The sequence below is a fragment of the Puma concolor genome, chromosome B2, assembly GCF_028749965.1.
Source record: "Puma concolor isolate L17-30 chromosome B2, mPumCon1.1.hap2, whole genome shotgun sequence".
NCBI classification, from domain to species: Eukaryota; Metazoa; Chordata; class Mammalia; order Carnivora; family Felidae; genus Puma; species Puma concolor.
Window position 1 is genome coordinate 126,157,655 of NC_141671.1, and position 63,528 is coordinate 126,221,182.

The 63,528-nt window shown below is 44.4% G+C and overlaps 1 protein-coding gene and 2 long non-coding RNA genes across 3 annotated transcripts; 2 read left to right on the forward strand and 1 right to left on the reverse strand.

The window, feature by feature from the left end:
- The first annotated feature begins 11,795 nt into the window (after positions 1-11,795).
- LOC147581238 (uncharacterized) lies at positions 11,796-37,227 on the forward strand. The gene is made up of 3 exons (XR_015251569.1): positions 11,796-11,907; positions 29,904-29,979; positions 36,907-37,227. It is a non-coding gene; the product is annotated as an uncharacterized LOC147581238 (long non-coding RNA).
- Positions 17,502-18,145, forward strand: LOC112862623 (protein BEX5-like). The gene is given in 2 exon segments (XM_086707966.1): positions 17,502-17,851; positions 17,854-18,145. Coding segments are annotated over 2 exon segments (393 nt in total). The 5' UTR covers positions 17,502-17,604; the 3' UTR covers positions 18,000-18,145.
- Positions 18,181-22,698, reverse strand: LOC147581239 (uncharacterized). The gene is made up of 3 exons (XR_015251568.1): positions 22,584-22,698; positions 22,395-22,464; positions 18,181-19,399 (listed from the first exon to the last, which is right to left on the reverse strand). It is a non-coding gene; the product is annotated as an uncharacterized LOC147581239 (long non-coding RNA).
- Positions 37,228-63,528: the final 26,301 nt, after the last annotated feature.

Here is a 63,528-nt window from a genome sequence, read left to right on the forward strand (position 1 = left end):
TTTCTCCACCTCTCTTCTCTATTGGCCACCGTGTGTCAAGAGGCTGGCCCCTGGTTCAATGCTTTGCATCCACAGATGACAACCTTTGGGGAAGAAAAATCGTTCCCAGAACGCACAGCAAATTTCCCTTCACATCCGCTTGACCAGACCATCCGTGAATCAACCCTGGCATGAGGGACGATATTTCCTATTTGGCCTCTCATAGTTACAATTAACATGACACGGATATTCAGGTTCCCTTCACTATATAAATACAGAATAACTAAACAAAACTGCAGCATAGACCTTCTCCATCCCTCCTTTACTAACAGACACTGTGAGTTTAGATGATGCTCTTTCCCTACACATAGTACAGAGTTTGATTAATATGTGGTGAATAAACAAATAAAGCTTGGATCCAACGATATAATTTTTAACAAATGTATTACATTCCTCAGGGCCTCAGTTTCCTCTTCTGTAGAAGGAAGGATTTAGTGCCGCTGAAGGTAAACTACGGTTGGTTCTAATTCCAGGACCACTTAGGGAACAAAAGGTAGCTGCACCTTAGAAGTATTTAGTCTGTCCAGGAAAAGGCTGCGACTCTGGAAACGTGTAGGAATTATCAGCACTTATGGCCATTGGGGACCAGGGGTGTAGCAATGATCTTCTGAACCCAGCTGTGGCTCATCGGGCAGGAGTCTGCCTACCAGAGGCAAACCTGCCATCCACCACCCAGAGGGACCCTCTTGGCCCTTCCCTCCTGCCCAGAGGCTGCAGCTGGGAGGTTGATCTCCATAAGCCATTGTTTTCAAAACACCGAGAGGTCTGGACTTTCCCAGGAATTCCACTGGAATGTAAACAATCTTCAGATCCGAAGCAGAAGCCAGCGGATTTCCTGAGCTGTCACAAAATGGCCCATGTTGGCTCCCGAAGATTTGATGTCTTTCTAAAAATGTCGACATTACTTTTTTCTACCTTTAAACGTGTATATCTCTGACACTAGTTGATATTAATGATCTGAAATGGAATTATGAGGCAACTGGGGAGTAGTTCTGTAACAAAGACATCATGCAAACAATTTTACATGTTTCTTGACTCCAGGAACTGTTAGAAATACACTCTCGGGGCGCCTGGGTGGCGCAGTCGGTTAAGCGTCCGACTTCAGCCAGGTCACGATCTTGCGGTCCGTGAGTTCGAGCCCCGCGTCGGGCTCTGGGCTGATGGCTCAGAGCCTGGAGCCTGCTTCCCATTCTGTGTCTCCCTCTCTCTCTGCCCCTTCCCCGTTCATGCTCTGTCTCTCTCTGTCCCAAAAATAAATTAAAAAAAAAAAAAAAAAAAAAAAAAAAAAAGAAATACACTCTCATCAAACGTCCACCTTTGCATGGGCTCCAATGGAGCATTTCCATCCTGAATCTCTCTGTGTCCCAACATGGCTCAGAAACCACAGTCCCCTTCCCCATTTCTCCAATGCATTGGATGACCAGATGCCCCGCATCTTGTGCGAAGATTGGAGATAGGAAGGTCTGGGTCTGCACGTGGGTTCTGTCCTCCTTGAGCCCTGTGACGGGGCAAGTTACCTAACTTCTCTATGCAGCCATCCCCTCATGTGTGAAGTGAGGGTAATCATACTCCCGCCGTGAGATTGCCAGGAAGATAAAATGAGAAAAGCACATGCACAGCTCCTCAGTGTGGCCTCCCTCACGAAGCTGCTCAATAATTGCTAGCTCCCTTCTCCCCTCTCGCAGCTGCTGCTTCCTGGGGTTGCATTCGTTTTCCTGGGGTGGTGGGGGGGGGCATGTGAGACCACCTGCAACAGTCTAAGTAATAGCCGATCTATAAAGGCAGCTTCATCCTTGCCCAGATGTCACTTTACTAGAACAGTCTACCCAGGGAAGAGCTATCTGGCCCCTTACACAGTGGGATGGGTGGATAGAAATTCAACTCGACGATGAGGCTATAGAGATAAATGGTGACCACGTATTTCTTTCCTTTTTCGGTTTCCTTTTCCTTTGAAAACTTGCAGATCTCAGAGACATGCCGCCTTCACCTTCCTCTTTTAAAACCCTTCATATCCTTCCTTCTGTGCTGGTTGGCGGCTGAGGCCGCATGATTTGAAGGACACTCACAGGCTTATGGTGCGCTGATCCCCAGCTAACTGCGGCCTGGTGGGGGGTGGGCGGCCAGCCTGCCATTTCATTCACCTCTTGAGAGTAATTGTTTGGCATTTTCAGAAACCTCTGTTAAGATGTAAATGTGGAATCTGAATAGTCGGGTCAACCTGGTACTCCAGGACATTTTGGTGGGGAGTCAAGCCTGATGAAGCTTTTCTGGTAACTTTCCCCGCCCCCCCCCACCCCATTTCCCGGGGGCAGGAACGAGCTAGAGGCGAAGGATACAAAGGAGCAGTTATTGTATGACATCTAGAAGGATCACAAAGTTTTTCCCTGGATTTTGGTAGTCTTTTCTCAAGCAGAGGGCTTAAGAAAATTGGAGAACTAATATCCTAAACCTTTTGCATTCTAGAGGAAGTCACAGCCAGAAAGAACAAGGGGTGGCCCAGAGTCCAAAGCACACGCACTCCAGCCAGATACACGGAAGAGTCTGGTCAGACCTGATACAGCCATCTTGGTGGCCCAGAGGGGCGCCATGTCAGGAGTCTTGCTGAAGGACTCCAGAAAGTTCTGATCCACTGAGAGGGGGTGAAGGGAAGGAAGCAGGGTGATTCCAGAGAAGGCCAGGTCTGGGTTGTTGGACAGCATTGTTTATAGGGATTGCCCACCTGGGGGGCTTCATTTTCTTTCACCCAATAGGCCTGTATACCCTGCCCTGCACTCTAGGAAAACCTAAGAAACTCAGCTGTTCTCTGGATACAAGGACTCTATGTCAGTGCTTCCCAGATTTTTGTTGTTGTTGTTTTAAAGGGGTGGTATGGTAAATTGCTTTGGAATTGCCAAAATAAGGGAATTAAGAAAACCCCCAAAACTCCAAATACATCTAGAGCCACTATTTATTAGTAGAGACAACATTCTCTCTCTCTCTCTCTCTCTCTCTCTCTCTCTCTCTCACACACACACATACACACACACACACACAAGTAGAAGGGCCTAAAGGGCATACATCTCAAGATAAAGGACAGTTTTTAGAATCTAAGTAATTCACATTTACAAAAACCTTTCTAAATTGTCCTGATTTTTCTCATCTTGCTGTGGATTGAGGAAACATCACAACAATTCACAACAGAGAACTGAGAGATCTGAGTTCAAATCTAGACTCCAGTGCTATTTACATCCCTTGGGCAAAGCAATTATTCTCTTGGCCCGATGTTCTGTTATTTCCTGAATGAGGGACTTTTGTTGATTTCTGGAGGGCCCTTGGGCTCTAAGTTTCTCCGAGCTCCTCTTTCTCCGATTATAGTCTGGAAAGCTGAGATCTGTTTCTATCTCTACTGAACCACACATTTCATGTAACTGTTCATAACAAATTGTGTTTCATCAGTTTCCCCATTTGCAGACCAGCTAACAACCCCCTTCCCAGGATTCGTGATGGCTTGTCATATCGTACAAAACCCAGTAATTTTCCCACTGACTCGGGAGTTTCCCAGGCTTTTCTGCCAAAGATTATTTTGGCATCTAACAACTTTTGTGAGCTTTCCATCATCAGTATTATAATCAACAAAAAAGCATTTCTTAAGTTAACAAGGGAAATACTGAATACAGACAATAAAAACATGATTATTACAGGGGTGAAGGTTCAGACAACGTCTAAAAGAGCAGCACTACCCTCGCCTCCAAAACCCATCAGAAAGCTGGGATGCGGAAGATTATAAGGGCAGCTCTGAGGGCTGCAGGATGAAGTGGTTGGTGGAGAGAGAGGCCAGAACCACTCTTCTGATCGAGCATCATCAACAGAACAGGATTACTTGAGGAGATGGGTCAAGGGAGGGCAAGAGCAGTGAGGCCTTCCAGAGCAGGGGGTCACAAGGCATTCTACAAAATATAGCCACACATTAGACCAGTGCTGTCTACTGGGGTTAATGTTACCCCCCAGGTGACAGTTAGCAATGTCTGGAGACATTTTTGGCTGTCACAACTGAGAAAGAAAGTGTTGTTGACACCTGTAGCATAAAGCCCAGAGATGCTGCTAAACATTGTACACCACACAACTGTCCCCCAAGCCACAATAAAGACTTATCCAGCCCCAGATGTCGATAGTGTTGAAGTTCAAAAACCCTGCCTTAGAGTAAATCTGGGAGTGAGAAGGAAATTAAGAGTCAGAGGACCTGTAACATACAGTGTGGAAAATAAGGAAGGTGTGAACTTTGAGACAGAGGAGAGCGAGGAGGTATGTTCCTTATTGGGAGTCTATGGACCTCCCATCTTCTCTCTGGCTCCAAAATCCATGGGAAGAAAGAAGCATAAGTGACCCGGAGCCCAGGCCAGGTCCATGTTGCCCTGGGAGCAGGACCATGGCGGGTCGGGGGGTGGGGGGGCAGAGTCAGCTCGTGCCCTTCCCCCTTGACACCTCCAACAGTGGAATCGTTGGTGAGCAAACTATCCAGACCATGCCGCAGGAGAAGGAACGAGAGCAAATGGCTGGGGCACAGAGGCAAGGTAGGCAAAGCAAATTTGTTCCTTCAGGATGCATGTACCCAGGCCCTGTGCCTTCCCCCTCCCAGAACAGCCGCCTCTTAGAACAGGGCCCACTCCACTACTGCCTGTGTTTAGCACCTAAAAGTCCATGACCTAAAGCAGTCTGGGTAGTTAAATAAACTGAGGGTAGTTGGACAGTTCGAGGGCTTAAAAATTCTGGACTCCTGAGGGTCTTGTAAGGCCCCTAAAATCTCACTGTGATCTATCCTTTCTTCAACTAATATTTCTTGGAAGATTATCATGTGCCAGGCCTGTTGAGCAGGCGGGAATGGGATTGGAAGGAGAAACAGACACACTCCCCATACGCATGGCACTTAGAGCCTTGTAAGGGAAATAGAAATTAAGCAAATAATCACACAAATATAAAATCATAACTACAGTGTACAGTGTGAAGAAGTACAAAGTGTGAAGGAGTCTACGAAGGACACCTGCTAGTCATGATGGAACCGGGGAGACTTTCTGTGAAGATGGGGTTAGGAAGGCCTTCTCACAGAGGAAGACTTTGCAGCCAAAAAGCTGTCGATTTATTTATTAAAAAAAAAAAAAAAAAAAACTTAAAAAAATGTTTATTTATTTATTTTGAGAGAGAGAGAGCTCATGCAGGAACAGGAGGAGGGGCAGAGAGAGAGAGATAATCCCAAGGAGGCTCCATGTTGTCAGCACAGAGTCTGACACGGGGCACAATCTCACGGACAGGGGGCTGGCTCTTACGAACGGTGAAATCATGACCTAAGCTGCAATCAGGAGTCAGCCACTTAACCTACTAAGCCATCTAGGTGTCCCAAAAAGCTGTAAATTTAGACTCTTGATTGTATGACCCAGTGAGGCTGTTCATATATCCCCAAGACCCCCTGAAAGGACCAAGAGAAGCTGTGATATGTTCCCGGAAACTTACTTTATGCTCAGTCCTCCCCATTTTCGTTGACGCCAGCTCAAACTTCCAGTGCATTAGGCCCACAGCCTCGGGTCATCCTTGCGCCTCCCTTTCTCACTTCTCACAACAGATCTACATCCACAAACCTTGTTGGTTCCATCTTCAGATTATATCCAGAATCAGGTGTCTTCTTATCACCTCCCCTGTGAGCCCAGTGCGAGCCCCAGAATCCCCCTCCTGGGCTACTCCACTCATCTCTTAACCATGCCTGGTGTCTGCCCTCACTCCCAATGGCCTGTTTCCAAACTAGCAGCTAGCATAATTCTTCTAAAAGCTATATCAGATTATATTCCTCATTTGCTCAAAGCCTTCAATGATTTCCCCATTGCATTCACGAATAAAAGCCAAAGTGAAAAAGTAAAAGCCCACGAGCCACCCCAAGCCACCCTCCCAGCATTTCTCTCCAACTTCATTTCCTCTTAGTCCCCATTCCCCCACCCCACACACACACCTCAGAATACTGCCTCAGGGCCTTTGCACAAGCTGCTCGTTTCCCCTGTCTGGAATGCTCCTTCTTATACCCACATGGCTAACTCATCAGGAACTGTAAGTCCCTGCTCAAATGCCAGCTCCACAAGGTGAACCATGACCGCACGACTCAAAACTACAACCTTCAACCCCACACACATTCCCGATCTCCATTCCTTGCACCCTATTTTTTCTATAGCACTTACTTCCCATGCTATATACACAATTAACTTAATCTATCCACTGTGTATCCCCTCCCTCTCCACTAGAACGTATGCTCTAGAGTCAGGGATTTTAGTGTGCTTTGTTCACTGATGTATCCTTGTATTGAGTTAAGGGCTTAGCCCTCTGCTTTAAATTTGCATTCCAAGGCAATAGCAATTCATTCTATTGCTATGGTGCTTTATGAATCAATATTGGAAATAAATCTTACATTTACGTAATGGTTAACACAAATTGCATTGCGTTTTTCCGTAAGAATGAAATGATATTCCAGTGTAAACATTCCGGATGTACAATTTTGTTAACTCTACTTGGGTATGTCTTCATTTTTTTTTTTTTTTTTTTTTTAATGAACAGGGACCCTTTAAATATGGAAGCAGCAGGGCCCTGATGTCTGGTTTCCCTCACTAATAAATAAACCTATTCACAATGGTGCAGTGTTTAGAATCAACACGCTTCCAAAGAGGGCGGGAATATTTTGTTTTGCTTCAAAGCTGCCTTTTGCACATAACATTTGGTCATCTCAGGAGACCCATGAAGCAATCAGAAAGATCTAAAGCACGGGAACAGTATGGTCTTTGAAATCTCTCTGACAGAAGCAGACAGTCTCGCCTCCCCTCAAACCGTCCTCAAGGGGAAGTGTGGCGACTTGGACAGTAATGAGACAGACTGGGAACTCCCCCTTCCCTTTGGTCTACTTTACAGGCGAGCTTCATGAGGGTGAAAGATGGGTCATTCCCATCTACAGATGCTTTAGCTTGCAGCCAAGCTGCCTGGGAAATAAAATATTGGAAAACAAGTGAAACTAATTATAGTCCCCTCCAAAACAGGACTTTGTAAAAACAAGTGGCATTAAAAATTGCCAACACTTACACTCTGCTGTTTCACAGTATCGCCCATAGATGGCAGCACGTGATCCACCTTTCTTCACCAACTAGCGGATTCAACCTTAATTTTCTCTAGGTGAGTCCACTGAAAATTCTACAAGTTCTTGAGCTCCTCTGCAGCTCTCCTTGTCATCAGATGGAGATTTGAGTGTGCAATAAAATCTTGGGGTTTTTGTCCTCCCTCACTAGATTAAGCTTCTTGGTGACCTCAAACCACAATCACCAAGTCAACAGTGGGACTGTGACCTGGAAAAAACGGGGAGGAAATGAGAGACAAAATAAAACAAAAACCACACTGTGAGCTTTTTAAGGGAGAATGAGATCTGGGCAAGTAGGCTGTTAGCAAACTAAGTTGAAGACTAGTTATGTTCAGAAAAGTCAAAAGTCAGAAAAACCCACTTTTGTGATTTACCTCTCTAGGGTCCCTATTACCAGACACTGGGAGCTTTCACATGAGCACAAGAATTCGAGTGATGCATACTGACCTGACCACTTCCAGTTCTGAAAATTTCTGATCTGTTGGCCAAAAAAGTTTCAGGAGATAAGTGTCCAAGAGGATGAAATCATTTTCTCCAGATTCTAGCCAAGACTAGTATCTATATGTATTTTAACAACAACAACAACAACAGCAAAAAAAAAACAAAAAACAAAAAACAAATAAAAACAAAAAAAAAAAAAAAACAGAAAAAACCTTCAGGTTAACCAAAATATTTCTTAGCAAAAAGGAAACCAAAGCCTAGTGGACTGGTCCACTAGGACAGTGTTTTTTAAAATATCAGTTGCAATTGACTCCTTAACTAGGTAAGCCATAACAGGCATTGTAGAAGAATAGAATAGAAAAGAGAAGAGAATTCTAATTAGAATAGATCAGGGTGCATCTCTGTGTACAGAGTTCTAAGGTTTAATTTCTTGCTTTGGATCATGGCCAAAGAAAACTTGCCAAATTCTGCCGCGGAAAGCTGTGTCAGCTGTCAACCTGTGTATTTTCTATAGTCCAACACCGATAAGCTCCTCGCTATCCAAAAATTTAATTTAACAAGTAGATTTTGGTTGAATGTGAGAGGCATTAAACAGCAAGCTAAATTAAGCTCTCCCCAAACCACTGGGGTATAGAAACAGAGAATTGTCATTTATCATTTATCATCACTGTTATACATATATCCATGCTTTTCCAGAACAATCCTAACCTCAGGCATTTTGTCGTATTCATCCATAAGCACATTCATACTTGTGATGTCGTATGTCCTAAATTTCATTCTGGGAAAATCTAGCTGCTGGCTAAACCTATAGGCCAAGGATCAAAACTTAAATCTCTAAAGGAGGTAGGCAATGAAATGGGTGAAGCAGGACAGGAGTTGCAAAGGATTAACTGTGGATTTCACAGGAAATGCATAATTTTTAAGTTGATAAGTAACATCAAAAAAGATATTTTGCTCAGCAGAAATCAGGCCTTCTATGGCCTGAACTCAGTGCCCCCACAAATTCCTATGTTGAAGTCTTGACTCCCAATGTGACTGTATTTGGAGACAGAGTCTTTAGGAGGTGATTAAGATGAAATGAGGCCATATGGGTGGGGCCCTAATCCAACAGGGCTGATGGCCTTATAGGCAAAGGGAGAGAGCTCCCCCCTGCACTCACACAGGAAAGACCATGTGAGCACACAGCGAGGAGCACACACCGGGAAGAGAGTCCTCACCAGAACCGTATCAGTCAGCACCCTGATCTTGAACCTCCCAGCCTCCAGAACCGTGAAGAACAAATGTCTCTTGCTTAAGCCACCCAGTCTGTAGTATTTTGTTATAACGGCAGAACATTCTAACACGAGGCCTATGGCCCTGGGCGCTCGAGGCTGCAATACCTGAAGTCGCTTTAAGTACCAGTCCTCACAATGGCTTTGAAGTCTCAGGACAACTGGGACAGTTGCTTCATTGAATTACTTCAAGATGCATGATTACAGCTAGTGTGACTGAGAGTGAGGTGGGCAAAGGAAAAGCCACTTGGAGAGCAAAGAAATAAATGTGACCGTTTCCAGGGGAGGCGATGTCCCCAGTTTCAGAATAAGCACGATGACGCCCACACCCCGGCCGGGAGAGGGATTGGCATCCGGCAGGACAGGGGCTGCGGGACCTGGCTTTCACTTTCTTCATCTCTTCCTCTTCCAACTCACTGTCCCTCCCGTTCTAGTGCAGTTCACACCTTGTTTCACTTTATCGTCATGGTTTTCAGAATTGTATCCGTATTTCCACCTTCAGTTTTTAAGTCTTTACTTTGTACCAGGTGCACGTGCAGGTGCTGAGACACATTGGTTGAGAAACACAGATGACAAATTCTCTGTTCATGGCACGTCTGTCCCAGTTGGGTGAGACAGATGATAAACAAAATAAAGAGCCAAACCATGAGACCCATTGGAAGGCTGTAAGGTGCATCTGCCATGTTGTTTAGGATATTCAATTCAGCAGTAGAAGAAAACAACTGATACGGAGGGAACTCATATGTGAGCATATATAAATAAGAAAATTAGTGGTAAGCGAGGTGTGTTAGAAAGATGAAGTAGAACACAGATAGGAAGAAACAGCAGGGCCAAGATACCTGATAGTCACGAAACTAAAACACGCGAACGATACTCAGTATTCATGAGTTCTTAATTTGTGTTCTGGCCCTAAGTGACCTTTGCCCAAAGAACACAAAATCCTTGCTGCTCAGAAGGCTGGTTGACAAGCAACAGCCAGGGCCATGTAATACTTCCAAACACCCTGTCTGTCTGCTGAGACCCCATGATCAAAGTCAACTCTGGTCCTGGTAACTATCAGGGTACGGTAGTGAGGGAGAGAGAGAGAAACAGACATCTTGAGTATCGGTGTCGTTGTGGACCCAGGTACTATGGTTTTTCTAACCATGTGCTGTGTGAAGCATGTAAAGGAACCCCATCATTCTTTGTGTGAGTTTCAATTGATTTAATAAACCATGTGATTCAATCATCCTAATTGGATCTGCGAGCCTTTCCAGGAGAGCTTGCCTAGTTGTGGATTTAGAGGCTGTCGTGGCCATGAAATAATTTCCCATGTGACAAGGATGAAAAGTGCTACAGCATCAGAAATAGAGCAAAGAGGGGAGGGGGAGGACTTCAAATAGAGTGATCAGGAAAGGTCTGAGTGAGAATGCGACAGCGGAGCAAAGACTTGAAGGACTCAGGAGAGCAAGACAGGCAGAGATCCTGAGGAAGCGGATTGCAGACACGGGAACCAGACGTGCAAGGAGTCCAGCCGCAAGCTTTACTGGCAAGCTCTGGAAACAGGAGCAGCCACACAGCAAGGAGGCCGGTGTGGCCAGCCAGGAGTGAGCTGGCCTGTGGGGGACAAGGTGACAGGTGGCAGGGGCATCCCTACAAGGCCCGCCATGTCCTTGTAACACCGTTGGCTTTCCCTCTAAAATGCTTTCCATTGGGGATTTTTGGATACGGGAGTGGTTCAATGAACATTTTCACAGGATCAGTCTGGCTGCACCGAGTGGACAGGAACAGGGACAGAGCGTGGCGGCCGGTTGGGAGAGAACTGCAGTGACCCAGGCAAAAATGACGGTGGCTCCCACAAGGAGGTAGCAGCAGAGGTAATGAGAAGTGACGAGATTCTAGACGTTTTGGAAGTAGAACCGACAGGGTTTGGGATTGAGATTGGGGGTGGGAGTGAGAAAGAGAGGAGTCCTTCTTGCATCCCAGGCTTTAGGCCTCGGTCCCTGGGATGGAGATGCCATTAGCTGTGGGAGCAGAAAACTGGAGAGTAGTATCATTTTCCTAAGGAAGGGGCTGAAACTTCAATAACCTGCCCGAAGTCACACGGGAAGTGAGCTGTTCCAGCCAGGAATCACTTGAAGCTAGGTCATGTTTCTAGGCTGACGCTGTTTCTTTCACCCCCTGAGAAGAATTTACAGAGAGGAGTATATAGGGAGGGGGGCGCACGGAGGGAGGGGGTGCAGGGAGAAGGGGGCATGGGAAAGGGGGGTACACCGGGTGGGGGCGCACGGGGAAGAGCGTGTGAAGAGGGGGTGTGGGGAGTGGGCTGCACGAGGAGGGGGCGGAAGGGAAGGACACGTGGGGAGGGGGATGCCAGCGGGTACCCACCTCATGACATGCTTAGGAGGATAACTAAGCCGAGAGTTGTAAAGTGCTCAGAGCAGTGCTGACAGGGTAAGCGCTGCACAAGCACTTAATAAATACAATTGGGGTTCACAAACCCTTAGAAGTCCTATGGCCCTATTTCCCAGAATCCACAATTGTCTTTGAAATCTCCCCCTGAACTCCGTGCTCTTGTCAGTTCATCTGGAATCAGCGGCATAACCGCCTTAAAAACTGACTACGGCTATGCTAGTCCGGTACCCTCACGCACACTCGTGTGCTGCACTTGCAAAATCTCCCAGTAGTTTTTGCGGAGAAGCGCGGCGGGAGATTTGTGGCACCTGCAGCTCACCGTGGGACAGGCGCGCTGGGCTCCGAAGCCGCGTCTGGCCGCAGGCAGCTCCCCAGGCAGCTCCGTGGTTACGTTGCGGGCAGACTGGCATCGCGGGTCCATCTCTGCGCATGCGCATTGCGTAGCGGGAAACGCTGCAGCCGCTCCGTGGTCACGTTGCGGGCAGACGGGCGTCGCGGGGCCCTCTCTGCGCACGCGCATTGCGCAGTTGGAAACCATGTTTCGTTCCTGCTTCTAGCAGTCACTGGATTAGATAACCGCTCGCTACACCTCGCAAAATTGCTGCAGTATGACCCTATCTTCAAGTGAGTAAGACAGCTTTGTGGGGTTATAAAGTGGCATTTAAAACCCTCGAAGAGGGAGCACTGCCCGTACCTTGCTGACCTTCCTGGGTGGGAGCAACGAGGCTGCGTGGGGCAGTGGAAGATGCTGGAGGTTGGAACCAAGGGCCACTGCCTGAGTGAAGAGCCGCTGGTGCTGCCAGGGGCAAGAAGCAAACTGGGGGGACCAAGTCCCTTTGCCCCGCTCCTGCCTTCCCGCCTCTCTCCAGGATCCCTTTGGGCAGAACCCTACAGGGAGGTGGCACAGGGAAAATAGGGTTTCCAGAGTCTCGGGCCAGAATCAGATTACATTAGATATAAAAGTACTTAGAAAATGGGCTGTGCATTGAAAAATAACATTATTGAGGAATGCTATGGGAAATGTTACTTGGTAGTAAAGGGTTAATTTTAAGTCAAGGATTTTCATATTCTTCTCTTTAACCACTAACATGTCTATATGTGAACAAGTAGGTAAAATTAACGTTAGCTTCGTGCCTTAAACTGTTTTGTTCCAGACACTGGTACCCAGAGGAAGAGATGTCCAATGTTCTGGCTATAATGGCTGCGTATATAAGAGTACCCCTGACACGTGGGCAATTTTCCTAGGCTAGAAAAATCTCATGTCGTAGGTCTGGGAGGGTCGATATCTCACACTTGCTTCTGCTCCACTAGTAGCATGGAGGAAGTTGGATTATGTCACTGGAATGCACACATGTGACATTGCTGGAGCAAATCATCATAAAAATGTTTGTGTTTGTGCTAGATATTGGTATATACATCAACATCTTCTTTTCTTTTTTCAAAAATGTTTTATTATTTATTTTTGAGAGAGAGAGAGAGGGACAGAGAGACAAGCAGAGACAGAATCCGAAGCAGGCTCTAGGCTATGAGCTGTCAGCACAGAGCCCAGCACAGGGCTCGAACCCACGAACTGTGAGATCATGACCTGAGTTGAAGTCAGACACTTAACCAACTGAGCCACCCAGGTGCCCCTCGACATCTTTTTTAAAGTGATTTTCCCACATGCTTCCTCAAACATACTAATATTTCCATTACTGTTATTCATTTCACAGAATCAAGTCTTGTATTATTGTGTGGGTGGCCCACCAGAGCTCACCACTAAATTATCATTTATCTTTGAGAACCCAAGAACCTCTTCTTTTGTTTTCCAGAGACACACCCATTTTGTAGTTCATGAGATGTGCATGTATTGCAGATTATGTTGATTTGCTTACTCGACAAATAATAACCAAGGCCTTACCTACCATAGACCTGACCCAATGCTGAGTCATCAACCAAAAGGTTATGGTCCATGACCTCATGGTGGTTACAGTCTGTCGCGAAAGGCCAGAGATAAATACATAAATGTACAAACAAAGGAATTCTATGAAGAATTCTAGGGAAACAAGGGTGAAGAGCATAGGAAGCTAGCGTGTAAGTTTAGAAAGGCCTCTTGAGGAAGTCATATTTGAGCCAAGACCTAAAGGATGTGATGGGTGTGTAGGTAAGTGGGAGGATTTCTTGCAGAGCCGAAAACAGAAGAGAAGTCTGTGAAATGGAGAAGAACTTGGCCCACTGCAAGAACAGTTGGAAGCTCGGTCTGGCTAGTGTGCAGTGAGAGGTCTCATTGAGGCTGGAGAAAAGCCAGATCCCACATGGATTTGGATGGTATTCTGAGGCCAACCGGACAATGGAGTGGTGCATGCCACTTTGACTTTGTATGAAGAAAGGATGGCTGAGGAGGAGTGAGCGGCAGGAGTTGAATGAAAGGCCCTGCAGCAGTCCAGGTGGTATCACCAGGTGTCTCCAGGGGTTGACATTCACATGGAGAAAGGACGATGGCTGGACTGGAGAAAGTCGTAAAGAAGAAAGGAAGTAGCTGTGAAATCCACTTTGGAGGTCTCATCTGCAGGACTGGTTATTCATTGCATTCAGAAAAAAAATAGTTCCGGGTTCCCAGTCTGAGCAACTGGGTGATGGCAGACGAGGAACAAAAGACAGGAAAAGGAAGAGAGACAAGAGAAAGAGTGGGGAAGAGGCCAAAACGGATGTCAGGAGTGAAGAAAGCAATCTTTAGGTACAATTATGAAATCTTAAGGCACACATAAGGCACACATCCTCTGGTGTTAAGTTGCTCGGCACAAAGTCATTGCTCTAATCTCTTGGAGAGGAAAAGCCTTTGTTGGAGATGATCCGTGCCTTTTCTGAGGTCATATTGATTTAGAAAATGGCAGAGCCAGGGGAAGCCACGAGCTGAATTCTTACAGGAATTGGGACCGACGATCAGAATAATCCGGAGATAAACCACCACCTCTAGGCTTCATGTTCTGTGCTTTACTTTAACTGTTTGGATGTGGTCACAGGCTTTGCCAGAAAGCCTCTGGAATTTACACAGATTAATAAGATTGTATTTGCAGGCACTCCTTCCACAATCTTTCCTGTAGACTCTTAAACGATGGCGAAAAACTTTCTACTCTAATTTAACTGCTAAGAGAAAGAAAAAGTAATCCCTCCTAACTTGATGTTAAAGGTATTTCCCCAGTTATGGGGATTGGGGCACCTGGCTGGCTTACTTGGTTAAGCGGCCAACTCTTGATTTCGGCTCAGGTCCTGATCTCAGGGTCGTGAGTTTGAGCCCCGCATCGGGCTCTGAGCTCACAGCACGGGGCCTACTTTGGATCCTCTGTCTCCCTCTGTCTACCCTTCCCCTGCTCACACTCACACACTCTCCCCTGCTCTCTCTCAAAAATATAAATAAATAAAGTACTTCCTCAGATTTAATACTGATAGATGAACTCATTAGCTCCTACTGAGGAAGGGTAAATATGGACATTGTCATTCACCGAACTTGACCGTGGAGTCAGTGGCTCTAACACTTTATTTTCATTGTCTCTGGGCTTAGGATAAATTATTTATCACATGTAAATCCTAGCTGAAGATGCCTGCAGGTGGAAAGAAAATAAGGCAATGAGACGTTGGCCTTTGACTTACCAGAGCTCTGTTCATGGGAACAATGCTTAGCAGTTCAGAGCACAGACTCTGGGTTTGGATTCTCACCCCTCTCCTACTGCCACCAGATTTCTAGCTGTGTGATCTTACGCTAGGTACATCCATACTTTGTACCTCAGTTTCGTTATCGGTAATATGGGGATATTAATTTACCCATTCCTAGGGTCTTTTGTGGATGAAGCGAGGTGCTGTTTATACAAATCTGACTATGATGTGCTATTCACGTGTTAGCACAAGCACACATACTGCGCAAGTGGGCTGTAGGTGGTGTGTGTTTGGATTGTAGCACTTCATAAACAAACCACAGGAGGATGTAGTGGCTTGATAAATGGGGCAGCCCTAAAAGCAAATGTTTGTACTTAATTCTTTATCAAAGAATTCCTGGGTTGTGCTGGAGCTTCAACATAAAGAATATAAATAAGACTTAGCTTGCAGAAGAGTTGATATTATTTAGATCTTTGACTCTCATTTTTCACTTGTGGAAGGAATGCAAAAATCCAAAAATATGATAGCCTCCAGTGAAGTAGCTTATAGTCTTAGGGAAGAGGTGAGTACACATTCAGAAAGTAAATGAACCAAGCTGAGTGGTGGCAGTGTTGAATGTAAATAACTGCAGGTCACAGACTCAGGTTCCAAATTGTAATCCCAGAGTTACAGCCCACAGCCACTTTTGAGCCCTAAGAATATACCAGAAGCAGAGCATCCTTCCAGGTCCCAGAGCAGTGGGTTATAGACAGGAGAACAGGTCTTACAGAAGAAACTGCTTTTGAATTCCATCAGACGGTGCGCCAGTGGTGGAGGGCCTACTTGGTGGGCTTTGTAGTGTAGAATCAGTTACAGGAATTGTTTCTTTGGTACACACTGTATCTTTTAGGAGTTCATTGTTCCGTAAGAAAGAAGACATATGCCCAAAAAATGTATCCTCTCACTCCCTGCTTAAAACATCAAAGTCCTTAGCAAAGTATATAAGATTGTTCATGATGTGGTTCCTGCTTGTTGGTGTAAGTTAGGAATGCTTTCAGCTGCAAGGAATAGAACGTTCCATCAACAGTGGCTTCAACCAGCGCTTCTCAAGCTGTGATGTATCTTCCAATCACCAGAGCTTCTTATTAAAATGCACATTCTGATTTAGGAGGTCTGAAGTGAGTCCTGAGATTCTGCATTTTTTTTAAGTTTATTTGTTTTTGAGAGAGAGAGAGCGAGTGTGTGAGACAGGGCACAAGTGGGGGAAGAGCAGAGAGAGAGAGGGAGACACAGAATCCAAAGCAGCTTCCAGGCTCTGCGCTGTCAGCACACAGCCCAATGTGGATATCAAACCCATGAGCCATGAGATCATGACCTGAGCTGAAGCTGGACACTTAACCGACTGAGCCACCCAGGCTCAGATTCTGCATTTCTAACAAGCTCCCAGGTGGTGCTGATTCTATTGGTTTAAAACCTACAATTTCAACAGCAAGACTTTTAAAAAATGCAATTTTCCCGCTTTCATATCACAGGAAAATCTGAAAGCAGTCCCAGATTTGACTCAGATCAACAATGTCAGTGCTCAGGGATTGGCACATCGGGAACTGGCTGAAAAACCATGGCCCACAGGCCAAATCTAACCCACTGGCTATTAGAAATAAAGTTTTATTGGAACACAGCCATGCTCATTTGTTTATGTAGGACGTATGACCTCTTTCATGCTAGAAAGGCTGAACTGTAACAAAGACCAGATGGCCCATAAAGCCTAAAATGTTTACCTTCACCTGGCCCTTTATGAAACAAGCTTGCTAACTCCTAGCTTATGCATTAGTATTCACTCAGCACCTGGGCCTATCATGTCCCCCAAACTCAGTGAGGACTGCTGACAAGGAAGAAAGGCAGGCAGTAACCGTGTCTGCAACATGGCTCCTCTCCGTCACATCCTGCTGTCCCTTAACATGCAACTCATGTGCCCCCCGCCCCCCAAGGCACCGCCCTTCTTCACTGCATCTTCAGAAAATGCCAGATGTGTCTTGAGGACAGCAAGATCGCTGAATGTTTGCTAAAAACAAGGTGGTAAAGGACTGCAGCCTGGGCAGGCTGCTACAAGAGTGACACGGAGGATGGCCTCAGGTTCCAAGCTAAAGAGTTTGGACTTACAAGTCAATGGGGGACCTTGAAGATTTTTAAAGCATGAGATGAGTTTATTGTTGTATGCATATAATTCTGATAACACAATGTAGGGTGGTCTGTTATATTAGTCTGCTTAGACTGTCATAATAAGTACCACTGACTGGGAGGTTTCAGCAACATAAATGTATTCTGTCACCATTCTGGAGGCTGAAAGTCCAAGATCAAGGTGCTAGAAAATTCAGTTCCTGGTGAGACCTCGCTTTTTCTTGTAGATGACCAATCTTCTTACTGTCTCCTCACATGTCCTTCTCTGTGTTTAAGCAGAGAGAAAAAGAGAGGTGTTGATAAAAATGGTGGGCAGAGAAAGGAGGGTGAGCTGTTGGGTCCCAGCCATGTTGAAATTCCTTATAAATAAACCACGTCACCATCCAGCAAGTGGTTTTGACTCCCCCGCCCAGCAAGTCGTCCATTTGCATTCAAGAAATTCAGGTCCATTGGCACAGCAGATTTCAAGGCTAAGAGAGAAAGACTCTGTTGGATCCCTGCAGGAAAAGTAAGCAGGAAAAAAGTTTCAACATGGAAAATGTCCTCCGGGAAAGAGAAGGAGAAAGGCAGGCTCCCGTGCAGAATGAAGAAGAAGCCCACCCTTTGGGAGGTGGTGAAGGCCAGGAGCCTGGAGGAAATATTAGAGTGGATTTGGCCCCACCTGCCCATGATGGTAGAGAGGATATGCCCAACAAGCTTGTCAATAACGTTGACATGACAGATGGAGACACAGATGATACGGAACTTTGCACGGATGACATGAGGCGGCTAAGGAGGAAATCAGGGAGCTTCAGTTGAGGTACAGTTTGCCCATTCTTATAGGAGATCCCCCTCACCGTGACCATCATGATGAGTTTTGCCTTATGCCTCCAATGCTGAGATTAGTAATAATAACCCCCCTGCTTCCCAAAGTTGCATTTTCTTGATGTGAACCTATGGTGTTATGTCATTTTTCTGATTAGAGATTCCATTTTGCCTTACTCTGGAAGTTTTTCTGTCAGCAGGGAAGTTTCATCAACTTGCAGGAAAAGATGTTTATTACATGCTGTAAAGGTAATAAAGCAGTTTAAAAAGCAATCTAAAAAAAGAGAGAGAGAGGTGTATTTCCTCTTCTTATTGCATTAGGGTCCTACCCTTCTATCTTACTGAACCTGAATTATCTCCCTGAATTCTCCGTTTGCAAATAGAGTCACGTTGAGGGTGAGACTTCAACATATAAATTTCAGGGGGACACAATTCAGTCCATACAACCAATGGAAAGAAAAACTTAAGCAGGGAGACACATTGGAGCCACTTTAAAATACTCTTTTGACTTAATGCTAAGAATTCCAAACACCTTTAATGATACATTGTGTCTTTTGTGAGCTGCAAGACCACTTACCACTGCTTTCCTTTGGTTGGCTTTGGAATTTCCTTTCATGTGTGCTTATTTTCAAGTGTGATAACCCTATCCTTGTGCCTTTTGACTATCTCTACTTCCAAATCAACAAATATTTACTATCTTCACATGATATGCATGACCCTGAGCCAGGTGTTCTGAGTGAAACAACTCATGAGACTTGCACATTGTTCTTAAATACTGAAACCAGCAAAGGACAAAGACACAACACTTATGTGGCTGTGGCTAAACTCAGACAAACCTGGGGTGGATTCCAGCTTCCCTAACTACCAGCTTCAGCAAATTATTCAAATTCTTCAAGCTCCTATTTTTCATCCACAAATAGGCATGATAATAATATCTGTCTCATAAGCTTGTTGCGAAGATTAATAAAATAATGTACAGTACAGTTCCTGACACATGGAAAGTGCTTGAATACAATTTAGCCTTATTGTTTTTACTGTTTTTAATATTACTATAGGGAAGAGGGTGTTTGGACTTTTCCTTCTGAACTCCCCTCTCTCCACTGCTTTTTTTTTTTTTTTTTCCCCACTCGACTTTGGAACTTCAGGAGACTGTCCAGTTTTCTTTTAAAAGCAGAGAGAGGGGCACCTGGGTGGCTCAGTTGGTCAAGTGGCCGACTTTGGCTCAGGTCATGATCTCGCGGTTCATGAGTTTAAGCCCTGCATCAGGCTCTGTGTTGACAGCTCAGAGCCTGGAGCCTGCTTTGGATTCTGGGTCTCCCCCTTTGTCTCTCTGCCCCCCCTCCCCGCAAATAAATAAAGATTTTAAAAAGGTGGCGCAGAGAGAAAGAAGCTCTGTGAGGGTTCTCTGAGCAGAACCCTGGGTGCAGATGTACATGTACTATGGGTGACAATGTTGTGCCTTGATTTAATCTGCTTCAATTCCGTTTTCATCTTCTCATTCCTGACCTTTGAGATCCATTTGCTGTAGAAAAGGACAAAGAACTCCATTACACAGCCGCTGATTGCTCTCGAGGCATTCACTCAATAAATATTTATTCTGCAGTTTCTGAGTGCCAGGCACTGAGTCAGTGCTGGGGACAGAGCTGTGGATGTGGCAGCTCCAGGCTCTGACCTTATGCAACACAGCCCAGCCGACAGCAAACACCCAAGGGCAAGCAGAGCTCTGGAAGCCAGTGGAGTGGGACTCAGCCTAGGCTGCTAGACATCACCGTGACCTTCCACCAGGGACATCGGGAGTCTCCTGTGCAAGGTGGCAACTCTTAATTGCCCAAACTGGAAACCCAAGGTGTTACGAATAATTGAAAGCATGAAATCTAAACAAAGGATTAAGCAGTAGGATACAGAAATCTAATTATATCATTGATTTTAAATTGCAAAAAAAATGTGAGCTAAGAGACAGTTTTAGCCTCTTGCAACTTTTTCTGGCCAGGAATGTTAGTTCACAAATCACAATCTGATGATGAAGGGGTGATCGTCGATATTTCCTGTGCCGTCTCCCAATGCTCAGGACGACAATTCTCAGGAAACCACCAATGGAGATTAAACTTTGAATTTGGACTCAAAATGATGTGGCATGCTTGGAGAGCACCAATTTCATCAACTGGATGGATGTTTGGAGCTGCTCCAAATTTGCTCAATTAACAAGGTTGAGCTGGCTTCCATGAAAATGGTAGTTCTAATGGTTACAGACTCTGTAGTGATTTTATGCAAAAGTAGCATCCAGCTGCCTCGCCATCTGGCAAAGATCTGATTGCCATCCCCTTGAGACCCAGGAAGTCATGATTCTCAAATCACAGCTGAACTTGGCTGGGGTGGGGGTAGGGGCCGAGGCCTGGCCTTAGAACTACCCTCCCACTGGAATAAGTCAGGTGTTGGGTCAGAGCCCAGCCGACCTCAGATTTAGCCCCCCATCCGAGACTCATTCTAGGATGGCGAGGGCTGCCTGAAACCCCAGTTTGAAGATGTCCCAAATGGTGCATGAAGTAAACCTCCAGGATGAGCAAGGCTCAGAGTCAAGCAGGAGTCAAAAGACGTGACACATGTTGAGCACTTGTGTTTTGCAGAGCTCTAAATTCCACTTGAATCACCTGGTAACCACTCTGCCACTGTGCTAAGTGGTTAATGGGAGGGCAGTCCTGCAAGACAGGGAGTGGGGGGAGGTGCTAGAAAAATAAGTGTCCTGGAGGGCTTAGATAAGAATTCAGAAACTGAGGTAATGATAAGAAGGCAGCACAAGTCACACGGAGGGAACAGCAGGAGCGAAGACTCAGAGGCACTGGACCTCTCTGCTGTGGGACGTCAGTGTTGGTGTGCCCACCTGGAAGATAGTGGAATAACCGGCATATACCAGGTATTAGGATCAATCCTGGCCCTTGCAAGTGAGGGAAAGGAGCATCCTGATGCTTGCATGTTTCTCCTTGCCTGCTTGCAAGGCATCTCCATGCCTCTTTCCCACTGGCCTCGTACCTGTGTTTCTGCCATTAGTGTGTCCTATGAGGATGCTCTTTGGGAACAGGTGCTGGAGGCTGCCATGACTGCCCCGAACTTGGGGCAGGGAGGGGGACACAAACCATTGTCCCCCACCATTCCTTAGTCACCATGACAGCAGGAAGGCCTGGGGTGGGAGGCCAAAGTTGCCATGCCCCTTCCCTAACCTGGCTAGAATTAGCCCTGAGATGAATTAAACATGAGCCCACCTGGTCTGGGGGCAGCAGCATTGTCAAAAAAGAAAAAAAAATCAGAAACTGAGACCCAGGCAAAGGTCAAGCTACGTGAACAGGTGCCCTCGAAGACAGGTTAGCAGTCTGTGGGTCACCTCAACTTAGGGGCCATGTTAAGACAGTCAAGACAATGAGAGCTGAGAGGCAGACAAAGAGGGACTTGGAAAATGATGTGGGAGACCAGAGGTGGGTTTGGGTTCCTGGTTCCTGGTTCCCGCTTCCAGGTGCATCTCAGAGCAAGAAAGAGAAAGCAGTTCTCTCCTTACCAGTTGCTGGACAACTGCCAGGTTACGGAGAGGGCTCAGGTTGCTAGAATTCCTTGATTCATGCTGCCGGGGTTAATAACTGTGGTCAGCAGAGAGAGCAGGAAGGGGATGGGTGGGCAGGCTTTAAAGGACAACAAGTCAAATGTTGTCATTTACTTGAAAGGGAACACTGATTCCATGTAGGGCACTTCTGAATTAAAAATAGGAAGAGGATGACCTCACGCTTTGGGGGAAAATGTACTTTCGTTTTTACCAATTAACATTCTCCCTCTCTGACTGCAAATAAATGTCCCTCCTTTTCCCATCTAGGACAACCAACTGAAAGCACAGCAAATCTGCTTCACTCTCTGTAGCTTCTTGGAAAGGAAGTGAATGACTCCCGGGTGGTTTATGAAGTTCAGTTGTACATCCAGATAGGGTGACAGGCTGATTTGCTATCTGACCACTCAAGGGAGTGAGGTGATACCATAGAGAAGTCACAGGGATGCTCCAAGGCCCTTCCTCACTCCTCACTGCCCAGGGGGTTTGCCAGGCTGCATAATGGAAGCTGAAGAGAGGGCATCATAGCCAGACAGTATGGCCTGCGATTCTGATACCAGCTCTGCCAGCTCCTGATTTATGAGGCTTGGAGCAGTTGATCTGTTCCCTCTCAGCCTCAGTGTCTGCATCCCTTAAAGGAAGGGGTTGTATTTTGTGATGTTGAGGAATGTTAGGATCAGATGAACTGATGAGAAGTTCTGCTCCTCCCACGTCTTCTCAGACAGAAACCGGGGAGTCATGGGAGACACCTTGCTCTCCTGTTTCTCACTATTTCCATATCCTAGTTCTCTCTTGAATTCATCCCTTCCTCTTTCTTCCAGTTGCCCCTGCTTTACACCAGGAGCTCATGCTCTCTCGCCTGGATACGCTGGGTCCCAAGTGTCCAGTTTTACCCTCCATTTATGCACCAGCCCCATTCACTCCAACCCACCGTTAAACAACTGCCAGAGAAGAGACATTCTGTCTTGTCTTTCTGCATCATCAGCATTAAGCGTGGTCATCTGAAAAATATTTGAAGAATGAAGAACTAAGTAGAGCCATTGATTAGTGTAACGATTTTTACAAAATAGTATATGAATGCGAGCTATTCTTTTTCAGCTCAATAAGCATGAATATTTACCATATATCTGGCACTGGGCTAGGTGCTGAGGATATAAAGATGAGTTGGATATAGTTCCTGACACTTAATGACCACCTAGTGAGCAGGGCAGGCTGTGTAAGAGAAATAGAACCGATAGGAGGTGTATCTACATAGAGATTTATTTTAAGGAACTGGCTCACACAGTTGTGAGGTCTGGCAAGTCCCAAATCTGCAGAGCAGGTCAGCAGGCTGGAGACCAGGGAAGAACTGACATTGGAGCTCTAGTCTGAAAGCAGCCTGCCAGTAGAATTCCTCAATCTTTTCTTCTTAAGGTCTCGACAGATTGGACAACGCCTACACACAATGGGGAGTAAATCTGCTTTCCTCCAAGTCTACTGATGTAAAAGCTAAAATATACCTTCACAGTGACATCTAGACTGGTGTTTGGCTGAATGTCTCGGCATCAAAGCCCAGCCAAGTTGACACATGAACCATGCACATGGGTAGTCGCTGACAGCACAATAGATACTACTTACGTCTGCAAATGGTGCTAGGTCTTTTTTAAATGAAAAATCTCTCTATGCTCTTTGATGTTTTTACTAGCGTTTGTCAGTTGTTCTTTCTGGTTATGCCGTGCATGCCACTGGGTGCTTGCTTCCAGGTGTGTCATGACAACTTGTGATGTAGTGTGCTATCATCGTTTACAGACAAGAGAGGCCCAAGTAACCTATATGAGGTTCCACAGCTAATATGTGGTAGAGCTGAGATCGAGTGAAGGCCTTTCCAATCCAAGGTCAATGAGCTTTCTACTACATCACGATACCTTTAATAAGCATTGAGCCGGGAGCCTTGCCTTTCCCCAGGGAAGCACTTATTTTGCCAGGAATTCTGTACTATTATTAGATTTTTGTAACAGGGTCCCTCTGCATAGGAGGATGTGAATCAGTTTTCCCAACTCATTTCATATTAGCTCCACATGTGGGAGAGGGCATGATGGGTCACAACCATACTGGATCATGCTGAGTCAATCACCCCAAGAGGAAGATTCTCAGATATCATTATTATGACTGAGCTTTCTTCACACAAACACAAAAGTCTCCTTACTCCAGGCCAGACATAGGGCACCTAGCCACAGGTCTTTCTCAATAGAGCAGATAGAATTATCCACGGTAGGGAAATTTGGTATAATTAAGTGTCTGCTCAGCATATAAGGAATATTCTGCTTTAGGGGCACCTGGGTGGCTCAGTTGGTTAAGCATCTGACTTCAGCTCAGGTCATGATCTCACGGTTCGTGAGTTCGAGCCCTGCATCAGGCTCTGTGCTGACAGCTTGGAGCCTGGCACCTGCTTCAGATTCTGTGTCTCCCTCTCTCTCTCTGCCCCTCCCCTGCTCACTCTCTGTCTCTCTTTCTCAAAAATAAATAAACATTTAAAAATTAAGACAAAAAGAATATTCTGCTTTAAACTTATCAAAATGGGGGTGCCTGGGTGGCTCAGTCAGTTAAGCGTCCTACTCTTGATCTCAGCTCAGGTCTTGATCTCAGTGTCATGAGTTCAAGCCCTGCATTGGGCTCCATACTGGGCAAGGAGACTACTTAAAAAAATAACAAAGTAAATAAACATACCAAAATTAAGTAGGAAACGGAATGCAGATAAAAAAATGCATTGTCTCTGGAGCTCCAACCTTCACAACAAAAAAGGACGCATGATATAGACATGGGAATTCAGTGACTATTTACTTATGGCCCATGAAAGGCCAAACTCTGTTGACATTTCAAGGGAAACAAAATGAGTAAGACGTGGTCTTCTACTTCAAAGACACAAGGAATGGGGAAGAATGGAAGAAATAATATTTCTTGAGTGACTCTTATATGGCAGTCTTTTGTTCTAATTGAATCATTATTACCATCCCACCAAGTAGGTGGTACTATCCCCTTTTTGGAGGAGGAAGTGTGGTCTTGGCAAATGGAAAGACTCGCCCAAGATCTTAAAACTAATACAGTAAGTAGTACAGCTGGGGTCTTCATCTGGATCTCTCTCTAAATCCAGCGCTCATGTGCCTTAGCCTGAATCACACTGCAAGGAGATAAATATGCAGACCATTGCCGCTAGCAAAGAAACATAACATTAAGAAGTGACCAAATGAAGGTGGATGAATCAGACGTGTTATTTGAGATGGACTTTAATACAATAGACGGTATCTTTCCGGTGGAGATGAAAAAAAAGCATGAGCAAGATTTGGAAGAAAAACTAGAAGGTTGTGGAGGGTAAGAGTTACACAAGTTTTCTCAGGGCTTTAAAATCAGGATGAGCATTTTAGAAGGGGTAACTAATATGGATTAGAACAGAGCAGATTGGAAGAAAGAGAGACCAGGTGGGAGATCCCTGCAAGTGCTCTCTAGAGAGCCAGCAAGAATGGAAAGGGTATCACAGAGGGAATCATGGGTGATGCTGAATTGATGTGATAAGCCAATGGGTTCAGGTTGCTGCAATGAAACCAAATCCAGGTGATGGATAGGTAGAGTAGGTAAGCATCATGAACTAGAGGTCTCAACGGAGATGAAAGGAAAAGCAGAGGGGGAGAGGGAGAGAGGAAGGAATGGACTTTGAGAAAAAAAGAGGGATTTCAGAATTTGCCATCCTGGAAGTGAAGCATATCTGAGTTGTGGCCAAGTGTAAGACATGGCCTTGCTGGGGTGTGGCTGAGATAGAATGAAAACAGTGCTTGTCTCACTGGAAGATTTTGAATGTGGAAGTCACCGTGAAGGCTGGCAATGAATCATATGGAAAGGAAGTCAGTACTCTAGAGGCTGAGAGCTTTGAAGAAAGTGAGAAAAAGTTCTCAGAATTGGAGGTAACTGGGACCCAGATGCAGAGAGAAACAGAAGAGTTAAAGGTTTACCAGGAGTCGGGAAAAAAAAATTGTCTAAAAAATGGATAGTGCATTATCTGTCAATCATATGAAATATTTCCTTAAGAAAAAAAAATGCTCTCACTCCCAACTTAAAATTAGGAAAAAGATTTTAAAATAGGCATTCCCGTAAAGAATTATATTTTTTGTATTTGCTGTCCAAGGAATGTCAGAAGAGGCAACTAATGCTGTCAGATCAAACTGAAATGTTTTACCGTCATCTTTCCTTGCCTGTCCCGTGACCCACCCAGTCACCCTAAACCCAGTGAGAAAGAGAGTGATGGAAACTGAGCAAATTCTCTCCCAAGTTTGTTGAATCAGTCACTTGCCATCACTGAAATGGGCTTGCATGTTCAAGGACGCCCTACCCGCCCATATCACTTGTGATGTCAGGTTGAATGGGCAGAGTGTTGGTCCCTGTGCTGTGCAAGAAGACACACAGCCTCAGTGAATAACTTCTAATCTGCGTGAGGTATAAAAGGAAAGTCTGCCCAACAGGGTACCACGAGCCGCATTCCAGCCCCATGACACGGCATCAGGTTCCACGACTTGGTCAGCAATTGTGCTCCAGTTGTTGCCTCCATCAACTACAGGGTTTTGCAAGCCTGGAAGTTCCACCCACCCGGAGCACATTGCTGAAGCTTATCTGGCATTTGTTCGTGAAGAGCTCATTGCACTGTCACACGTTCTCTGGTTTAGACTTGATTCAATTGTCACATAACCCAGCGGGGGAAGTGAAGAGCTGTGAACACCAGTCTTTGTGTCATTTTAAGTTTTCTATTGTTAGTGCTTTGCCTGCTAGGGAGTTCCAGAAAGTCTGCTTGACGATTATGGGATGGGGCAGGGCCAAGACGTGAGTGGTAAAGCTGTCGGTTATAGACTGAGGAAAACAGTCCTGGTTGCTGGCAACTGGCCAGATTTGCCTGCTTTGTGCTGATATCAGAGTCTTAGTTGGAAGTAACCTTAGAGGTCAGTGAGTCCAACTGCTTGTTCAAAGCAGCGTAGTTAGAATATGGACTTTCAGGATCAAGGAACTGGCCGCTTCCATGGAACAGCTTAATGGCTGTGTTACCAACCTGAAATCTAAATATTGGCCAATATTTACAGAGTGCCTACTGTATGACAGGCACTGTGCTGCTTCTTTATTTATTATTATTATTTTAATTTTTAAATGTTTGTTTATTTTTGAGAGAGAGAGTGAGCATCAGTGGGGGAGGGGCAAAGAGAGGAAGACACAGATTCTGAAGCAGGCTCCAGGCCCTGAGCTGTCAGCACAGAGACGGATGCGGGGCTCGAACCCATGAACCGTGAGATCATGACCTGAGTCGAAGTCAGACGCTTAACCGACTGAGCCACCCAGGCGCCCCATGTGCTGCTTCTTTAAATGCATTCCCTTAAATAGGCCTCTCGGCAAGCCTGCAACGTAACTGCTCCCATTCCGATTTTCCAGACAGGAAACAGGATTTGAACACACATGAGTAGAACAGAGCCCGTGTCCTTACCGCTTATATTCCAGGCTGGCTCCCAAGGCCCCTATGTGCTATTTTAGGGCACAACATTCATTTTGAATTATCTGAACTTTTACCCCTCGGCCTTGTGTAACTCAAAAATTCTGCCAGCTGCTGTCTGGGATGACATAAATCTATAGCTTCTTTCACAATAATATTAGTAATACCAACAATAATAGGTTTTTAAGTAATTTGCAAACATGTTAGTTTCATTTCTTTTCACACAAGTCTTAGAAAATGGATACAACAGGGGCACATGGCTGGCTCAGTGGGTTAAGTATCGACTTGGGCTCAGGTCATGATCTCACGATTAGTGGGTTCGAGCCCATATTGGGCTCTGTGCTGCCAGCTGAGAGCCTGGAGCCTGCTTTGGATTCTGTGTCTCCCTCTCTCTCTGCCCCTCCCCAGCTCAGGCTCTGTTTGTCTGTCTGTCTCTTTCTCAAAAACATACAAACAAAATGGATACAACAGGTAGCCATTTGCTGGACCCAATCTGTGTTTGAACAAGCCCTCCAAGAAACTGGGGTGCACATTTGAGCTTGGTCTTAGACCCGTGCTTCTTCCATTGCCCAGCATGGTGGCCAGGGCACCACCCTTCATTCTGAGCTCTGCAATGACTACAAAGAGTAAACGGTGGTCTAGCACAATCTTTTGTACCTGAAGTGAATTTCCTCAGGATTTTCTTAATATTATGCTTGAGTATCTTGGTGTCAGAAAAACAGGTCTCAGGCCCTAAAGATGACATCAATCAAAGCCCACCAAATTTAATTTTTTTCTACACAACCTCAAGGGTGGCAATCCTACGAAAGAGAGATTGTGGGTTTGTTTTTTTTTTCCTACTACTTACAAAATGACTTTTTCTTGAAATTTTTTTTTAAGTTGATTTGAGAGAGAGAGTGAGCATGAGCAAGAGTGTGTGTGTGTGTGGGAGAGAGAGAGAGAGAGAGAGAGAGAGAGAGAGAGAATCCCAAGCAGGCTCCACACTGTCAATGAAGAGCCCAACTTGGGGCCCTGATCTTACAAACCGTGAGATCATGACCAGAGCTGAAATCAAGAGTCAGATGCTTAACCCACTGAGCCACCCAGGCACCCCCAAAATGAATTTATCTTACCTCCGCAATATTGCGTTTGTGAAATACAACCACATCATAATCACAAATGGCTCTTAGAGCATTTGGGTTTTGATAGGATTTTGCCTATAATCATTAAATAAAGGAAATATTTTTCCAATGGGCTGTTTATTACACCAAACAATATTCATCAAAATGTTAGATCCAGGATAGTCATTTGATGACTAGTGGAGTATATGGGGCCCAGGAAAGTGGACAATTTGGACAGAAAGTTGAGAACTGACAACTGACCAAGCAAATGACCACCAGTAGAAATATCACTTATTCAAAATCAATATTTACTGGGACGAAAGCACTGCATAGAGCACAAGAGCATGGCTTTTGATGGCAAATGAAGCTGGGGTCCAGCCATAGCTTTGCCGCGTACTCTTTATAGCACATAGGACACATTACCTTCCGGCCCTCAGCCTCACTCTATGCATCTGAAAAATGGGGATCATAGTCCCACACAGAGTGATATCCTGAGTATTAAATGAGCTTAAACATAAAAAGCACTTAAAATCCACTGACTAAAACAGAGTGGATACTCAAAACTATTATCAATTAACTTTATGCAGTAAGTATGTATATGTTCCAGGCATGTACTAGATCAGATGCCAGAGGTGTAACAATGACTGTCACATGATCCTTGCTTGCTGATCCTTAAGTCTGATCCTCTCACTTTATTCTGGAAAAGTCGGTTTTTGGTTTGTTTTTAATGTAGCATTCGGAACATATCCAGAATTTACCATATAAATTCTGGCTGGCTTGGCCCCTGGTACAGCTTTTTCCATAAGTACAATATTTTAACAAATCTAAGAAGCCATCATTGAAAGATGCATCATTTTGGGTCTGATTCCAAAGAGCACTGCCAATCATAGCTGTAAGATGCCATCGATTGGCAAAAACTCCCTAATTTCAATTCAAAAGGTGAAAAAAAAAATCTCTGTTTTAGAACTAATGCAATATGGTATTTTCATTTCCCCATCCACAAAGAAACCTTCTGCCTGGACTATGTGTGTATATGTGTTAACACGATGGAGGGGGAAGCGGCTCATGAGAAAGACATTTCACAATAGACCAGAACTGGCTTTAAGGGAAATGTACCGAGCCAGAAAATAAATAAAATATTGGTGTGATAGATCCTGTACTCAGAGAACAGTAAGCTCCTGCCCTGCCTGTGTTGCCCCATGATAAGGACTGCAGCCAGTCAGTCAGTCAAACATACATTTATTTGGTCCCTACTATTTGCCTTTCACTATTAGGCAAGATAGCATCTATTCTCCGTAGGGGTTCACACTCTAGTGTGAGAGACATGAAAACAAGGTAGGTCAATGGTTTCAGTAGAGTGAGATATGCACAAAGTCTAGAAATAGTGCAAGGAAAGTGATTCCTTGGGGGTGAGGGTGGGACAGTAGCGAACATGTATGGAAGAAGGATTTCTGAGAAGGCTGTGTTTGAGCACGCATTTGAAAGATAGCCTAGAGCTGAAGGAGTAGCTAGTGACAGTAATGGAACTCACAAGAAGGTGTGGGTGTCATTATGCCTCTCCTAACAGTGTGCCCTTCCTCAGCTGGACAGGACCAACCTAGGGAAGAGCAGTACAAGTTTCCTTCTGCCCAATACGGTGACTTTGCAAGCCCGCACAAAGTACCTCACTATTAAACACATCCACAAAGACGACAAAACTAAAACAAAAACTTGCACAGGCTGGGTACTTTTTTTTTTTTTTCCCACGCTTGCCTTTTTCAAGAGCAGCATTAGGACTGCATCTGAAGGAAAAGTGGAGATACTCCTTTTCTTTCTAATTCTCCATATTTTTCTCCGCCAGAGAAATAAAGGAGAAAAATACATTGTGTTACAAGATGAGGAAACCAAACTCGTCATGAAGTTGGTAGAAGATACAAGTAAGTCGGAGAGGTAGAGGCGCAGGTGTGATTTTTCTCAAGCAGGGGGCTGGCTATGCATTCAGGGATGGTCTGTGTTAGCCAAGAGTGTGTACAGAATTGATTCTGCTTTTCTCTGGGCACTGACTCAACATCTCCTTTCTGTCTCCAATGAGCACTGACAGTGCAGTAAAGATTTTATTATTCGGAGGGAACTCTGGCCAACCTTGACACTTCCAAAGGACTTCATTTCCAGGAAACCCTGCCAGCTTGTCACTGCCAACACAGCGTCCCTCCTCACATGGCGGTATAGATTGGCCCACAGTTGAGAGCTGCTCCTCCCTGGTTTCAATTTAATAGCTGTCATTCGTCAAATCGCCTTTTTCCTCCATCTGCCACCTACACCTCATCTACACTCTGATAACACACCAGATAACACGACTTTGATCACAGTTTCGTGTACCAGGGCAACCGTATTGCCGATGACTCATCTCTGGACTTTCTGGGATTTCAGGGCCAATGTGTCCACAAAGAATATATGCATAGCCCAGGCTCTCTCTGAAATAAAATCCTGGATCGGTTGCACAATTCCCTGGAAATGAATTGTGGCTAATCAGAGATAGGAAAGAACATAAGATTATGGTTTCAATCAAGGAGACCTCACCCCATAGAAATATCTTTGCATGGCGATCATGAATGCACCACCAAAAAGGTGGTTTCCTCTGTGTAGGGCATTCTCAAGACATCTTACCCTATTCTGAGATGATAGATATTTTGGAAGGACCCAAAGCTATGAAAGAGGAGAAACATGGGGGCACCTGGGTGGCTCAGTCAGTTAAGTGTTCGAATCTCGGTTTCGGCCCAGGTCATAATCTCATGGTTTCATGAGTTTGAGCCGCCATATCAGGCTCCATGCTGACAGTGGGGAGCCTGCTTGGGATTCTGCCTTTTTCTCTCCCTGCCTCTCCCCGACTTGCGCTGTCTCTGTCTCTCTCAAAAATAAATAAACTTTAAAAAAAAAAAAAAGAAGAGAAACACAGAGGAGGGAAGTTTGGTTTGTCTTTATCAGAAACTGTTTTAATTTAAACCAGAGAAAAGCCAGCCCTTACCACCTTCCTCATTATTAAACCCACTTAGAAAGTTGCAAAATCTCATTTTTTAACACACTTTTGCTGAATCAAAGAATGTAGCATGTGATGCATCGATGGGATTTAATGCTCAAGACCATAAAGAATTATTTTATATACATAATTAATATACTTTTGTAAAGCAAAAAGAATTCTATTTTCATCAGAAGCTTTAAGCTGGTGCCAAAATTCTTCTGGGTCTGATGTAAGGTCACCCCATTTCACAACTGGGAGCGCTGGGGAAATAATTGGAGCCAGAAAGGATAGGGCAACCGTTGGTTTCCAATTTGTGTGTAATACATAAGTAAGTCACTTCTGTCTCGTTTGTGCTTCCTCTGGCTCCACAGAAGTGGTGGTAGGAAGAAAATTACTGTGGAAGGAGTCGAATATGAGGGATGACTCTTCCCCTCCCATCCCTTCCCTACTTATGCTCTGTGACGTGCATATCACTTTTCCCATCAGGCAGCTTCTATGACTCCAGGACTGTGGGAGTAACCCCCTCCTATCAGCCCTAACAAAATGTCATTCAGCAAACTGTAAGGGGAATATCATCACGATGTGGAGTTTCAAGTAGAAAGTATTTTTGTTTTGTTTTTGAGAAAAATGCAGATATTGTGTTAAGAAAGAGTCCAGGGGTGCCTGGGTGGCTCAGTTGGTTAAGCATCTGACTTCAGCTCAAGTCGTGGTCTCACAATTCGTGGGCTCCAGCCCCTCATTGGGCTCTCTGCTGTCAGCAAAGCCCCTACTTCAGATCCTGTGTCTCCCTCTCTCTTTCTGCCCCTCCCCTGCTCTTTGTCAAAAGTAGGTAAACATTAAAACAAACAAACAAACAAACATGTTTTGGGGTACCTGGGTAGCTTAGTCGGTTAAGCATCTGACTTTTGGTTTCAGCTCAGGTCATGATCTCACCGTTAGTGGGATCAGGCCCTACATCGGGCTCTGCACTGACAGCACAGAGACTGCTTGAGATCCTCTCTCTGCCTCTCTCCCCATTCCGTCTCAAAAATAAACTTAAAAAAAGGTTAAAAATTAATTAAACGGTTCATACATTTTGAGATTTCATTAACATATTCTTTATTAAAATATTAATATTTTCAAATGAGTCATTGAACATATACCATATTACATTGAAATATTTAAATTATATTCATGGAAAAGAGTATGTATGGATCTTTTTTTCCCCCGTAAAGAGCACTCTGAATAATTGTGTCTTTTTCAAAATCACCTAAAAGTATAAAATTGTAACATTTTAGAGATTGGAAAGATCATAGGCATCACTTAGCCTATTCTGTTTGTTTTCTATACAAAAATTGATCTATAATTTAAATGCCTCATTCAAAAACAACCAACCAGACAATGGTAGAGGGGCACGTTGAGGAATCATTCTATCACATCATGACGTTCCTGGATCAACCACATGGATACGCGATCCTGAGTCATAACAATTTTACAATATATTTGGAATAATAGAGACTAGGGATCTGATCCCACATAAATACAATTTGCTAAACATTTTCACGGACATTCTAAAGCAGCAGGATCCCAACTAGCAATTATTTCTTCATTTTGTACTTTTTAAAGTGTCTAGTCTCCCTCATTACTAACTCTGGCATTACCCCTTATTATCTAAACAAATACCTAAGCTTGACTCACAGTAATGTTTCTTTCCAGCATCTGTTTTCATGCTTCCTCTGGCCATCACTCAGTTACCACAACACCTTCCAAATGCAGTACTTTGATGAGTACAGAGAAGCTTGAGAACCAAGAAGAATACTTTTCTGTCCAATTAGGAGCAAAAATTTTGGGGGTGCCTGGGTGGCTCAGGTCTGACTTCAGCTCAGGTCATGATCTCACGGTTCTTGAGTTCGAGCCCCGTGTCAGTCTATGTGGTGACAACTCAGAGCCTGGAACCTGCTTCAGATTCTGTGGCTCCCTCTCTCTCTCTTCCTCTGCTCGCATTCTCTCTCTCAAAAATAAATAAATTTTTTAAAAATACTTAAAAAAGGAGCAAAATTTTTGATGAATTCCCTTCCAGAGTAATAAATTCAATTATTTACCCATTGATTCATTTAAGAATTCTTTCTGGGACACATCTCAACCCTCAGGTGCTGGATTACCTGCTGTGGAGAATCAGAGCTAAATAAGACATTGTCCTTGGACTTGTGGGACCCATAGTCTGGTGAGGCCAAGATGTATACACTAGGCACTGTGGATACAGGGCAGAGAAAGCAATAAACAGATATTAGCCAGGTGCTTTGGGGAGTAGAGGAGAAGGAGCCATATCTGGGAATCATAAGGAAAATCTATGTCTAAATATGCAAAATCCAATAAGTGAGGACATCAGGTCCTAAAACTCTTCCAAGAACAATTTCATCCCCTACAATGGAGAAGACACAGCTGAGAACCAGCATCTGGGCATTCTGACCAGAAGAATATCAACCGTCATTGCCACATCCCCAAACAGAATAGAGAGGTGGGTCTCAAGATCCCTGGAGTAGGGATAGAAGGTCAGAAGTAGAGAGAATGCTCCAGAGAGAATCTACCAGAGGACCAACCCAGACATCTGTAAGCCACTTGAGCAATAGTCACTAGACAGCTTTGAAAATACATTCTCAGCTGCTCACACAGGCAGGCAGACCAGCCTAGACTGACTCTGGGAGATGCATCAGGCACAGGTGCTTTCTAACATTCTAGATACATTTTGGTCAGAGGAGTAAACTGTCACTTTACACAGCTGAGGTTGAGGCATAGCAACCAGCATTTTCTCTTTACTGGAGCTCTTGCAGCACCCAAGCCAGTGTGCTCTCCCAGATCTGCACATGCCTGGGAGATGCCCGAATTGTTATATTGACTAACTCTCAGACCCCTCAGACCTTGTCGGGTGCCTCTCAGGGCTAACACTAGGGTGAGGACAGCAAGGCACATAAGAGGCAAAATACAAGGAGATGCTCACTGCCCAGAACCCACCCTGCACTCGCACCATCTGAGAGAGTGCTACCTGAGGCCCACCTCTCCCCAAAGAGTGGCATCCAAATTCTAACAGGTGGAGGAAATTCTATGACAGGTAGATACTTGACATCTACTGTGGGACAATGAGTAGTCTGGTCAATTTCCCAAGGATCTATGATTAAAATTTCCCATTGACCGAGCACCAAAGGCTATAGTATTCCTAATGCCTGGTCCAAACATGGATTTTCTGATTTATTTTTTTTAAAGGAAAGATTTAATTCATCCCTTAACTAGCCACCTTCCACAAGCCCCTTTCCCTCTCCCCAACTGAAAATGCATTTCACAGCCCCTGCTTGCTCTGTTCATTGAAAACAGAGATTCAAAATATATGCCCTCTGAGAAAAGATTTCCATGTAAGGATAGTTTTCTAATTCTGTTGTGGCTTAAGCCTTGGTTGTAACACCTGAGTCCTGCTAAGGAGAACCAGCTCTCATGTTCAAACACAGTTTTAGGATTAGTGCGCACCTATCCCAATGCCCTCTGGCTCATTCTCCAGAATGAGGCTTGAAATTGGCAATCATTTTTATAAACAGAGTGATAACCGCAAAATAGTCAACAAATGAAATATATGGTTTAACAACTACATAATCCAGAGAGAAAACATAAACATTATTATTTTCATAATACATCTGATTTTTTCTTTTTGTGATCCAATTTGCTTTAACTTCATTATTTTTCCTTTTTTTAAAAAAAAAAGAAGGTGAGTATGATCATAAATTTGTATCCATGTTTGTCTTTTCATTAAACTCTTTTTCTTCTATCTTCATTCCCACTGAAAAAGTCCTGTTTGGGAAAGAGGAACAAAATAATGGGAAAAATTGTTTACAAGGCAAGAAAGGTGCGTTTCCTTTATATAGTAGTGCTACTTCAAAAGAAATGGGTATACTTTCCTCAAAGGACAAAAGAGAGAGAGAGAAATAAGTACGCTGTATTTCATAGAATCATGCATTTTTAGATACAAGATGAATTACACCTGAGACAGAGTACATTCTTTCCTTAACACGTAAGTCATAGCTTCTCATGGAACGTTTTTTTCAACACAGCTGAGGATGAGCCCTGTGACAAGAAGTCCCTTCTTCTTTGCTCCCAAGCGAAGTCCATTTGCCACCATTTGCAATATCTCCTTTCACTGAATCCCCACAAAAATTTTGTGAGGTGGGGTAGATATTTTAATCCTATTTTGCAGATGAGAACACCAAGACTCGGAGGGTTAAGGAAACTCGTTCTAGGGCCCAATTTTTGTTAGTAGCAGCTCTCGGCTTTGAACCAGGGGATGTTCTGAATGCAGGTCCACACTTGTCTTCATACAAACGAGGCTGCTAAATCCAGATGATGACTGCGGTTATTATGATGATTATGCTCAATGGCGATAAACCAAAATTATGTGTAGCCAACACGTTATTTCTGCGTGGTTGCAAGAGCAACCTCATCCTAGAAGCATTTACCACTTTGAAAAGACGGCTTTGTGAAGATATCGATGTTGTGGCCAATTCTGTAAGAATTTCTCTTCTGTCAGGAGAAGAAAACTGGGGTGTGGGCAGACGTGGTTGTGCTGGCAATTCTGCTTCCAGTTCTATCTCCTATCCTTCTCACCTATTCTGTGCCCTGGGAGGCTGACCTCTATGAACTGCACGAAGGCTGACCCTTCCTCCCCCTCTGGGAATTGGTTCAGCCACAGAAGTCTCTGGCAGGGGGCAGTGGGTAGCAGGCGATTGTACTTTGTATTTTTCCTCCCAGCTGCCCACTGGCCTGAGGGTTGGCAGAGACTGTATTCCTCCTCAGAGGACTACAGTTTGCCTTCGGCTTCAGCTCTCTTTCTGTCTCTCTCCTCTCCCTCCTCCTCCCTCTCTCTTCCTCTCTTCCTCCTCTGTTCTCCCTTTCTCTTTCTCCATCCTTCCCTCCCGTCCCACCCCACTTTTCTCTCACTCTTTCCAAGAAATCCCTCAACCCCCTTGAATTCGCTGGCTGACAGTGGTTGCTCAGCCTGGGATTCCCTCAGAGAAGAGCCTGAAATGAAGGCTGTGTACCTGTGTGTTTGCTTGAACATGTATCTCAGGGGGCAGTTGTGAGAGGCGGGGCGAGTGAAGGCGAAGGAAGTAAACCCCAACACGAGGATGAATTCTTGAATTGGCCACCGCTGTGGTCAGTTGGTGCTCAATCCCTCAGAATCTTCTGAGGAATCTTATGGAATGTATCCCAGAGCAGTCAGCTAGGGAAGAAATAGGGAAGTGGGCATCAACTGGCTTCCACTCCCCCCTCCTCAAGGGTGGCACCCTGGCACTAACTCCCCATCTCCAGGCTGGGCATACCTGAGTGCCAGGCAGCCCAGCCGCTGCATCAGAGAAACCCCAGCACAGCATAAGAGAGGCATCGCAGAGCAGGTCAGCGGCAGAGAAGCTGGTAGAAGCCCGCGTGGAACCCTTCTCTGTGGTAGTGGGAGGAAGGAGGAGGGCAAGAGGGCTAGTGGAAATGGCGTCCTGCTTGTGCTAGCTCTGGAGCTCTTCGTCACCCTCTTGTTTTGTTTGTTTGTTTTTACTTAACCCCACCGCTGACTGTAAATGGTTCCTACTTTAAAATCTCCGCTGCCCCATATGGTACATGTGCTTCCTGTTATAACCCTGTCCTGCTTCACTGGTATTCTGTGTCCTTTCAAGCCTTCCTTCAGAGACGCCTTCTTCTCCTTTCCTCTCTGTTCTCTCACAGACAGTAACTCCTAATGGTTTTATGCTCCCCTCTTGTAAGGGCTGGAACATTTATATTCTTTTTGGAATCTCAGAATGTCACCCTATTTTGAAATACGTTTTTTTTGCAGATATAGATCATTGTTAAGATGAGATCATTATGGAGTAGGACAGGGCTTTAATCCAATATCGCTGATGTCCTTGTAAGAAGAGAGGAAACGACACAGACACAGAGATGCGGGAGAAACAGCCTTGGAATATGAAGGCAGAGAGATACACCTATAAGCCAAGGGAAACCAAAGATTTCCAGCCATCCACCAGCAGATAGGAGAGAGGCATGGAACAGATTCTCTCTCCGAACGCCCAGAAGGAACCCACCCTGCCGACACCTGATCTCACATTTCTAGCCTCCTCCAGAACTGTGAGAGAATAAATTTCTGTAGGTTAGGTCACCCAGTTGTGGTCATTTGTTATGACAGCCTTGGGAAACTAGTACACACCTTGATCAACGCTCTCCTTCCAAGTCCCACGGAGCTCTACAAAGTTTCATGTTCCATTTTCCTTCGGCCCATCAAAACATACCTGTCATGGGTTTATCCTTCAAGGCCATGGCCTTTACCCACTGAGAGTACATGGGGAGACTGAGCGTTTAGCTTCACAATTAGCTAACATGATGCCCAGGGGCACAACCTATCTCTTCCAGTTAGACTCTACTCTCTGCTTAAGGAAGCACTTTAAGAACCCTTAATGGCCAATGAGAGGAGAGAGATATAACTCCTTGAACCATACCCTGCAGGGCACCAGTCACCCATGTTCTGCCAGCTTGAGTTGAGAGGCTCAACTAGTGTGGAGACATCCTGAAATCCAAATACCTGCCCCCCCCCCCATTAGTTACCCCAACAGGAGCCACACAGCAACCAGGACTACAGGTACACAGTCCACTGCAGAGTAAATGTGTGGATCAGCCAGGTTGGGAGGTAGACACCACGGTGTTTGTCTCCTGTAAGCACCCCTTTATACACGCTTGCTGCTCATTTCCACACCTGTCCTCCTTCTGTGCCTTCCTGGAACTGTGCTCCACCATATGATTAACCCTACCAGAAGAAGAAAAGGTCCAGGGTAAGAATATGCCACAGGCTTCCCTTGGGTTTGTTTCTTAGATGTCATTCTTTAGAGGAAATATCAGGCTAAAATGAAGCTTTGCTTGCCACAGGTTTTGTTTTGTTGTCTTGTTAGTGTTTGCATATGGCGGAGAGTGGAGACGTAGCCCCGTACCTCTCTGCTGCTCCACTCTGTCTCCTCAAGCGTGGATTTGAGAGATGAGCTCACTCACTCCTGTTAACCGGGGGCCTGGAGGAAGGTATGAGCCTACTAGAGTGTTGGTCTTCTCACCCTTGGGCTGGGGAGAATGCCTCATCACAGTGTGGTATGAGGACCAACCAAGGACATGTGGCTATGGTTTTACAGAGTAGCAGGTGCACAGCAAGCCCAGGGGACCCTTCTCACCACTCTTCCTCCTTTCAGTCCTGTTGGAAGTATCACTTTCCCTGGTTACTTTGGTTCTATTCATTTATGCTTATTTAATTTTTTTGTGTCTTATCCCCCCAACTTCATTGTAAATTCAAGGCCAAACATTACATAGATCATTGTAAAAAAAAAACATTAATAATAGCATTTATGAGGCATCCTTATGTCAGATGCCATGCTAAGCACTTCCCTTACCCAGTCCTGACAATGACCACGGTAGGATATGAACCTCACTTTGCAAATCTGAAGTAAGGCTTACGTCAGATCACTAGTAAGTAGTGACACTGAAATGTACAACAAAGTCTGTCTTAATTGTAGAATCTGCTCCCTTAAACAGTGCTTCTGCCCCACTGTCAGACCTTTAGGAGGGACTCCATAGCGATACTAAAAATTGTAAGCAGAACTTGCTCTATGAGACACCATACAAGACATAAATGTGCATGTTAGTGGCAGAACTCACTTGAAAAAGACTTGTGTTAAAATCAAATAAAATTTATTTCATGATTATTCAAAAAATATATTCTCTCCAGTTAGGCTTTTCCCCACTCTGCCACCAAATTACTAAATTCAGTGGTGACTTCTCAGTCAGTGCTCTTGTTTCTTGATTTCTCTGCAGCACTGGATGCAATTGATTAGACCTTTCCTTGAAACTCTGCCTTCACTTGGCTTCTAGAACACCATGTCTCTTGAGTTTCTTCCTATCTCACAAAATGGTTCCTTCACTGGCTCCTCCTTTCTATCTGTTAAGGCTGGAGTGCCCCTGGACTCAACCCTTGCCCTCTTCTCTACTCACCCACTGGATGATCTCATCCATTATCACAGTTTTAATACCATACACTCAGTTCTGCTATGACACAACATAGCATTCCTAAAAATCACCGTGCCCTGCAAAATCCCACAGTGACAACCACGGGGCTTAAATGACAAATGTGACTGGGGCGCAAAACTCACACACGTCATTGGTGCATTTACAAAAAGGAGAGCCTGCTAAAAACAGTAGCACAGTTTCACACACGTGAAATGGATAAGACACGCATGAATACTACAATAAACACGGTACTTTACCTTGACAAAGATGAACTTTGCTTGTGAAAGGGGTTGTAGCTTGGGAGTTAGTGTCATGTTATAGAAAGAAAGTTTTCTGAAATCAGTCAGGTAAGGTGCAATGACAGACACGAATGAGGACGGATCCTAATACACAGTGAACTGATGTGGCTCAGGTAGGTGTCTGAGGTGCGTGCCTGTAGTTTGAGTTTTCTTACGCAGTTTGATTCTGCCAGTGCAGTTTTATGCACTCTTTTAGGGTTTCTTCCAGAATAAATTGTACATAATCAAATGTGAAATCCCCGTTATGTTTAAATTGTTCCCTACTGTATCAACCTATGTTAGGTCTGCAAAGACACTATATATAAATACGGTCACATTCATAAGTCTTGGGGGTTAGGGCTTCAATGTATATTTTTGAGGAGTACAATTCAACCCATAACTCAGAGTTTGCCCCCAAATTTCTGGAAGCCCCATGTAATGTCACACCAGGATCTTTTTTTTAAAAATTTTTATTGACAGTTTCCCATAGTAAAAACTATATTTTACATCATGCCCCAGCACACGCAAGCACACACCCACCTGAAACTCAAGTTCACAGAACTTACTTTGTGTGATATAATCCGGTATCTTCTACTTTACTCTATCAGAGAGAAAAGTTGCTACGCATGACCCACTAATTGATTTTATGACACGCTTGTGAGTGTGACCTATATTTTGAATAAACACCATTCTAGAATGAGAACAAAAGGTCCTGTTCTATGATTAGATTATGTTCTAAAGGATCCTTCTTAAGTCTATTTATTTGTAAGTAGAAAACGTGATCACCGTTGATTGCTTGGCATGGGACACTGATAAGCTTGTGTTCTATGATAAATCTTTCTTCTCCATAATTCTTCTATTTTATTTTGAAAGGTTTATTTATTTTTTTGAAAGAGAGAGAGAGAGAACAAGTGGGGAAGGGGTAGAGAGAGAAGGGGACAGAGGATCTGAAGCAGGCTCTGTGCTGATAGCAGTCAGATGCAGGGCTCGAACCCATGAACTGTGAGATCATGATCTGAGCTGAAGTCAGACCTGAGCCAAAGTCAGACGCTTAAGGGACTGAGCCACACAGGTACCCCTCTTTGCTATTTTAAGATTCATTCCATTTGCATATGTAGATTCCACACGCCCCTCCTACATTCAGTTTGTTACATTTTCTCACATTTTGGCCACTTTGCAATCTTAAAACTCTCCTTGCCCACTGCTCTATCACATAGCAGACTGGACGAGGTTAACATGCTTACTGGTGCCTCAGAGCAAACCATGAAGACAGGATAGGCAGGAAACTAAGGCTTAAAGGCAGAGACAAACTGACCACTTGGCTTTCACCACCTGTCCTTGTCACGCAGTTTGGAAAGGGAGGTGCTTCACTACTTTCAGCCTCTGCTAGTTTTTTTTTTTCTTTCTTTTAATGTTTATTTTTGAGAGAGAGAGAGAGAGCGAGGGGCAGAGAGCAAGGGAGACAGAGATTCCCAAGCAGGCTCTACGCTGGCAGCGCAGAGCTCCATGCAGGGCTCAAACTCACAAATGGTGAGACGGTGACCTGAACCGAAATCAGGAGTCGGATGCTTAACCGACTGAGCCGCCCAGGCGCCCCCAGCCTCTGCTAGTCTTCATGGTCTTCCCAGGGTTTTGCCCTCACTCCTCATCAGCCCCTTTGCCTGGTGGGCTGTCTTTAAGGAGCTCGAAGATTGGTGGTAGGTGTCTGGTGCCATCTCCTGCCCCCAGCACCTGCTGCCCCCTGGCCCCAGTAGTTGCATTTCACCAGCCAAGGCCTTGAGGCCACTCTGTTGCAATGGGGGGACCTCCCCTGTCTCACTCCAGCCCATAACTCACTGTATAATCCTGAAGAAATCCATCTCTATGCTCCCGGTGGCTCCGATATTTTTGTGGGAGACCAAAGGTCTATTGTGTTAACTTTCCAAAAGAATATTGTAGGCCAGGAAGCTTAAATAATGTGCTCCTGTCACACCATAAATTAGTTGTAAAGTTAGAACCCAAACTTACATTCCTGATTATCCTGGGTGTTTTCCCATGAGCCATAAAAGGTCTTCATCTTTTCACAATATCTTCAAATGAACCAGGATAAGTAAAACCTGTTCAGGAAATTCTATTGTTCTCTGAAGACAACCAAGTTTTACATTTGTTGTAAGTATCTACCAAGTTGGGATCTGATCTTTTTTTCTCATAATTCTCCTGGCCTTTCTCCCTAGCAACCCCCCAACACCCCACCCCCATTCCTCACATTCCAAGTGAGGAATCTGAGCTCGGATCTCTCCTGAAGGAGCCAAAAGAATGACTTTCCTTCAAAGACCAAAATCTTTGCTTTGCATACTTTAAGTCTCTCTGAAAGTAGTCTGTGTAAGAATTGGTTTGTCCATTCAATGTGATTTGCTTTTTTTCCTTACACACACAAATCTGCATTTAAATTGATGGTGCTTTATAAAATCTACAGCATCTTAAAATTACACACACACACACACACACACACACACACACACACGTATATGTATATATGTATGTATTTCAGGGTGGAAATACCTAAAATTATAGAATTTTCTACGAGTTTTCTAGCATTAAAGAATTACATTGGGAACAGTTCTAATAATTTAACTAACGTGTTTTTATTTATTTACTTACTTTTAGTTTTTTTTTTTTTAAAGATAAAGAGCGAGCACAAGTGGAGGAGAGGGGCAGAGGAAGAAAGAGAGAATCTTAAGAGGGCTCCACGCTATGCGGGACTCAGTCCCACAACCTTAGGACCATGGCCCAAGCCGAAATCAAGAGTTGTGAGCCCGACCCACTGAGTCATCCAGATGCACCACTAATGTGTTTTAGATAAGACTGTAGAGTTTTCTATAAAGACTAAATCTTCTGCTAAGACCGGCTAACAACTGAACCTCTCTCTCTTACCTTCTCTCTACTTTTTCTGGTTCTCACTAAGCATCCCACATTCCACATAATCCTATATACATGCTGCTGATTGCGCATCCTTCTGGCTTATTGTCTGTGTCTTCAGAGGTCAGAAGATGGGCACATACTTTTATGGAGTCTGTAATCAACGCTTCATGGAAACTGGCTGCCATTGGGGGATGAGAGAAGCTAAGGGGTTTCCCTCTAATTTGCACTCCTGAGTACACCACTCAGTTCTTCTGGAAAACCCCTCTGAGAGAAGTATTTTAGCTTTTAAAAACAAAGGTTTTTCTTCTGCAGTGATACAGAACCTTGACGTTTCAGAACTGAAAGGAACAAAATTCAACGACCCCCCAAAAAAACACTAGTGAGAAAATAAGTAAACCAAGTCTAGTGTAAACAGAGGCAGAAAATTATTATTTATTACAGAAATAAGGAGTTTAAGGACAAGCAGGAGCTAAGATTAAAAGCAAGAATGGGAGATGTTTTTGAAAAGAAAAATACTTGGCAAGGTCTCCTTGGCCAGCTTACATTAGCCAACAATTTGATTCTGGTTCTGTGAAGTTATTCGTTTCACTCAAAAGAGGGGTTTTCCATTAATAAGTCTAAAAATTATCACATAATAGCATAAGTTCATTATCCATTATAATATTATTAGTGTTTATTCCCACTGTTGTCAGGTTTCCATATGGCTTCTGCGGGATGAGGCATTTATGGTTAGGCTAGGTAATTTTTTTAAGCTGGTATTATGTTTGGTCAACCACGAGTAACAGAGAACCTAAATACAGTGGCTAGACAAAATATGAGTTGACTTATTCTTACATAACGGAAGTTGCTAGTGTGGTTACTGAAGCTGTGTCAGTAATGCAACAATGGAAGGGCCAATGTTTCTGTGATTCCCTAGCCCTGCTTTTTCCTCATAATTACAAGATGGCTGCTGAAGCTCCAACTATCAGATTTACATCCCCCAAAAGGGAAGATATATGTCCTTTTTAATGATGCAAACAAAGTTTCTCAAAATTCACAACAGATTTTTACTTATATCTGATTGGCAAAAACTGTGCTGCTTGGCCATTCCAAGGAAGTATGGACTTTTTAAAAAATATTTATTTATTATTTTTTAGAGAGAGAGAGAGAGACAGAGAGAGAGAGCATGAAATGGGACAGAGTATATGGAGTGGGCTCCATACTGACAGCAGAGAGTCTGATGCAGGGCTCAAACTCACAAACCGTGAGATCATGACCTGAGCTGAGATTAAGAGTTGGATGCTTAACCAACTGAGCCACCCAGGTACCCCTAGACTTTTGAGTAGAGGAAATAAAAGGAGAAAAGTGTTAGAAATGGGTGATGGATCAGCCAACTCACAACATCTGCCAGAGTTCTTGTCTGGATCTTTCTGATACCTGATAATGTGTAAACAACCCTAGCAAGGAATGGCTTTGAGAGTTGAGTTGGCTGAGTTCAACACTTCAGTGTCACCTAGTATTTGGGTTATATTAAAAATGAGAAATCAGATTAAATCTGAAAAGTGGCACTAGTAGGTGGAATAATGGACCCCCAATTATGGCTACATCCTCATGTTCCAAACCTGTGATCTTGTGATGGAGAGATGGGGTGATTATCATGCTATCAAGGTGGGCCCAGTGCTCCCGAGAAGAGAAAAGCAGCAGTGTCAGGGTCATAGGTCAAGAGATAGGATCATGGTAGCAGGTGCACAGAGACAAAGGAGGACATGTGAAGATGCTGTGCTGTTGGCTTTGAAGATGAAGGAAAGGGCCACAAACCAAGGAAGATCACAGCTTCTAGAAGCTGAACAAGGAAGGGAAATGGGTTCTCCCCTCGAGCCTTCTGGAGGAACGCAGCCCTACTGGCTCCTGGATTGTAGGACTTCTGACCTCCAGACTATAAGGTAATCAATCCATGCTAATTTAAGCCACCAAATTTATGGTAATTTGTTACAGCAGCTACAGGAAACTGATACAGTGGCCCAGGTCAGATTAGAATGGAGGCTTCAAAGGCTCTTGAAAAGTGAAAGTTAATGTCTCCTAAGAGTAGGGCTTCAAGCCTCAGAATTATCCTCTATGGGACGATAATAAGTGCTAACACTGAATAATTACTGTGTGTTTGCAAAACACAAAGTGCACTGTAGGCATTTCATTACCCCCTTGAAACAACCCTATGAGGTACACACTAATAGTATCTTCCATTTTTCTCAGTACAGATGAATAAATTGCCAAGGGCCAGGGATGGGGGGAACTAGGGAGTTGAGCATGGGTGAGTTTGGGGCACATGCTGACACAGGTGTCAGGTTACTGCTAAGGAGGGTCTGGGGACAGTGGTACAGGTTCACCAGACTCCTTGAAAATAGTTGGCTGCTACATCAGTGGCTGGGAACCCGCAAGACCATGTGGGACACAAAGGGTCACTTAGGGGATTCTCCTTGCTCTTTTCATGAACGCTGGGAAGAACTGGACCAAGGACCAGAATTCTAGCCGAACAACTTGGTGGGAACATTGAGCTGCACAGAGATCCTTTTGTGTTTGTCCTGCACTGGAAGCATCGCCAGCGGCTGGTACTAACAGAGGAAATATACGTCTGTAAAAGGCAATCTCAATAATTTCTCAATAATTTTAGAGAAAAACGACACTACTATCAGAATACCAAGGTGTTCTAGTCTCCCAAAAGTGATGTTTGAACACTGATGAGGTTCAAACAAACAAACAAACAAACAAACATAAAGCAGCCCTCCTCACGATTCCGATACAAATGAGTTTCAGTTAACACAACACATACAAAGCACAGGTTGCCTGTATAAATTCTCAAAGGAATGAAAGGGAAATAATCCAGAAAATTACTCCGCAAGAATTCAGATGTTAAAAACACATTAGGTGCTACTGCCTTGAATACGGTATCTATCAAAAGCAACTATTTTAATAGTATTCTGAAAATCCTAAAGGGATGTATATATGAAAGCAATTATTTAAAATTTAATGACATTTATGAAGAAAACTTCAAAACCTTCAATTTATTAACTTGATGGTTAGTGAAAGATGTTCCAAATGTAAGGGAAAATATGTTTTTAAAAAGTGGTTGATGAAATTATGCATAAGAATAGCTAGCAAACACCAACTATTTAAATGTATTACATGTACAAACATCAGCATCAAAGTGAGGGCATAAGAGTCGCCAACTTTTACATTATCAGAATGAACATGATCTGAAAGGGATCTCTTAAGTCCATTGTTTAGCTTACCTTGATGTATTCTATTTTTGTAAAAAAGGAAACCAAACAAAAATACTTGTTTTCTAAGACCTTCCCTTTTTCTGTGTTTAAACTGGATTTAGAACCATTCAAAAATAACTCGGGGTCCCCGAAGACTAGCTGGGGAAAAAGAGTGTGTCTCATTCTCAGGGCACAGAAGGGGATATACAGGCAAGGAAATCACACAATGAGATGTTCAGGTTTAAAAAGTAAATCAGATGAAGGGTCAAGCAGTCAGTTTACATGACTTATGGATGATCATCTGCAATCTTTATGTTTCAGACTCTTTTTACATCATCATCCTTTGTCCTAAAAGATGACAGCCTGGCTATTACTTCCTGTGTACGTAAGGGGGGCTGGAAGGGAATGAGGCATAACCGGCCTCCTCATCCCCATTTCCTCCCGTGTTCATGGCATATTCAGACTATGACCACAGCTTCCAGGACCCACAGCTATTTCTGGTGACGCCTCAGAGCTGGCACAATGGGAAGATTAGAATTCACCCATGGTTTTTTCCACTTGACACGCTTCCTTGTTATTTCCAATTCGTGTCACCTGCATTGTGGGACTTCCAATCATGCTTAATATATACTTGAAGGATCTCTCCTGCCCATTTTTAGAATCTTCCAGTGGCAAGCTTTTTTTTTTTTTTTTCCTCATTCAGCACAAGACTTTAAGCACACATATGAAGGACTCATAGGCTCTAACCAAGGTGAAGCAAGTCAGAAATGAGAACCAGTCGCTAAAAGACGTTACACAAAGAAACTGATTTTGCAATCAATAAATTCGGAAATTGGATCACAACTTGCTGGCCCACCTGTGAAGCATTCTTAGCACACCTTCCTCGATCTCCCAGCTTTCGTGAGATATAGAATTGACATATAATGTGTAAGTGTAAGGTGTTCAGTATTATGATTTGATACCCACGTATGCTGCAAAATGACGACCATGGTAAGATTTAGTTAGCACATCCATCACCTGACAGTATTACAATTTTTTTTTTTCTGTGTGGTAAGAACGTTTAAGATCTCTCTTAGCAACTTTTCAAGTATACGATACATATTATTAACTATAGTCACCACAATGAATACTGAGCCCCAGAACTTAATCATCTTAAAGCTAAACATTTGTACACTTTGACCAATGTCTCTCCATTTCCCCCACCCTCAGGCCCCGGCAACCACCATTCTATTCTGTTTCTATGAATTTGTCAGCATTCAGTTTTCTGTGGTCCACCTCTTGAGAGTTATATAATACACTGAATTTTGACATACTTTTCCCAGCCTCGTCTTACCTCACATTGAGCCTGGAACATGAGACTAAAAGAGATACAGCTCAAAGCAAGCCCTTTCTACACATGGAATGCTCTCTTTAACAAACACCCATTAGAGCCCTATTGCGTTCAATTCAGAAGTCAATATTTCTTTTAAGGACCTTGTTTTATTTATTTATTTTTTATTTTTTTTTAATATTTATTTTTGAGACCGAGAGAGACAGAGCGTGAACGGGGGAGGGTCAGAGAGAGATGGAGCCACAGAATCTGAAGCAGGCTCCAGGCTCTGAGCTGGCAACAACAGAGTCCGATGTGGGGCTCGAACTCACGGATAAGATCATGACCTGAGCCTAAATCGGATGTTTAGCCGACTGAGCCACCCAGGCGCCCCTAGGACCTTGTTTTAAAAAAGATAAAAGGGAAATACTATTGACTGCTGGCTCTGAATTTGGCAGGAGGGCTGTTGGGCCATTTGTGATGTCCTAGAAAGAGAAGCAGCAGTCCAAGAACTTTCCCCTGCCTCACTTTGTCCCTGTAGTGGGACTTCAAGGAAAGAGCAGCCTGAATTTCATCCCTGGTGATAACAGAGCTTGGAGAGAAATTTGCTAAGATAATAAAGCTAAGATGCATTAAACACTTAAGTATGGAGCTAAGATGCATTAAACACTGAAGTACAGAGCAACTTTCTGAGCTGTTTGCGCATGTTAATTTATTGCCATCTCCTAACTCTAGGAGGCAAGCGCTGTTATTATCTCCACATAACGATGCAGTAGAGGCACAGAGAGGCAGGGTCACAGGACAACAGAGTAAAGAGGAGCCAGGATTAGAAGGGATGATTCGTAACAGGAGGAGCTGGCCCTCATCACGGGCATGGGGCAAGTACTTACAGAATGGATACAGTTGCAGACACTAGAAGAGAGCTCTGCTTTTTCAGAGAAAGGACATTTGGAGAAGGAACCCTAGCATACAGGAGTTGATTACAGTGATGGAGGCACTGTGAAGAAACTCCCAGGTCCGGGAGGCAGACAGGGTTAGTAGGTATCCAGAAGCTCTTGGCAGAGAGCAGGAACCAGGTGCCAGGTCAGGATCCAGTTCTGGGGGTGGAACGTGAAAGCCCAACATGGACTGTGGTGCTGAAACAAGTCTAGGTTGTTAAGATTCTGATTCCAACTGATTTTAGCGTGTGGCTTTCTTCCCCATGTCACCGAGCAGTTCTCTGTAGGACACAAGCTAGGTGTCCTACGATTCAACTCAAGTCTGATGCTGTCTGTCTGGAAGCGGTGTCAGACTGCACAGGTTAAAGATTCAGTTCTACAAGACTCTGCCCATCCCCACTCGGGTTGTCAGGTTGTCACCTGTGCTTCTGCCTGGCCACAGATTGGGGGTTCCAACAACCTCATCCTTGGGTTCAATTGATTTGCTAGAGCAGGTCACAGAACTCAGAAATATCTTACTTACTAGACTACTGGTTTCTTATGAAAGAACATAACTCAGGGACAGCCAGATGGAACAGATGCATGAAGCAAGGTATGGGGAAAGGGCATAGAGCTTCCATGAACTCTCCAGGCACACCACTCTCCTCAAATCTATGTGTGTTCACCAACACCGACACTCTCTGAGCCATGTCCTTTTGGGTTTTTATGGAGGCTTCATTACAAAGGCATGATTGATTAAATCATTGGCCATTGGTTCTAGCCTCTCTCCCCTCCCTGGAGGTCAGAGCCAATAGGACTGAGTTCCAAACTTCTCATTGCTAGGTTGGTTGGTTCCCCAGGCAACCTGCTCCCATCCTGAGGTGCTTGCCAAACACCCCCGCATTAACATAACAAACGACAACTCTATCACTTTCACGCTTTAAAAATTCCTAGAGTTTTATGAGCTCTGTGTCTGGAATGGGGTCAAAGACTAAATGTCCATTTCTTATTATAAATCACAATATCACAGTTGTCTATGCAGCTACTTGAAGAGAAATTTGAGAACTGGAACTGAAAGGAACCATCTGGTACTATCAAACGGTAGTACCAGATGAGGACTGATCTAAGGAAGAAGGGGGAGAATCGTTACCCAATGGGAAAAATAGGCCCAGAGCGGAAGAGTAATCAAGGAAACTAGCTGGACCTCCCCTCCAGCTTGGCCCTGGCCACTCAGAGCCCAGCGGTTCCTGTTTCTACCCATCCTGACCCAGTTGTGGTCAGATGGCCCAGCTCTTAGCCAGGAAGAAAAGAAGCAGTAGGCTAAATCTGTCAGGAAATCTAAAACCCCCAAACTCCCCATGCCATCCAGAAGACAAACACGGGCTGAAAGGACTGAAGCATCCAGCAGTAGCATTTAAACTTGGTCTTGGGGCGCCTGAGCGGCTCAGTGGGTTGAACGTCTGACTTGAGCTCATGTCAAGATCTTGCAGTTTGCGGCTTCAAGCCCCGTGTCGCTCTCTGCGTTGACAGCTCAGAGCCTGGAGCCTGCTTCGGATTCTGTGTCTCCCTCTCTCTGCCCCTCACCCTGCTCAGGCTCTGTCTCTCTGTCTCTCAAAAAGATATCAACGTTAAAAAAAGAACTCAAGAAATCATAACGCTAGTTTTTTTAATATGGAAAGATAAGAAACAACCCAAATCTCATGAGACAGCAACAAAATCAGGAACAGTGTTTAATCACATAGTATACAGTCATCACACATCAGGTTTTCAAGGAATATTTACTGTCCTAGGAAAATGCTCATCAAGGTATGACAAAAAGCAGACTAACCGACCAGAACGTTCTCTGGACTTGCTGAGGGAAATTATATTTATGCTTAATAGAGATATTACTCTGGAAAATATAGCCTTGTTTTACATAACAAATACATTGCTTCCAATCATGCAATATGATACACTGTTACACTGTAAAAATAATCAAGATTCATGAAATATAAAAATATTCTTTCACAACACTTTTATGACATTTTTTTTAAAAAGCCTGTCACCCGAAATGTCTAGAAATATAGAAAATAACTTACGTAGGGTGAATTTTACCCTTTCTATTAACTTTTAAACAACTTTTTTTTTTTTCCTTTTGGAACTAAAAAATTATACAATTTAAAGTTACTACATAGGAACTATAATTATTCGCATACACTCTTTAACACAGCAGTTTACTTTCAATAGATAAAATGGCGTTTACTTTCAATAGATAAAAATGAAAGGAGTTAAATATTTTTGTTAGGTTATTATCTGACCTAACTACCTGGAGGAAAAAAGAAAAACCTCTTTGAGCAGAGTTTCACGGTTTGCAACACTTTTCGATGGTGCAGAGTTTCTGCCAGTATAGACTGAGCACCGATTATAGGCAAATTTTAACTTCTTGAGGCTTTGAAACTGTAAAGTAGAGATAGGGAACTACCCACACTCTTTTTTTTTCTTTTTGCATCATACCCTATGCATGAAATAAAATTTCTTTGGCAAAGGGCGCTGAAACCCCACTTCAGTAGACCTTTAATATTTGCTGATCGGGGAGGTGCGTAAGCGTTGTTGATGGTAGGGAACTAGTTTTTATGTTTTTAAAACCTAATGGCGAGGATGGGAGTGGCATGGTGTAAAAGGAAGGTGGGCTTCACTGAGAAAGTGCAGATGGGCAGGCTGATTTCCTTTCATGCACTGACAGAAAGAGACAAGGCTGGCGATACGAGGTCCCAAGCGACAGGAACCTGAGAGAGTCAGGACAGGCTGATGGGTGGGTGGGTTGGGACAGGGCGAGGGTAGCTCACAGGAGCCTCAGGAAGCGCAGGGAAAGGAGTGCGATCTGGTCCCAAGAAGATGACCTTAAAGAAGGAAGACAGAGGGCAAAGGAAATGGGTCAGCTGTATGGTCAAGAAGCTGGAGTGGGGGTACCTGGGGAGCCCATGGTGTGGCCTCATAGTTTTATTCAAACTAAAGACTGAGTCTTAGGTCTTGCATTATTTCCTCATTCTATGTTTTCTGGTGCCCCTTCCCCTCAAGAGATAACAACAGCTAATTCAGGCACCACTGGGCAGCTGGGACCCGGGCTCCCGGGTATCGTCCCCCGGCTTGTGGCAGAAAGCAGTAAACTGAGAAGATACTGGGGAGTCTATGGGTATTTGAAGGCAGGGAGAGGGGCAGGAGGAGGTCTGTGGACCGAAATCTGCACTTGGCCCCACCAATCTCGGGTCATCCTCGGCAGCGTCTGGATTTGCCCCACCACGTAGGGACGTAAAGGTACACCTGGTACACGAAACCCCAGTCAGGAACGCCTGCCCTCGGTCCAGTCAGCCCCGTGCTCGCTGTCCTCCTGACTCACCACAAGCATTTCTCCCACCCTTGTTGTTTGTCTTTACGACGTTCAGAATGACATCTCTCGATTGCCAGGACGCTTCCAAATGCATGTGCTCATTTTGGTTGATACTCTTACCTCCTCTCGCTACCCACACCCATTTTTTTTTTTAAAAAAAAGGACCTGACGTCTATAAGTTGATGCTCTGTATGCATTGAAATTGAAAATTAAAAACTACGTGGAGAATGGAGGAAGCAAGTATACAAGCTGATATCCTCTCTGTAAAAGAGCCAGCCTCAAAGAAATCGATTAAGGAAGATAAATTACAATTATTAATATCTACTAATATCTCAGAAAAAAAATTCATTTCCATACGAGTTAACATCAGTGTCATTGTATTTGATTAAAAATTGTCTTGTACCTTTGAAGGCAAATAATCCAAAAGATGCACAAATGTATTCATATCAACCTTAGCCAAAATGACACCAGATATCAGTAGCTGTATAAAGGCAATCATTTGGCAAAATCAAATATGAAAAACAAACACAAGGATGCTTGGTCACCAATGTGGAACCTGAAAATCAAGTAGAGTGAAGCAATGTTGAATTAAAAAAAATTGTTTTTAAAGCATGGAGTTTGAAATCAGATAGACCTGGATTCAACTTAGTTTAACACTAACTGTGTCACATCACTTCTCTGTGCTTCAACTTATTCACATTTAAATCTTTGAAAGCTTGCTTTGAGAAATAGGGATAGATGTCTAAGGAAACTACAACAGTGCCGGGTACACAGAAGTCACTCAATAAATGGTATTTACAATGAGCACCTACAATGCTCCAGACACTATTCTAGGTGCTAAAATTACAGTGACGAATGGAAGAGATCTTTGTTTTGGTGACATGTGCGTTGTGGTGGGAGCAAATAGCCAATGAAGAAGTAGGAGAAGAAGGAAGGGAGGAAGACAAGGAGAGAGGGAAGAAGGAGAGGTAGGAGGGAGACTCAGGGAGTGATATTTCCTATTAAAAAAATATCAGAGTAATAGAAGGTATCTTGCAGCAAAGGGTAGTTAGTCTAGCTAAGTAGTCAGGGAAGGATTCTCTAAAGAGGTCACATCGTCTCTGAGTCTTTTCTGATGAAAAAGGAAGCTGGAGTACGTTGAGATCTTGAGAAAAAGCATTCCAACCAAAGGAAATGGCAAAAAGAAAAGCTGTGAAACGAGAACAAATTTTGCATTCTCCAGAGACAAATTAAAGGCCAATGAGTGATGGGACAAGGGGTACAAGATTAGATCCAAGATATTGGCAGGACCATCTCAGGGAAGTCCTTGGGCCCTAACAAAGTTTGTATTTTATTCTAATTATAGTAGGAAATTATGGGAGGGACTTAAATGGGAGGGTGAGTGATATTATTAAATATAGTCTTTAAAAAGAGGATTCTGTGTGATGTATGAAGAATGAAGGGGAGTGTCTGTGGGTGGAGAGAGGGTGAAAGCAAGCAGACCAGTTAGGAGGCTATTGGAGCAGTTCAGTTAAGACACAGTGGCTTCTTGGACTAGCCTAGTAGCAGTAGAGGGGGTGAGATGTGGTTGGATTAAGGCTCTATTTGGGAGGGAGAGATGACTTCCAAGGAATTGATGTGAAGGAATGAAAGAGATCTGGGTTGATTCCCAGATCCTAGACTTGAGCCACAGACTGAACAGTAATGCCATTATTATGACAGTAAAGAGGAGGGTTGGCATGGTTGATGTCGGGATCATCGAACATATAAGTAGAGATGCCAAGGAGACAGGTAGACACACAGGCTGGAGATCAAGAGCACCCCTGGGAGATAATATTTGTATCAGGTATAATGTAAAGTGCATCATGGGAAGTGTCCAATTCAGTTTTGCTAAATTGAAAAAAAAGTTTGAGCCCAATAACAAGAGATATTCACTGGTTTTCAGGAAATTAGATCTTGAAAACTTTTATTTAACTGACTCTTAAGCTACTTTTATTGACACACAAGGGTTGGCTCAGTAAAACTATGATTTGCCTGTGGTCAGCAAAATGTGATAGAAGCAAGTGATGATTCCGTTGCAGTATCAGAAACACGGTTTCCATACCGACAAAACCCATACAGCAAGCACAGTGTCCTTGATTCTAGATAAAGTGCTGCTTCACTGGTTCACATCTTGGGGTAGGTATAGTTAAAATCCCTTCTTCTGGAAGGAAAAAAGAGAGAGAGAAACACCCACGGAGTTTTATTTTTCTTGACACATCCAATGCTATCCAAGCTGGCCTGGCAGGCATCATGACAAACTGATTTGAGTTAGACTCCTCTGTTCTTCTCTGGTAGGATCCTGGTGCTGCCATCAGGGAGCATCTAGTTTATGAGCGACTCACTTAACACACATGAGACACAGGCAAAGGCAATGTAACTGACTGCGTGAAAGGGACAACAGTGTGTGTGCATTTTGATCTGCGCTCTTGGTTGCTTTTCTCCCACATGTTGCCAGCACTGGTGACACCTTCTAGGTGAACTACTCTCAGGGGAGAACAAATCATCCCAAGTCAAAGGAGTTTGTGAAATTTCTAACTGGGTTTCTTAAACGCACAGCATGCACAATCATCTGAAAGCCAAAGGGCTACTTACTTATAAGAACTAGATTTCTCAAAATAAATAAACAAACAAACAAACAAACAAATGGGTTCCATGGAATTCTAAGAGCTGAGCTTTAGGGATCAAGAACCAAGTTTGGTAGAACGAGCACTTGGTTTGGACTAACTTCCACAGAATAGTAAGGAATGCCAGTCGATGTATCTACCTTTCCATCCAAAAAGGAAATGAAGATTTACCAGTGAGCCAGAGGAAGAGATTCAGAGATGATTAAGACAGGGTACTTAATAAGAATAACGTAACTGATGGCAAAATCTGGTCCCTCTGGCGGTCAGACCTTATGTGGAACGTGGTAAAGACACTCGTTAGGTTTAAGAGACTTCCAAAAGCACCTTCCAAGGCAGAGCCCAAGAGGACAGCGAGTCTCATAGAAAAGCTTTGAATTTGAAAGACGTTGGAGCAGTTTGGCTCTTGGATCCAGACAGGCAATGATGGGGGGATGTGTCTGAGCAGACAGGCCTTAGCACAGCCTTGCAAAGTCCTGCATGGCACTGAAGAATAAGGAGAGGCAATTGAGAGTTTTGAATACCCATGCAGGGGTGTAGAGGGGGTATGGGAGCTGGTAAGTCACGAGAGGTCTAGGAGCAGGGCAGGAGGAGGAGGAGCCAACAGCAGTGTTGGCTTCATGGTTGATGGGGGTCAGGTCAGAGCCCAGAGTCCTCAACAGCACAGCTAGCCTTCCACATCAAAGGCCAGGCAGGAAGGGAGATGCCTTAAGGATGCAAGCCATAGTTCTCCAGAGCCCAGAGCATGACTGCACAGTGGCCGTCAAAGGCAAAGGACTGCATAAAATCCCAGATTATTATTATTATTATTATTACTTTTAATGTTTATTTATCTTTGACTGAGAGAGACAGAGAGAGCATGAGCAGCGGGGGAGAGACAGAGAGAGAGGGAGACCCAGAATCCGAAGCAGGCTCCAGGCTCTGAGCTGTCACCACAGAGCCCGACACGGGGCTTGAACTCACAGACCGCGAGATCATGACCTGAGCCAAAGTCAGATGCTTAACCAACTGCGCCACCCAGGCACCCCCAAACCCGGATTATTTCTAAGCCCCCTACACACTGAGGTCACTCCTAGGGCATAAAAGGGGGGGGGGAAACTCTGACTATGACTGCCTCCTTACAAAAAGAAGCAACATCTTAAACTGGAAGTAAGGAGCTACTTTAATGTGGAACTATTAACAGCTTTAGGTTATCAGTTATCAGGACAAATGAAGTTGACAAATGGAACTGAGCTGAGTTTAATCACACAAGAATTCAAAATGTTACACTTCTTCATATTTGATTTGCAGCTGTACATTTGGAAATGGCTGCGTGGCCTGAGTTACGATACACCGGCTGAAAGCTGCATGGCATTTCAAAGTTGAGCGACAATGAGTGAGGCCAGGAATGATAAGGCAATGGTTAGGGAGGAGGGGAGGTGAGCTGGCCTCCACAGCACAGAGGGGAGGGTGGGACGCTGGGCCAGAGGCAGTGCCAGAGCCGCATAAGCAGAAACCTGCTGGGTGAGACGCGTACCTGAGGTCAGCAGAGGGCTCCTGTGAAAGGAGAAATTGCCTGCTGGGAACGGGGAGCCCCACAGCGGAGAAGTTCACAGAGTCACCTTTCTTGCCCCGCCCATGCTCCCTAGAGAGATTATTCCTAAGGTCACTGATGGGAGGTCGGTGCCGTGGGCCCTGAGCCCGCCTGCCTTCTAATGGCACCCTTGACTGATTGGACTAAGGGTTATACATACAGAACCCAAACAGGCCAACCTGGAGCCCTCTCCCACGGGTCTGGAACTGGGACACAAGGACTCTAGTTCATTGGCTCTCAAAGTTTAATGTACATAAGAATCATGTGAGATTCCCAAGCTCTAAAACCATATCTTTGGGTCTCGAGCTGAAAAATATTTGATCTTCAGGATCTGTGATCTTCAGGGTGTATCTGCAGCAGGTTTGAAGCACAGGATACTTTTTAAAAATTTTTTTTTATTTTTAATGTTTATTCATTTTTGAGACAGAGAGAGACAGAGCATGAGAGGGGGGAGGGCCAGAGAGAGAGGGAGACACAGAATCCGAAACAGGCTCCAGGCTCTGAGCTATCAGCACAGAGCCCGACGCGGGGCTCGAACTCACGGACCGCGAGATCGTGACCTGAGCCGGAGTCAGAAGCTCAACCGACTGAACCACCCAGACGCCCCTACAGGATACTTTTAGCAAGTATCCCCAGTGCGTCTAAGACGGGAATGCCACAGATCACAAACTGAGAAGCAGGCCTCTGGGCTGGGGGCTTCTCTAGAGCTAAGGTGGACATTTTTAGCCAAACAAATGATGAAGCAGAAGAAGGTCTGTCTATAGAGAGAAGCATAAAGCCAACATGCACAGAGAAGCTGTGCGGCAGGTGGGAAGCTGGCTAACCCATCACCCTTCCCAACCCTTCCCTCCTTGCTCGCCTTACTCAAGTAGAGACTAGAAACTCTAAACACCCGTGCCCGGTCTCCTTTGAAACCAGCAGGTCATATGACAAACTTTTGGCCAGTGAGAGGTACTGGGAAGTCTGCTCTGTTGGGGGAGCACATTTTGGGAAAGCTTTTGCCTTCATGACGGAGGAGTAGCCACAGGGCACAGTTGCCCATCGTGCTTCTTCCTGCACAACATCTGGAGCAAGACATCTGTAATCCATGAAGCAAGACCCACAAGCAGAGTCCACACACTGAGAATGCAGAGCAGGAGAAAGGCCTCCAGTCACAGACCCAATCCCCGCCCCCCCCCCGCCCCCGCCCCTTGCGGGTGGCGCATATATACAGTGGAGTATGTTTACATCTTTAGTGACTTCGTAGGAGGGTAACGAGGACCAGGAGGATAAAACTGTAGACCTTCCAGGGAGTCCTGGAGCTGTATCAGTGGCAGGAAAAGGATCACTCACTGCCCCTGGTCTCACCCAACCACTAGGTAGAAATAGTTGAGAGCAAGGAGGCATGTATAATAATCAGCTCAGGAACAATCTCAACGGGGGCAAGGGGTGCCTGGTGGCTCAGCTGGCTGAGCGTCCGGCTTCAGCTCGGGTCGTGATCTCACGGTTGATGGGTTTGAGCCCCATGTCAGGCTCTGTGCCGACAGCTCAAAGCCTGGAGCCTGCTTCGGATTCTGTGTCTCCCTCTCTCTCTGCCCCTGCCCTGCTCGCGCTCTCTCTCTCCCTCAAAAATAAATAAACATTAAAAAAAGTTGAAACAAAAAGCAAAAAACAAAAAACAGGGGCATTCTCAGATCATTAAAAAGAGAGCTAACTGCCTATCCAAGAAAATGAATCTGCTGGATTTTCCTTACTAATATAATGAAGTACCTGTAAGACATATATAGTCATCCTATAGATGATGTCACTATATTATAGTTATAGGCAATAAGAATTTAAAGACCTCAAGTTGCAAAAAAGAAAAAGAAAGAAAGAAAGAAAGAAAGAAAGAAAGAAAGAAAGAAAAGAAAGGAAGGAAGAAAGAAAGAAAGAAAGAAAGAAAGAAAGAAAGAGAAAGAAAGAAAGAGAGAAAAGAGAAAGAGAAAGGAAAGAATAGGAACCCCCTCCCACTAAACTCAATAGGAAAGGTGATTAAGCTCCTCTGATGAAACCAGAGAGCACTGCCACAGAAGGATCTCAGTCTGAAGAGTGGCTCAGGTTTGAATCACCATGGGCTGTACAACCAGGTTCAAGGACCCACCCAAGTGAAGAAAGTTTCCATTGATCTGGAAATCTTTGGGACAGTACAATGGCTGAAAACCTAGGAAGGCAGACTTCTTAAAAACCTTAAATAATAAGATTAAGAAGCAACATCAAATCCACTGAACTTTTTAAATCAGGAATAACGAGAAGGTTTTTAAATAGTTTTGTAACCACAGTGACATTTTGTGTTGTGCTGTTTGCTTCCTAAGGTGGTAAATAGTATATTAGTTTCCTGTGTCTGCATGACAAATCGCCACAAACTTAAAACAATAGAAATGGGTTCGCTTACAGTTCTGGAGGAGGACAGAAGTCTGAAATCAAGGTCTGGCTGCCTCCAGGACCTCTAGGAGACGATGTAGGCCTTGCCCCCTCCAGCTTCTGCTGGCTCTAGGCATTCCTTGACACGTGACCACATCACTCCAATCTCTGCCGCTGTGGTCACATGGGCTCCTCCTCTTCTGTGTGTCTGTCCGCTCTCCCACTGTCTTTCCCCTATAAGGACACTTGTGATTGGATTAAGTCCCAGCCAGATAATCCATGATAATCTCCCTGTATCAAGACATTCAACTAAGTCAGCAAAGATCCTTTTTCTTTGCAAGGTTACATTTAGGTTCTAGGAATTAGGACCTGAAATCTTTGGGTGGTCAAAAATAAGCCTACGACAAAGAGTTACTAAGAAAATTTGATAGACCTGACATGTGATTTTAGATACATTTAAGCTTATAATCAATGTGTAACAGGTGAGGGAGTTATATTTTTATTTATTTGGACAGTAAGTATGGGAATATTTTTTTTTTAATTTTTTTTAACGTTTATTTATTTTTGAGACAGAGAGAGACAGAGCATGAATGGGAGAGAGCCAGAAAAAGAGGCAGACACAGAATCCGAAACAGGCTCCAGGCCCTAAACTGTCAGCACAGAGCCCGACGCGGGGCTCGAACTCAGGGACCGCGAGATCGTGACCTGAGCCGAAGTCGGATGCTTAACCGACTGAGCCACCCAGGCGCCCCAGTATGTGAATATTTAAAGGAATGCTACTTGTTAATTTTAGGGGCACCTGGGTGGCTCTGTCGGTGGCTAGTGTCCAACTCTTGATTTCCACTCAGGTCATCATCCCAGGGTCATGGCCTCGAGCCCTGCCTTGGGCTGGGCACTGAGCCTGGAGCTTAAGATTCTATCCCCGCTTGCACTCTCTCTCTCTAAAAAGAACACAAAGAAGTTAATTTGAAATAAATAAGATGAATACATTAGACCCTCAACAAAGTGCAAATGGTAATGAATATTCCTCTCCACACAAGTCTCTTGGATTTTAACAAGTATTAATATTTTATACTTGATGTCTCTCTTGATTTACTCTGTATGTGTGTGTGTGGGGGGGTGGGCAGAGTTGGGTTTCAGGAACCCTTCCTAGACTATTTCTCATTCCTGACGTACAACATGAGGAAGAAATTGGAATTAATACACAAAGCAAACATAAGTGCACACCCACATGCTTTCCCCACTCGTGACAAGAGCTAGGGAAGCAAGAACAGACACTGAGCACGTTGGGTCATTCACAGCAGTGGGCAGTGGGCCAGCTGCCGCTACACAAGAATAGCTTCTGAGGTCACCGACTGTTGTTTGCCTCATAATGACTCGTGTCTTGGGCTTGTGGGTTTTGGTTCCCTTAACAGTGGGTCACAGGGCTGCTACAGAACACTTTGTGTTGTTTGTTTTCACTCACCATGCTCGAGGCGTTCTGGGTTTTAAATCTCCTTTTTGAAGAAGAATCGTTGCCTAGACGCAAGAGTACAGGATATTCGGGTCCATGGAGCACGCGACTGAGTTCGGGGGTTGCTCGTCATGAACTTGATGGATGAACTCGATGGATACATCAAGCTCTGAAGGAAGAAAACAAAAGTTTTGCCCTAAGGCATCAGCTCCTCTCCTCAACATATTGGATTCCTAAAATCATTTCTTTTCCTGGTCCCTGGCACTTCTCTTCCCCCAAAGATTTCCCACCCATGCCTCCTCAGGGTTTTCTGCGTGTCCGAGCAGATAAGCTGGTCCACCTCATAGAACTTGCATTAAGTTGGGCAAAGTGGGGTTCTCCGAGGAAGTGGAGTCTCGGAGGCACTTAGAATGTCTTCCCTGCCTATTGCCCTTTTGGTTATTTTGTGTCTACTGAAACCACATCCACCACTGAAGAAGATTTTTCCTTTAGTCCTCTTTCAGTTTGCTGTGTGGTAAAAATGTTGGGCCAACGCTTTATTTCATGTTACTTTCATTTTTGAGAATGACTTTACTGAAAACAATGCAGCAGATGAGTCATAATAATTCAAGGTCATTAATTCGCTAGGTTACACCAAATGCTACAGAGTATTACTAATTATGTTGTACGTATATGGCTTTTGAGATTCAGGATATGTTATACCCAAGAACTCAGTCACCTTCCTTATCACATAATCAATTCAACATGCCTGGCACCTTTTTTTTTTTTTCTTTTTTTTTTTTTTTTTTTTTTTTTTTTTTTTTTTTTGCAGCTGAGGACTTTGGAGGGAGATACCTTAAGTGATTTACTCTGGGTCACAAAGAGGCGTCCTTGTCAGAGAAGAAACATGCTCTTTTATGGTGACTAAATAATGTATAAATCACTTCAAACAAAAAACACGTAATGCTGAATTAGTATTTCTTTAGTAACGAAAACAGCATTTCCTGAATTCTCTGGAAGTTTCCTTGGACATCTTCCACTGGAGTACAAATGAGCCCCAATCCAATGAATTCTTGGAGAAGAAATGACGTTACGAAAGGACTACATGGCATTTTTGTTTGTTTGTTTTTTCAGGAATATGTGGTTGGACGTGAGACAAAAAGTAGGCAGCCAAGCGCATTTCGTAAAATTGAGGGGGGTGAGGGGGAAGATCAGTTAATGATCAAGACACTGCCAACTGGGAAGGTAACAACGTTTGCTTTTTCATCCCTAATAATATGTGTGCTTTCTAATATTAAGCCTTCCAGCTTTTTAACGAAAATGACCATAGCAAATTGGAGGGGTGTGCTGAAATAGCACAGACATGGAAGTCTCAGGGAGTTTCAAGTTCCTGCTTGAAGATTATATTTTAAACACATCTTGACTGCTTAGTCACTCGCATGCCCGGGCATTGCAGGCATTTGCCGTCTGGCTGCAGGCTTCCTCTGTGGAAATTTCTCTTAGTGCTATTGAGAACAATGTATATGCAATCACAAAAGTCAATGCACAGGGTAGTGACTAACCTGAAATGCCTTGAGAGAAAATGGGGAAATTTCACAAAGGTCCCACCAGGGCTGCAAAATAATGCGCCTTGCAATTGGGGGAAATGGTCACATAAGCACATAAGATCAATGACTAGGTGGAGTGGGAAATTTCACTTCCCGGTGGGTCCTGATGGCAGCAATGTCAAATCACGCCAAAGCCAGTGTCACCAACAAGTCCCCACAGGCTGGACCTGCGTTACCCCCAGAAACATGACAAAACTCACCCAGAGATCCTCACTTGTGTTCTTCAAAACTACAGTTTTCAATCAAAATAAAATTTAAAACGCCCATATTGTCACGTATACACATACCCATCAGTATTGATGTCCTTACAGAATATAGTATAAAGAACATAGAATTAAGAACCAAAACACCAGGACTGAGAACTACCTTGACCTCTGTCCCCCTGGAAATTCTCTGAGCTTCAGTTTCCTGTTTGTAATGTGGCACAAGAATGCTCTCCTTACCTAGGTTGTTATGAAAGTTCAAATGCGGAAATCAGTGTGAAGGCACTTTGGAGACTCAGTAGTTATTTATACAGAACTATTATGTCCAGCATTGTAAGAAAACGGAGTGTAAGGGGGGAAACCTCTATATTCACTGATGCTATGGCCGTGCTTACAAAACATGAAAGCAAGACCAAGTCTGGAGCGAAAAGTAAGGCAGTGAGGGTGAGGGGTACAGTCCCACATGCCTCCTTATTGTATTCTCTTTGCCGGACATTTTAGAATAAGGCAGGAGTCCTCGGGGATTATCCACATTCCTCCCCACTTATTTCACCAGAGGCTCCTCTGGGTTAATGATGCCCTTACTAAGACGAAGATACGGTCTTGATAACCCAGGCGATTAAGCCTGTAGGCGTTCGAGCCAGACTGCCTAGGTTCAAATTAGGGTTCTGCCGTTTTCTAGCTGCGTAACCTTTAGAAAATTGCTTGGTCTCTTTGCATCTCGTTTTCCCCAGGTGTGAAATGGGGATGACAATGGTACCTATGTAGAAAATTCTTAGTAAATGTTACTAAAGCCTAGTCTGAACGACCTCAGCCAGCTAAGAAGAAGGCAGTGTGTAGGGAATGTTTCCCGTCTTTTTAATACTTGAATAAGCTGATGTGTGCCCCGGAGCAACACAGCTTCTAGTCCCCACGGTGTCCCCGGGCACACCAGGCAGAGGCTTCCCTTCCTCAGGGCACTGTCCTAACCCCAGTGGGGGGGAAAAAAAAAGTCTCTAATGACCCTAGAACTGAGCAGTCAACAACCTGTTCAGCCTTACGTGACAGTCCTTTCTCTGCGATTCAATCCCTTTTGTGAAAAAAATAAAAAATAAAAATCAGTCGTTGGTTTAGAACTTTCCAAAACCCCTCATAAAACTGAAATATTAGCGGGTTTTTTTTTCTTTTTCTTCTACGTCTTCAGACTGGCTTCAGGGTCAGAGACCTCATCGCAGCCTAGGGCCTTATACTGGGCCAAGGAGAAATAATGAACCAAACACAGTGCAATCTCAGGTTCCCAGGGACGGGGACGGATAACAAAGCCCTTGTCAAACACATGGCTGGTGAGGCTTGCACTTTCTGGACGAGTTAGCGCTCTTCCAACAACCTCTCCCCACCCAGAGAACCCAAAGGTGGTAACACGCAGCGTGAGCCTTCTTCGCAGTAGAGCCTCCATTTGGAGCAAGGATGCTTCTGCTTGCCTCCCATCCCACTAGCCAAAAAAAAAACAATATCAATTTTTTTTTTTTTAATTTTTTTTTTCAACGTTTATTTATTTTTGGGACAGAGAGAGACAGAGCATGAACGGGGGAGGGGCAGAGAGAGAGGGAGACACAGGATCAGAAACAGGCTCCAGGCTCCGAGCCATCAGCCCAGAGCCCGACGCGGGGCTCGAACTCACGGACCGCGAGATCGTGACCTGGCTGAAGTCGGACGCTTAACCGACTGCGCCACCCAGGCGCCCCAACAATATCAGTTGAAACATGACACCTAAAGGCAGAAAAAGCAGTGAGAGGAAGTCCCTACTAACGGGAATCAGGAGTAAAACGGGCACAAGCAGAACCCGAGCAGCCACGCTCCCTTCTCGGACACTGACTGCTCCCAGGACCCCGGCCCAGACAGGCCCCACGACACTACCAAGCCTCCCTCCTGGCTCGGCGTCCCCGTCCTCTCTCTCCCCTCGCTTCCCGCCCCTTCTCTAGCCTCCCGGGCCCTTTCTTCCAGGCCCCTTCGCCCCGCACTGTCCTAAAGGAATTGCTTTCTCTGCTCCCAAATCACTGGACGGCAATGCAGCCACCTGCTCTTTTGCATGTGTGTTACCGGGGTGACCCCCTTGGTTAGCCCCATCATGTACCTCTGGGGGTGGTTTAGCAGTTTACGCCTCAGCAAGAACAGGAACCAAGAAGTTCCCTTCTCACAGGAGTTGTAACTTGACCTCCTTCTCAGAGCAGAGATAAGAGGGATGTGGTTTTTACTTACAGGCCTAGAGTCACATCAGACGCTCATTTTATGGATGCCAAAAACTGGAAGCCTCAGAGAGACAGATTTTAGAAGAGGCTTTACATAAGGAGAATCTCCTAGGGTGTCTTAGAACCCGGGGACAAGTAAATGGCACCTGAGTACCAGGTCTGGCAGGAATCTCCTGAGATGTACCAGAGGTGCGTCTGTGCACCGAAATCACCCTGGGAAGACTGAGTGTGCAGATGGGGATAATACCTTAGACAAGCAGGGCGCTTTGGTTTAAAAAGGACTTTCATTTTTACAGTCTTTTCTCATCTGTAGAACCTGATGGGGTAGGCAGGCTGTATGTGACAA